Source organism: Hyperoodon ampullatus (genome assembly GCF_949752795.1).
Source record: "Hyperoodon ampullatus genome assembly, chromosome: 2".
NCBI classification, from domain to species: domain Eukaryota; kingdom Metazoa; phylum Chordata; class Mammalia; order Artiodactyla; family Ziphiidae; genus Hyperoodon; species Hyperoodon ampullatus.
In genome coordinates, this window is record NC_136915.1 from 77,960,131 (window position 1) to 78,031,901 (window position 71,771).

The following is a 71,771-nucleotide window of genomic DNA, read 5'->3' on the forward strand; positions in this document are numbered from 1 at the left end:
ATCAAAAAATCTACAAACAATAAATGCTGGAGAGGGTGTGGAGTAAAGGGAACCCTCTTGCACTGTTGGTGGGAGTGTAAATTGATACAGCCACTATGGAGAACAGTATGGAGGTTCCTTAAAAAACTAAAAATAGAACTACCATACGACCCAGCAATCCCACTACTGGACATATACCCTGAGAAAACCGTAATTCAGAAAGAGTCATGCACCCCAATGTTCATTGCAGCACTATTTACAATAGCCAGGTCATGGAAGCAACCTAAGTGTCCATCGACAGATGAATGGATAAAGAAGAGGTGGCACGTATATACAATGGAATATTACTCAGCCATAAAAGGAAACTAAATTGAGCTATTTGTAGTGAGGTGGGTGGACCTAGAGACTGTCATATGAGTGAAGTAAGGCAGAAAGAGGAAAACAAATACTGTATGCTAACACATATATTTGGAATCTAAACAAACAAACAAACAAGGTTCTGAAAAACCTAGGGGCAGGACAGGAATAAAGATGCGGACATAGAGAATGGACTTGAGGACATGGGGAGGGGGAACAGTAAGCTGGGATGAAGTATGAGAGTGGCATGGACACATATACACTACCAAATGTAAAATAGATAGCTAGTGGGAAGCAGCCATATAGCACAGGGAGATCATCTCAGTGCTTTGTGACCACCTAGAGGCATGGGATAGGGAGGGTGGGAGGGAGACGCAAGAGGGAGGGGATATGGGGATATATGTATATGTATAGCTGATTCACTTTGTTATACAGCAGAAGCTAACACACCATTGTAAAGCAATTATACTCCAATAAAGATGTTTAAAAAAATGACTTAATTTCTTATTCATGGGAGGGATAGAGTGGGAGTTTTGGATTGACATATACACACTGCTATATTTAAAATAGATAACCAACAAGGACCTACTGTAAAAAAATAAAAAGAATTTTAAAAGACTGCCTTTCCCAAAGGGCTAGTTGTGACCATATAGTGATAGTTAAATTCTAGCCAGTGAGTTGTGAGCAGGAGTGATAAGTACTTCCTTCTTTTCTTCTGTGTGTTTGTGGAAATGTGACATGAAGCTAGAGCTAGAGTAGCCATCTTGGCCGAGAAGGTGACCTTGGGAGTGGAGAATACACATGGTGGTGAAATAACATAAGAACCTTGGTCCCTGACACTGGAGCTCCACAGAAACCCTGAGACTGACATGACTGCCTGTATGTTACCTGGGATAGAAAAATAGTCCTATCTTGCTTAAGCCTCAAAGGTTTTCTGCAGCTCCCAGAAAAACATAATGCTGACTAACACAGAATACATGAGCATGTGTACTTCGTAAGTATGTGTGTATATATATATATATATATATATATATATATATATATACACATATATATATATATATATATGTGTATATATATATATATATATATACATAAGGGATGGCTCAGAGGAATAAAATTGAATTAAAAAACCCCACCAGAATCTTCTATTTACTTTTCTAGAGAAGGGGAATTTTGTTATATTATTATTCTTTTTACTTTTAGTAAGGATACAGCATGGGTAGGAGGGTGTGGTTTGCTAGCTGCTTGATTCTCTGACTTCCTTTGTTTTGGGAAATTCACTAAGATTCGCTCTTGAGTCACAAATATAAGGCAAGTTTTACCCATTATTCTGGGAGTAAACTGTGAGGACATCTGAAACGTCTCTGCAGAGGATGCAGAGTGTTCTGTTTAGTAATTTAAACTGGGTGAGTCTTTTGCTGTGTTTTTTAAAAAAGAAGAGGAAAGATTTTCCAAAAAAGATTTATTTAGAGAAGTGTGCTGGTGTTCCCTGACATGGGGTTAAGATTGAAAGACTGAGACTGAGAAATTCACTGCGGATTTTTCCTTTTGTCTTAACTGGCCGTGGAGTTTTCTCCTCGCTGTATGTTGGGGGGTTGAGGGGACAGACAGTGCCCCTGCTTGGATGGAACTGGTGGAGGAGGTTGGACGGGCTACAGGGGGCTCTGCGGAGTATACAACTTGGGAACTGGGGAAGAAGTTGTGTGCGAGTAACTCTGAGAATGAGGGCAGGTGGTTTTAGCGTGGGAGAGTGATGCTGCCACAGCTTAACATTAAGTTTGCAAGGTGCTTATGAGGTTGCACAATACAAAGCCAGGGAGTGATGACTGCAAACATCACCTACCAATAAAATGTTACCCTTATGAACTTTGGGTCCATGTGGTTCAGTATCAGCGCAGTGTCACAGAGCAATACAATCCATCGAAGAAAAGAATTTCTGAATACTGTAGCCCAACTTCTTTACTCAGATCTCAAAAATCATGAATAAGACTCAAAGAAGAACATAACAATTCCCTTTCCTCTCTTATTTCCATTACAGCCCATGGGTATTCCAGAAGCCCTTCTCCACAGTTACTGGAAAGCTCTCTTCATCTCAGACCCTCACTGATTTCTCTCTTCCTCCCCTTCCTCCCCTCATCTGTTCCTTTATTATGTTAAGTTGACCTAGCCCAGCTTGAGCAAGACTCTCTTCAAGGAGGGGATGCAAATGAAAAATTAGGATGGAAGTTACAGTGTTCTGTTGTTGCAGGCTAGATGATGTGGCAGATGTGTTATCTATCCACCCAATTTTATTAGGGGAAGTGACAATATGAACACTAGGGTGTAAACTCTTTTCAGATTATAAGCTCCATGAGGGCAGGGATTTTTGTCTTCTATTCGCTGCTGTATCCCAAGTGCCTAGAATGGTATCTGACATATATTAGGCACACAGTCAATACTTGTTGAATGAATGAATAAGTGTACCCAACCAAATGCTTTTCCAGATTCCCTTGTAGCTAGGAGTGGCCATATGACTGTTCTGGCCAATGACATATAAGTGAAAGTCTGCTGAGAGTATCTAAGGATATTTTTGTTTCCTTGGAAAAGGTTCTGATATAGCTGGCATGGCTCCTCCATTTTTCTTCCTATCTTGAATGAGAGTGTGATATCTGGATCTACAGCAACCACCTGTGACCAGGAGGTCACAAGCATGAGAGAAAATCCATGAGAAGCACAAAGACATTGATGTTGACATCCACAAATTTCAGAGTTAACACCAGAAGCAGCCCATCTCCAGACTTCTTGTTACATGAGAAAATCATCGTGGGCTTCCCTGGTAGCACAGTGGTTAAGAATCTACCTGCCAATGCAGGGAACACGGGTTCAAGCCCTGGTCTGGGAAGATCCCACATGCCGCACAGCACCTAAGCCCGTGCGCCACAACTACTGAGCCTGCACTCTAGAGCCCGTGAGCCACAACTACTGAGCCCACGTGCCACAATTACTGAAGGCCACGTGCCTAGAGCCCGTGCTCCGCAACAAGAGAAGCTACCGCAATGAGAAGCCTGCACACCGCGACAAAGAGTAGCCCCCGCTCGCCACAACTAGAGAAAGCCCACGCACAGCAATGAAGACCCAACACAGCCAAAAATAAATAAATTAATTAGTTAATTAAAAAAAAGAAAATAAGCCTTTTTATTTAAGCCACTGTTATTCAGGTTTTCTGTAACTTGCAGTCAGACATGAATATAACTAAGGGAAGAAGGAGAAAAACTGTAAATATTCTCATAATGACAATTTCTATTTCAAATCATATATGTGCTATCATGGGTCACTTTTCTTCTGCTTAATGTGAGACTTTTGCAAAAGATGCTGACAAGATCAGGAGTCAGGTTTTTCCAACTCAGGAAAAGCTTTTGCACATAGGATTTCTATGGACTTTGAGCAAGGAAGACTTCTGTTTGTCCTTAAAGTAGGGTGGTGCTATGGGCTGAATTGTGTCCTTTCCAAAATTCATATGTTGAAATCCTAACCCCCAATATGCAGAATGTGTATTTGGAGAGGATCTTTAAAGAGGTAGTTAAATTACTGGTTACCAGTGGGGAGAGGGAAGGAAGAGGGGCAAGAGAGGGGCATGGGATTAAGAGATAGAAACTACTATGTATAAAATAAATAAGCAACAAGGATATACGGTACAGCATAGGGAAATATAGCCATTATATTGTAATAATTTTAAATTGAATATAATCTATAAAAATATTGAATCACTATGTTGCACACCTGAAACTAATATAATATTGTAAATCAACTATACTTCAATTAAATAAAAAGAGGTAGTTAAATTAAAATGAGGTCATCAGGGTAGACCCTAATTCAATAAGTCTGGTATTCTTATAAGAAGAGGAAATTAGTACACAGATGTGTACAGAGAAAAGACCATGTGAAGACACAGGAAGAAGATGGCCATTTATAAGCCAAGGAGAAATTCCTTAGAAGAAACCAACCTTCCTGACAACTTGATCTCTGACTTCTAGCCTCCAGAATTATGAAAAAATAAATTTTAGATGTTTAAGTCACCCAGCCTGTGGTACTTTGCTAGGGTAGCCCTAGCAGACTAATACAGGTAGGTATCCAGACTTAACCTGCTGCAAACCATTGGTTCCAGAGTTTTCCACATGGGATGCTGTTGCCAGGCACTCATGGTAATATCTTCTCAGCACCCTCATGCTTTGTTCCTTGGCCCAGGTTTTTATTTCCTTAGAATCTAGGCTGAGGATTCTCAGGCTTTGGTCATAACACAATCACCTGTGGAGAGTCCTCAACTACAAATAACCAGGTCCCACCCCCAAAGATGCCTGTTCGATAGGCCTAAGCAGGACCCAAGAATCCTTATTTTTAGGAAGTTATCCCAGGTGATTCTGATGCCCCCAGAGTTGAGAGCCAATACTCTCATCTTCTATCCTAAAGGCCAGGTACCATCACCCTCGGTGACTGTGCCCTGAGATGGATGGCCAACGTTCCTCTGTTCTTTATCCTCAAAGAGACTGCACCCCCTCTTTTAGAGGAGACTTTTGGGGATGTGTATGACCAATTTTTAATAGAGAGGTATAGCCTAAAGATGTCTATGGTAGACATAGGACAGCCCTGGTTCGGGGGCCTCTCTCCCACACACAGTCCCCTTCCGTGTAGTGACTGACCTTTGTAGCCTCCTAGATTTGTCCATATTCCAGATGTGAGAGACAAAGATGAGTGTTTTTTTGCGGTAGATCAGGAGTTGAAGAAAGAGTAGCTGGTGGGAGGAAGAATGAAGCCAGGCAGTGAGGGATTGTCAGGGCTGAGGTCAGTGGGGGTGGGCAAATGACCTTGTTAATGGGCAGAATAGGGTAGTCAGGGTTGCTGGAAGAGATACTGATTGTGAGCTCTATATCAAGAACTGGGTTTGTCTTTGCATCTCCAGTGCCTAGCAAGGAGCTGTGAAAAAGAATGAATGAATGCACAAAACAATACCAGAGTGAGGAGAGCTACCATGATACAAAGTGCCCAGATGTCCTTCCAACCCCACCTTCCTGGAAGTTTCCATATTTAGCTCAGGGTTTGAGAATGAAAGGGAAGAAAGGACATTGAGATGAAGGAAGAGAATGAGCAAAAGCACAGGGTTACAAAATAACCTGATGTAACTCTGTTTTTGAACTGTGCTGTCCAGTAGAGTAGCCACCAACACATGGCTATTTAAGTCTAAATTAAATTAAATGTAAAATTCAGTCCCTTAGTTACACTGGCCACATTTCAAGTGCCCAGCGGCCACATATAGCTGGTGGCTACCACATTGGACAGCACAGGTATAGCATATTTCTATTATTATAGAAATTTCTGTGGGACAGTGTTCTTTTAAGGTGAGGTAGAGAGCACGGCACAAGTTGAAGAAGTGGGCAGGGGTTGGGTCCAAAGGACCTTTTATGACATACTTAGGAGCTCAGACTTGATCCAGAAAGCAATAGGCAGCTGCTGAAAGCGCTTTTTTTCTTACTGAGATAAAATAGATATAATATTAAATTCACCATTTTAACCCTTTATAAGTGTCCAATTCAGTGGCATTAAGAATATCACATTTTTGTGCAACCCTCACCACTCTCCATCTGCAGAACTTTTCCATGACCCCAAACTAAAACTCTATACCAGTTAAATAATAAATCCCCAATCCCCTCACTCCAGCCCTTGGTAACTACTATTCTACTTTCTTTCTCTCTGAATTTGACTATTCCACATATCTAATTTAAGTGGATTTATACAATATTTTATTTTAGGTCTGGCTATTTCACGTAGCATAAAGTTTTTAAGGTTCATCCATGTTGTAGCATGTATCAGAATTTTGCTCCTTTTTAAGTTTGAATGATATTCCATTGTACACTACAGTTTATCCATTCATCCATCAATGAACATTTGGTTTGCTTCCACCCTTTGGCTATTGTGAATAATGCTGCAGTGGATATGGGTGTACGAATACCTGTCTGAGACCCTGCTCTCAGTTCTTTTGGGTATATATCCAGAAGTGGAATTTTTGGGTCATGTGGTAATTATAAGCTTAATTTTGTCTTCCATAGCAGTGGCACCATTTTATATTCCCTCCAACAGTGCACAAGGGTTCCAATTTCTCCATATCCTTGCCAACACAAGTTGTTTTCTGCTTGGGGGATAATACCCATCCTAATGTTGAAAGGTTTTAAAGGGGAGGTTCATGGATGCCTAGAATCCATTTCCCCTTTTCGGGCAAGAGCCCCTGATTTCCCTTAGGGAATCTTGCTCCCACCTCTTAGTTCACGTGGGTCAGGTGAAGTACCGTGGTGGTAGGCATGTGATGTGCCCATGAGCAAGCAGTATTTCATCCTCCAGGTCACAGTGATTGGCTCAGAGGTTAACACGTGACCCAAAATGGACCACATTGGAATCAATCCAGGATTATACTGGAATTCTTGGGAACACGGTTCTCTCTGCTGAAGTTGCTAAGCTTCTATAACGTACACCTGGAGCTGCTAGGGGCCATCTTGTCACCACGAGGAGAGCCTTCCTAGAAATGAACCAACTTCAACACAGAGTTCAGCTTTCCCTCTGAACACCTGGGTCCACTTCCCAAGTTATAAGAACCAATGCATTCCCTCTTTTGCATAAGTCTGTGTGGAGTGAATCTCTGACACTAGTGATCAAGAGAGTCTTGCAAAATATAGACTGATACAGAAAGATATGCATTTTAGAAACATTTCTTTGATGACTCTGAAGGGAAGATTTGAGAAGGCAAATCTGGAGACGGAGATGTAGTTAGGAAGTCATTACAATAGACAGAAATAGATGGCTACATACTGTAGGAAGTGGAAGAGTGCCAGGAGGGGCAGAGAGAAAGACATGGGATCTAAGCCTATTTAGGAGGCAGTGTGATTAGAACTGTGTGACTGACTGAGCTGGGGGCTCAAGAAACCGCAAGATGACCTCAAGTTTCAAGGCCTAGGGGACTACGGATGGAGATGCCCTTGACTGAGATGAGCAATACGAAGGGAGATGTAGTTTGGTGGAAAAATGAACTAGTCTCAACACGTTGAGTTTGAGGTGTCTGTGGGATGTCCATACAGAGAGGCTTAGTGGGAATTTGAGCAAATGAATGAGAAGATCAGGTGAAGGATGAGAGCTCGAGCTGGGGGTCTGGGAGGTGCTGTCTAGCTTTTGGAGCCTTGAAGGTGGACGGGGTGACTCAGGGAGGGGGTGTGTGGCAGAGGAGCAAAGACTGAGGTTGGAATTCTGGGACTTGCATGTTCAAGGACCATTTGAGGGAAGAGCTAGGGGTAGAGTAGGCAGAGAGATCGGAGGCAGGGAAAGCATCACAGGAGGGTTTCGCCAAAGGCAGTGGAGGGATCAGGCAGGTGAGGCTGGACAGGGGTCTCCTGGACCTGGTTCAGGTTCTTTGTTGGAGGCAGCTCTTGCTGCTGGGTCTTGCTTTGAGGAGGCCACGCAGTGCCGTGAAAACAGCGAGGGCTTTGAAATCAGATCCCACCGCAGTGCTGGTGTGATGATGGTCAAGTGTCCCAACCTCTCTGAGCCTCAGTCTCCAAATCTATAACCCACAGATATTATCCCACTTATACAGGATTGTTGTGAGGCCTCAAGGAGATAGTGATAAAGCACTGAAGGCGGAGCCCGGCGCCTAAGTGTCAATGCACATCAGCCTCTTTTTCTCTTTTCCCTTTTCTCCATTTCACTGCCATTGCTGACCGACCTCACTGCTGTCTGTTTCCTCCAGTCTGAGATGAGGCAGGGCTGTCTGGAAGTGCCTAAGCAGAGGTGGATGTGAAGTCACCCTCTTGCTCACGTAAGAATTAAAATTAAGGGTGGTCTATGGGGTCAGTAAGCAGTGAGGGGCACAAGAAAGAGAGAAAAGGGGTGTAGGGATCTTGCTGATTGAAGATAGGAGACGCTGGCTCTTCAGAACCCCCAGGGCTGTGAGAGATCTGTGACTCCAAAGGGTGAGCTGAGAAAAACAGAGACCTGAGGGCCAGGGCCAAGGCCAAGGCTGCAAAACAGAGGGCTACAGGTGGCTATCGATATGGACCCCTACCCAAGGCAGAGGGCCACTCAGGAAGGTAGAACCCTGGCAAGGAACTCATGGAATTAAAATGAACTGTTCACTCACAATAAGGAATATTTCAGGGGTAGCTGACTCTCCCTAGCAGGAAGATTTTCCAGGCTGCTTTCTATTTTCACAGGAGATTTAAGCCCCAAAGAAGATGGACTTGAGGAAATGCATTCACACCCATACCTACACCCACACAATCACTCTACACTATGTGTAACCTGCCTTATAAACTGGCAGTCTGTAGCTGGGGTAACCTCTTCTTACCGCAGTCCCATTGGAAGAAACTTTCTGAGTCTTACCTCACAAAAAGGGCAGAAGCAATACAAAGTTACTCAAATTTTTTAAATAGCATTTTTATTCACAATAACCTCTTAAATGATATCCTATAAAAATGTAAATTATTTTCTCCACTATCCGTTACTTATGAGCAATATTATAACAACAATAAAGGAATCTTAAAAATGACCTAATTTCATGTTTTACTCCAAATGTGGCCAGGGATAAAGGTACCGGTGACTGTGGTGTCTGGAAATGTAGATTTTCAATTTGCAAGTATTGATGGCCTCCGAAGGACTGATTTAGTTGGTCAAGCTTAAAGAGAGGGAAGCTCTTTGCAGAAACTGGGATTATGGATAGTTTTTCTCTTTTTGAGGATTTGAATTTCAAAAGATGTTATTCAAAGGTTGTTGCACGTATATTTTTGTAAAGTGATTTGTAGAAACTGGTTTAGTTAATCGATCCAGCTCATTTATATTAAAATGATGTGTTTTATTTGGTTTCACACCAGCCCCTGGGAGGTCTGAAGAGTGAGGAATTTCATATTCATGCACAGAGACACAAACAATTAACAGGGAGGTGGAAATGGAAACAAAGAAACAAATATTCCAGAGAAGGACTTGAGGAGGGATGGAGATGGTATCATGGCATCAGCCAGAGAGCTCAGTGGTCCCTTCCCAGAATTCTGTGCTTCTCCCCAGTATAGTAAGCCAGTAACTCAGGGTTCCCAGGTAGCAGGCGTTATTAGTCCCTCAACTCAGGGTGCACTTCTCAGTTTTTTTTTTTAATGCCCTGTTGCCTTTTGAGGGTCTGGCTGTGATTCTTTTGTGTACACCTCAGAAAAAGCTCAACTCACATTGGCTCTTAAGAGACCAGAAAGGTTAGCAATCTCCCCTCCTTGTCTTGCCTGTAGCCTCTGGATGAGACTTTTAGAGTTAAGCTCAAACTTTGCCTACCCATATGGAAGTATCTGTAGGCACAGAGTTTTATCATTCCTTTTATTTTTTTGACAACTTCAGAACTGATGGCTCTGACAACTGGCTCTTAAAGTGTTTAACTGGAAGACCAGCAGATGGCGCCATTTGTCATTTATTGACACCCGCGTATAAAAGCGTGTGGCATGGCTTATTGCCTCTTTAACTTGGGTTGCATTATAAGTAAAGTGTTTTCGACTGTTTATTATGCATGAGCCCAAATTCTATGAATGTGTAACACTGTCTCCTGTATTTCCGTTTTTTATAACGTCATTTAAATTCCTCATTAATAATTTAAAAATGTTCTGGATTTTAATCACTTTTCTCCTCTCTAAAATATCTGATGAAGAGATGTTTTCTCCCCTGCTGAAGGTGAGCTAGAGGAAACCATCAGCAAGCAAGGAAGAAGAGAATCTCTCTCTTGACTCAAGCTCACGGCCCCCTCATATGCACCACTTCATCTTTTCAGTTTAATTGAATAGCATTTATTTAATTAATAAAAATATCTGTCTAGTGCAGGTTTTAGAAATCCAAGGCTCGAATAGGCTGCCATTAATAAAACAAGTCTTTTTATATCCAAGTTTAATTATGGTGGTGTTTGTTTGATAGCTTGTTACTGTAAATAAAAGAGATAAAGGCAGCCCTTCACTGGAGTAGCTCGAGAGCTGTGAAATATGTACCTAATTAAAACTATTGGTGTAAGAGGCTAATAAAGTACATGTGCCTACTAGATGTCTTATTCTAATGAATCTCAGCTAATTTGCTTTGACTGATGAATTTCGGTGTTAGTGGTAGGGGCTGAATAATTATGAAATTTATCACAAGATACAAGAACTCATTAAGGATTACTCAGGTTGAGTCAGAGCAATGTTTTCCTTGTCAAGAACACAGGCCCTGACCAGCATAATTATGGCAATGCCAAAGAGTAGCCAGATTCCAATCCAAGCCCAAGAGAATGTTCAAGGCCAGGAGGGGAGCATGTTTCTGGGTGGAGGCAGGGGAGGGGTGGAAGGTGGATCTGCCAGAGACTGTCAGCTCTGGGAGAAACACCTGTGTGGTGCTCAGGCCTGAATTTTAAATAGAAGCATTCACTGCACACAGACTTCCTCACGGATGGGTCTAACGGCAATGACTCTCTTCTCACTTTTTTCTTGCAAACACTTTCCCACCCTTCATGAAGAAAAGCAAATGCTAGCATTTATTTAGCAAGGACACTGCTGCAGGAAGCCCATTCAGCCTTAAACTCTTTTTTTTTTCTCTAAGTTTTAGCGTTCTGAATCTCCTGGCTTATTAGTGAATCTGATTTTCTTGAGTCCTTATCGGGAGACCCCAAAACTGAGGCCACGACTGGAGCCCATTTGGCCAGTCTCACGTAACCACTTGCAGAGTTCCAGGAGGTTAAAAAAACAAAAAATCCCCAGTCCATCTGTTTGGATTTGAAGTGGAAGATACTAACTGTTACATGTGTTGCTGGCAACACAGAGAAGAGCTCTCTTCCCCACCATGAACTGGACGATCTGCTCCTCACCATTCAGGAACAAGAGCGGAAGGCAAGGACACACCTAGACACCTTCCCTAGGACAAGACACAGAGGCAGTAGCACTACCGCCCTCCTGCGGGCATGCAGGATCCCAGCTCAGGAAATGAGAGCAGTGAATGGAAGGCCACCGTGGGCTGGGCTGGTTTCAACCTCTCCTTCTAGGGACCGGAAGGAAGTGGGGAGCAGGGATGGGGGGCGGTGGGAAGGAGGGGCAGCAATGCTCCAGCGAGCGACACTCCAGCTGGAAGCCATGTCAAACTAGTGGAGACCTATTTACCCTCAGTGCCCCCTCCACCGGTAGAGGAGGCTGTCTCAGGGCTGCATGGAGGCTTCATGCCCTAGACCCCAAGGCAATTATAGTGTGAGGGGGTTCTCTTCTTGTTCACATAGGAACAAAGAACTGTAAACTCTATGACATCAAACCAGATATGTAAATATGTATAAAATGTATATACACATACACACATAAATATCTGCTTCTAAATGTGACTTAAAATGAAAACAAACAGAAATTCAACGTGTAGGTATTTTACAACCAAAGCTTTCAAATCAATTAACCTCTTGTTTGGTTTTTCCTTCCAAAAATAACTTCGGCACCAACTTTTTCAATTTTACTTTCCTTTGAGGAGAAATGTCAGGCACGACATTAAGTGAAATTTCAACCTTCTTACCAAAGAGTAAAACTTATTAGATAACTTGTTGAGTTTTATAATTATTGCTTCTAACTCAGGAAGGCATCTCTTTTTCAGAAAAGGAAACATCTCTGTGATTCTGGACAAGGCAAAGAGTGATGCAGGTTTTAGGGTTTCCCCTTCTCCATCCCCCCTTTTTCTTGACTCTTTTGCCTAAGTAAAGTGTTAATAATAATAATAAATATTAAGTGCTTACTGTGTGCTAGGCATGGTGCTTTACAGTGTTATATAGTCCTCAAAACAACCGTAAGAGGTAGAGACCATTATAGCTTTCATTTTACAAAAGAAGAAAGTTTCGCACGCTAGCTGAGCTGAGGGTATCTGCCCCAGGTCCCACTGAGCGGTGGGTCAGCCTTCACCCAGGTCTGTCTACCTAACTGCTACGCAATGCTGTCCTCTGACTGAAATATGCTGTTACCTTGAGAAACTTCCAGACCTTCACCACAGTTTTTCCTTACCACTTAAGCAAAAAGGATCCATAGCTCTAATGCAAATTAATGCCAGATCTGCAGGTTCAAATGAAAGCATGGAGGGTGAGCTTCTGTCTTGAAGACTTTGCTTAAGTGCCTGGGGGAAGGCAGGAGGCTGGGCACTGAAAACTGAGGCAGGGGGTCAACACTGGCGGGGCCCCTAGTTTCTGTTCTTGTTTTCCATTTGGAGCTGGTTGAACAGCTCAAATGTCAAGGGCTTGAGAACCTATATTGAGGGGCCTGATCGAAATCCCCAAGTAGATCTACCTGTCTCCTGAGACCTTGCCCCCTCTTAAGCCGTGATTTATATACATTGCTTTGTCTTTTACAGTTTCCTGAGTTAGTTGTCTCAGACTAAAATTTGCGTGTTATAAGCCTCAGCGTGCATGATTCCTTAGGTTTTTAATTACAAACTGTAGTTTTGATGTATTAAATCATGTGAGGTGAATTTACTGTAATAAACCTCTATTAACCCCCTAAAATTAAGAATTTACAGTTCTTTTGCTGAACTTTTTACTGGATTTCCCAGGAGGACACTTGCACAACTGATTGCAAAGAAACTTTTTAGCCTATAACCAGCAACAGAGGAGAGTGAGAATATGACTTAGGAAATAACCTTGTATGTGGAGCCAGACTTCCTGTTTTGGCAAACTGTCTCCTTGAGGCCTTGTGACAACCCTGTGAGACAGGTGCTGTTGGCCCTATTTTATAGATGAGCAAACTGAGGCACAGGAATGTGATATAAATTGACCAAGGTTACACAGCCACTGAGTGGCAGAGCCAGGGCTTGAATCAGGCCACCTGGCTCCAAAATGCATGCTCTAAGCCAGTGTCTACACTGCCTCTGTCAAGAAGAAGAAGGAGAAGGAGAAGAGGAGGAACAAGAAGAAGAAGCAGCAGCACATATAGCATTCACTATGCCCCCAGCACTGTCCTATTACATGTGTCACCTCTTTATTCTCAAACAACTCTATGAAGGGTGCCATTATCCCCCTTTTATAGATGAGGAAACTGAGACACAGAAAGACTAAGCAACTTACTTGAGGTTCCATAGATGGTAAGCGGTAGAACTGGGACATAAGCCCAAACAGGGGGCTGCAGAGACCCTGCTCTTGCCCCCAGGTGACACTGTCTCACCCTCTCCATGTCTCCCACCTCCCTGACCCATCCCAAGCCCCTCCTAGGGGACCTCAGCCCTAGCAAACCTGCTCCCCTTCCCCCCTCCAAACCCACTGTGCACTTTCCAGCCCCAGGCCTTGGACACCCCTGCTCTCTTGGCCTGTAGGGCTCTCTCCGCTCTGAGGCACACAGGCTTGTGTTTGGCTGCTGCCCGGGCTATCCCTTGGCTGAGCTGCTCACACCCCGTAAGGCTCAGCTTCCTCCTGTGTAAAAGGGGGTCAGTCCCCCTCCACAGTGTTCTGGTGACTTTCTGGGCGATGCCTGTCAAAACCTGGGTATGGGGCTTCCCTGGTGGCGCAGTGGTTGAGAGTCCGCCTGCCAATGCAGGGGACACGGGTTCGTGCCCTGCTCTGGGAAGATCCCACATGCCGTGGAGCGGCTGGCCCCGTGAGCCATGGACGCTGAGCCTGTGCGTCCGGAGCCTGTGCTCCGCAACGGGAGAGGCCACAACAGTGAGAGGCCCGCATACTGCAAAAAAACATAAATAAATAAATAAATAAATAAATAAATAAATAAACCTGGGTATGTATTAAGTGTTCAAAGAGGGGCAAGGCTTTTGCATTTCTTATTCCCAAGGCCCAGCTCTGGTCCCTTCATCTGCAAATTCCTTTGCGTGGGCAGTATAAACAGCTGGCCTCTGAGCCCCTCAGCCCCCTGTGTCTCTATCTCCATTTAGCGTTAATCATTGCTTGCTTGGTATTGTGGCTACTTCTGTGTGTGTCTGAGTTTCCCACTAGACTTCGACGTTCTCAGGGTCAGAGACTGTGTCTTATTCATCTCCATGTCTCCAGATTCAACATTGGGACCTTGCACATACAAATCCTTTCAAAATTTTTGGTGAATTGAGTTGAAAAACAGTGTGACAGAAACATGGGCTCCATTAACTACACACTACATGTGCCAAGTGTCTCTCTCAGGAAGGCTGGGGGTCACTCCCACAATGGCGATTAGAAACGAGTCAGGCCACCTCGTGCTTCATCTGTTCTTACACTCTACCCTCCACTTCTCAAACCACCAACAGCTTTCCTGATGGAGGGTTTCCTCTGTCCGCGTGTTTCCATTGCTGCAGGGTGCCCTGGAGTCCCCAGGCTGGGCCGTATGAGTCCTGTAGGTGATTGGGGTAGCCCTCTGTCATTGACTGGGATGCTAGATGTGCCAGACCTGCTTCCTCCCCAAGTCTCCTTCAAATGACCTTCCCTGAGGCGCAGAAATTCTGACTTACAATTTTTTTGAATGGAAGTTTTCAAAAAAATGTTATTGAAGTATAGTTGATTTACAATGTTGTGGTAATTTCTGCTCTACAGCAAAGTGACTCAGTTATACATATATATTATTTTTCATGTTCTTTTCCATATGGTTTATCACAGGATATTGAATATAGTTCCCTGTGCTATACAGTAGGAAAGACCTTGTTGTTTAGCCATCCTATATATAATAGTTTGCATCTGATAATCCCAAACTCCCAATCCTACCCTCCCTCACTCCCCCTCCCCCTTGGCAACCACACTGACTTACCATTTTAGAGTAAGACCATTGTCTTCTAAAATGTTCTAAATTGATGGAGGCATAGGACACACTGTCCAAGGCTCTATACGTTATCCTAGCATCCCTTGGCGTGCCTTGTTTGGCAGCCTCATATCAGAGAGCAAGGCCCAGAAGGATTGGGACCTGGAAGTAGCATCTTTTGACTGGGGTGTAGATGTGGGTAGAATGTGGGGAGAGGATTTTGTTAGCCACGAAGGCTAGGACATGGATGACTTGGGTGAAGTCAAGGGTCCTAGATGCGGCATAAGAGGAAGATGGGTAGTGAGGAGGGGTGTCCCCGGGAGCCCTCTGCTTCTTGATTGCGCCTGGAGAAAACATGGGGAAGACCCCTGCTGGATTTTCGGCTAGTAGTTGAAGGCTACCCTGTAAAAGAAGACACTCAATCCTCGTATTGCTTCCATTAAAGGGCAGAGAGGGAGAGAGGCAGTGTACTCCGACTGCTAAAAGCTCTGATTTGGGGCCACACAGACCCAGATTTCCATCTGGCTCGGCTGGGGACTAGCTCGGTGACCTGCGCAGGTCCTTAACTCCTCCGTACCTCCCCTTCCTCGTCTATAAAATGGGAACATAAATAGTAAGCCCCATGTGGTTCCTAGGAGGACTAAAGGAGATTCAGGAGGGTAAGCACTCAATAAACACAGCCAGTCTTACGAAGGGAGGCAGCCCCCGCTACTCTCAACGTCTGTGTCTGGGTTTCGCTATGAAAAGTATCAGACCAATCAGAGGGGCGGCAATCAGGAGCAAGTAGGCCCTGACTCTGGCCTGACGAACTCTCCAGTGTTAGTTCTGGGAGGACCGTATCCGAAGTGGTGTCTGATTCGGCCCTGTCTCTGAAAGGGGCGGAAATAGACCTAAAGAGATCCTGTGGCTTGACCTCCCATATAGCTGTGTCCACACAGCTGAGGAGGTACCAGAGTTGGACTTCCAACCAGTGCCTCGTGCCTTAGAGCCAGAGGCGCAGGGAGCAGCATGCTCTGTGAGGAAGGGCAGGGCATCCCCCAGCTCATAGCCATCAGCATCCTCAGACCAAAAGGCTGACAAATCCATGATCCACAGGACGAGGAGACCCTAGGATGGCAGATTGTTTGCAGTTGACTCTCTCAGGTGAGGGCACTTTCTAGACATTTAGAGAACTGAGTGCATTTTCCCTCTTTCTGACCCGCATTTCCTTATGTGAGGTTTTGCTTGTTTTCTGCCCAGGCTGGGCTTAGCTCCTGCCCTGCTGCTCTGGACTTGCAGATTTTCCCTCCCACCCTGCTCCTCTGCCCTCCCTGGTTCCTATCAGGGACAGGCGGTGAATGAAATGATTGATTCCATCCGTTCATCTTCCTATCATGATGTATCTTGGCTGGATGCTGATTCCAGGGCCAAGGCTCAGCACAGTCTGCTGGTTTTCTCTGCTTGGCACCAGGGGCAATAGGAACCGCAGGACCTCCTGGGGGTGTTGTCAGTGAAGACTGAGGACTTGACTGGGAATGAACTCTGCTTCTCAATCCCGCTGCCGTTCCTGAATCCAGAGAAACAGTGACATGGCCAGTTTCTCCAAAGACAGGCCCTTCTGCTTGGTCCACGACAAAAGAGGCAGCCTTGAGACTTCCCTGGTGGTGCAGTGGATAAGACTCTGTGCTCCCAATGCAGGGGGACCTGGTTCGATCCCTGGTCAGGGAACTAGATCCCACATGCATGCCGCAACTAAGAGTTCCCATGCCACAACGAAGGAGCCTGCCTTCTGCAACTAAGATGTGGTGCAACCAAATAAATAATTAAATATTAAAAAAAAAAAAAAAAAAGAGGCAGCCTTGACCCTCAAGCTCCATGTCCAAAGTTCCTCTAAATCTGCATCATCAACTGTCATGAGAAACCTCTCTGGGAATACTCCTTTCTAGAGTATGGAACAATCTGGAACCACAAGGACGAAGATGTTGCTGTTTCTTAAGTGATAATAAAAGCATCACATTGAGGGCAGTTTTGACTGGACTTATTGTAAATGCCTTCCCATTTTAGTAGATCTCTTAAGCTCTCCTGCCCACCCTCATTTATTTCCCGGGGATTCTGTGTAGTTGAAGTAATGTGCATGAATATTGTGTAACATTCTGTGACGGATACAATATTGTAGAAATAATTTAATAGACGACCTGTAATGAAAAGAGCGCTGGGTAAGTCACTTGGGTTGCAATTTCTCTATATATTTTTACATGGCCGGGGAGAGTGCTGTTGACATGAATAGGCTGGTATTGATTTCGTTTAAAATTTTCAACATCTGAATGATGTGAGCAGTGATCTGTGGGAAGATATTGCAGAGTGGCCGGCATATCCCCTGCTAACAAAATACCATTTTCAAAGGATTTTTCTATTAGCATTCACAAAGAGACTGAAAAGGGTTAGGAGAATGTTAAAATTTTCACTGACCAAAGAAATATGAATCACCGTCTTCATTTTACTCTTAATTAATTGAGTTATTGGAGTTTATATAATCCTCTGTTAAATACCTAAAAGAAAGCAGGCAGAGACCTTGAGGTGTTATATAGAAGACTTTGTTTTCTAAAGGTAGTGACTTCAATGACCCCATGAGAAAGTCCCTGATGGCACTCATACTGCCCCTAGAAATGGATTTCAAATGTGGCAGCGACTCCTTAATGCCGCCCCATTAATGAGTTCCGATTCAGTGGTTATAAGTTACCGTCATTTAACAAGAGGAGTGCAAACTAGATTTTCAAACTTTCAGAGATGGAGTTTCTCGTGGGACCTGAGTCCACAAGTTGGAAAACAAAAAGGTTGAGGGGAGACAGACTTTGGGCCAGGATCTGCCTGGTGTTTTTTTAATAGTACCCGGATGGTAAACTGGGGGCAGTGACTGGGTTGTATTTCCAGGGAGCGAGGGTTTTGAGGTGCTCTGTGTCTTATTTGGAGAGAGGTTTCTAGTGCAAACATGGGCAGTCTGTCAGATGGCAGCTCTTGCCTTCAGCTCTCTGTCGGCCTGGGAGTGAAATAGGACAGGCAGGGGGACAACACTGAGTGTGAACAGCCAGCCGAGTTCCCGGGGTGTAAAGGCACCTCTCAAGCAGCTCCATCTTTCTTGCCTTTCCAGTGTCTGGGCCTACCTTCTGCCCTAGTGGAGCAAAGAGACTTGAAGGGAAAACACAGAGAGGGGGCTTTCCAGAGTCACCGGTGACAGGTGTGGTAGAAGAGCCCTCTGAACGTAGTGTCACCCTGGCTATGGATTCTTCTAGAAAACTGGATGCAGCTGGGGCTCTTCAGGTTGTAGACTCCCTTGCCTGACCAGCCAAGCAGAGTGGGATGGTCAACCTTGGCACAGGAGGCCTAAGACAAAGGACCCGACCCCGCACACACCAGGCAATGGAGAGGGTCCCCTGGATGCTGCTCCACAGGGAATGAACCAATCCTGGCTTCAGTCCTGGAGATGATCCAGGGGAGAGGAAGGCAGGACGTGGGCTCAGGGCTCATCCCAAGGACAATGGGAAGGTATGAACATGTTTTAAATCAACAGAGAGACATCATTCGCAAACATACCCAGATGCGTGCACCAAAAGCAGTGCCAATACTTTTATTGACATTCTTAGTACGTAATCTAGATTGTAAAGTTGTCATTTCCATGGAACTCAATAAAGCTATTTTCATTTTGAATAGAAAAGAAAATTCTGTAAATGTAAACAAACAAAAAACTAAACTGGTTTCTCATTGTTGACAGAGACATTCAAAGAGGCAACTCTGATGCTGACTGGCACCAGCCGGGCATGTGGCTAGGCCCAGGCTTCTTCCTCCAGACTGTGCTCTGCCCTAGCTTTCATTGCCTTCCCAACTGAGTCACAGAATGGGTAGCAAAAGCAGAAATTCCACCACAAATGCCTCCTCAGGAATCCTTCCACTAAACTCACACTCTGGAATGCAGCCACCCCGCAGATCATGGCCTGCCGCAAGGGTCTCCTACAGCATCCTGCCAGGCAGCCTGGTGTGCCCATTGTCAGAGACAAGTCTTTGGGCTACCCATTGCCTCCAGAAAGTCCCAGAAAGCACCAGTAGGTTATGGTTTAAAGCTGGGGTGCGAGTGGGATAGTATTACATGATATTAAACTCAGGGACCCAGGAATTCTTCCTGGTAGGCCACTCAGCCTCATTCCAAGGAGAGAGGGAGAATGGGAGAGAGGAGGAAATGGAATGGGAACTTATATTTTATTAGGAGCCAGTACTATGGCCTCTAACCCCAGTCTGAGAAATCTGGAATGCTGTGCTGGACCACATGGAAGGCTGGTCCCTGCAACCTGCCCTCAGACTGCAGTGGGCTTGGGGTCTGCTCCTTCCTCCCTCAGCGCCCAGATTCCTGCTTGGGAGCTTACTGTTCGGATGCTACGAAGGTTGATCCACCGCACAGGGGGCAAAACCGGGGGCAGGACAGAGGCACAAAGCGAGCTTGTTCTCAGTGCAGGGCAGGGAGCTGGCTCACCTTGTCCTGGGCATTAGCCCTGGGTCTGGAAGCCCCGTGGGGAGCAGAGAGAGCATTTAAGGAGAGGGAGAAGGAGAGGAAGAGGGGGGTTGCTGCACTGCTGGGGAGCACAAGATTTTACAAGCACAAGATTTAACCCCTTGTAACCAGAAGAATGAGACCCAGTATCCTATCTGGCTAATCAACTTTGTACCCCGTCCTTGGACAAGCCACTCGTTGTCCTGTTAGTCCAGCTTCCATATTAGCCAAGACAGTTTATCAGTGTGTCCTAAGGATGGGACAGTATATGTAAGGAGATTTGGGGTGGTTCCTGGGCACAGGCATCAAGGTAGATTGCTTCATTTAGTGAGAAAATTATTCCCTTTAAAATTCTCTTTCAATCCTTCTAATTAACTCAGCAGACTGTCTCCACTGATGCTATTTTTCTTTAACACCTGTTTAATAACACAGTTATTCTCTGTTTAACAGAGAGTAAGCCTCATTCTCAGAGCCTTCAATTGACCACAGTATAAAGCAATAATTTAATAACATGTTTTTATTTTTATTTATTAACAAATTCTTTTTATTTAAGGTGAGTGACACAGATTGCCCTCTTGTAATAGTCAAGTCATGCAATATTTACCAGGAGTCAGGAACTGTTTTAAGTGTTTAATGTACATTAACCCATTTAATCCTCGAAAGAACCCTGGATCGTAAAAGAACCGTATTATTATTCCTATTTTACAAATGCAGAAACTGAGGCCAAGAAAGTATATATTGCTTGCCCAAGTTCACCCAGTTAGTAAGTAGTGAAGCCAGAATTCCCATTTAGGCATTCTCGCTCAGGGGTATGGGTGTGGGGTAGGGGCTAATCCCACGCTGTCTTGGTCCTCCAGTCAGTGGCCAAGTGGGAGATGTCCTGGGTATCTTGCATGTGTCACCTCACTTAGGCAGAAGGGTGAACTCTAGGCCCAGAATCAGAGCTCTAGACAAGTCCAGCTTGGTTACATTCCAGCCACAAGACCTCTGTCAAATCCTTCTCTTTCTGAGCTTCTGTTTCCTCATGTTTAACATGGAGGTTAATAGTAATTTCTTCCTTGCTGGGCTGTTGGAAAGATGAGGGCAACTTTGACAAACGATAGAATGTTATGTCTGTCTTGCTCTAAATAGAGGAGAGGACATGATATTTGCAGACAGAGGACCTAGTTCACGTATGACCTCCTTTGTTTACTATCATGAGACCCCGAGGGGGTCCCCACTGGGCGTCTCATTTGTCCTGTCTGTGAAATAGGAATTAAAATGGAACGGATCTCAAAGAGATTTATCCTATATGCTGTTCAAGAACCTTTAGGATTAGTGAGCTGTATCCTTGAGTGAATTATTTTCAGAAGTAGAACTGGATGGTATCATGTCACTGACTTTGAAAATCTCCATAATTGAAAAGTATTTAAAAAATATTTTCCTATTATAAATGTATTATAGAAAAGTACTAAATATAGTTAATGAAAAGAAGGATTCCCCATTAGCACCTTGGTCTATGTCCTTTCTGATAAACACACCCACAGATGCTAAATTCTTAAAAACGAAAATGAGCTCATATCAGACATACTGTTTTTTAACTTCCCTTTTCACTTAAAAGGGTTCTATTTTCTCTTACCTTGGTCCACGTCTCTTTCCGAGAGGCAAACTTACATGTTTCTGATTGGGAGACACTGAGGTTTAAAATGGCAGAGTCTAGCTTTCTTAGTTCTGAAGATTGTAAATGAAGGGTCTTATGATAGCTGTCAAGAGCCATTAATGTAACAAGATATCATTCCAAAGTCAGGGGAAAAATCCTTTTGTCTATATGGAGTTTGATCCCTTTGTATATTTGGGACCTCATCAAAGGGGAGGTTTGAGATAGTCTTGCTTGTTTTCCACATAAAACTCAGAAAATTGCTTGATTTAAATCACAACTCCTCTCCTCTTTTCCATTTGTCATGTCTGAAACATTTTTTAGAAAGTGTTAGAAGTAATGGAGTAACAAACTGCGATGCAGTAATAATATTTTAGGTAGACAAAAATGCATCCTGGTAGAAAAACAAAGACACAGCTACAGTCAGTGACAATGGAAAACAAGAATAGGTGTTGCTTCTGGTCTCAATCAATCTGATCTTATCTAATTTTAAAAGTTAAGCAATTTGGGGCTTCCCTGGTGGCACAGTGGTTGAGAGTCCGCCTGCCGATGCAGGGAACACAGGTTCGTGCCCCGGTCCGGAAAGATCCCACATGCTGCGGAGCGGCTGCGCCCCTGAGCCATGGCCCCTGGGCCTGCGCGTCTGAAGCCTGTGCTCCCCAACGGGAGAGGCCACAACAGTGAGAGGCAAAGTTAAGCAGTTTGGAATTTTGTAATTGTTCTAAGGGGAACCAGTGGAGACATTATGTTAGTCTAAACATGTTCTGTTGTGACAACAACATGGGCCTTTAAAGATTTTTTTTTTATGTCTTTTATTTTGAAAGTTTTTCCCATATTTGAAGTCTTGCCTGGTGGCCAAACCCTAGTGTTCCATGGCTCTGTGGAAACACGGGCTCACCTCCTGCTCTGGGTATCCCACTCCCTCCGGCTTTAATTAATACCGTACAAAAAAATTCCTACTCCCCAGCCAAACCACCGTCGGCTGTAATCTTGTCAGCTCTCATAAGCCAAACAGAAACACACTTTTTCTTGTTGTTGTTCAGTCGCCTGCATCTGCTATTTAATTTCCAGAGGAACCTCATCTTGCTGTTCTGCGTGCGCCTTTCCTCCCTTCTGTTTATTTATTTGCTTTTCATACTTTTTCCAAAGAAAACCACAGGTAGCGAGCCATGTGAATCTAAAACTGAAGATTCTGATGGCAGATGCCTCAGTTTGTGACAAGCTGAATACTCTAAATTGTGGCATATGGCGGATGAAGGATTTAAAAAGCTAGCCTGCCATGACAAAGGGGGCTTTACCTGTAACTAGAGCAACAGTTGAGAACAGGGCACACGTTGCAGGCTGCATTGCTTCAAAGTGTCAGGGTTGAATTTTAATGCTGTTCTTCCTCTTGTGTGCAGGAGACTGTGTGTCATGAATTGCAGTGTTTGGAGATAGCCTCTGTTTAAGGACTAAAGCAAGGGTGGCAAGCGTGCTTATGTGTAAGTGCCTCTACTCATGGACCACATCCATACCTACCCATCTTTTTTTTTTTTTTAAGTAGCAGTAGAACATCCTTGTGTCTACAAGAAGAGAGACTAAAGCATGCATTCAAAGCATCACCATCACCATAACCATCACCCAAATCCTCAACCCCAAGTCCTACTGAGAGAGGTCTCTAACTTCACTCACACAACCAGCAGCATCCCCCAAATAAGAAGCAACAAGCCTTCTGTGCTCTTTATGTAACCGATGTTATAACAGCATATTGCTCCTTAGAGATCTGCAACATTTCTGATACTTTAGTACTAGAGTTTCGTCTTTTCTTTCTCTTTTGCTCTCTCTTTCTCTCTTTCCTTCTTTTTTTCCTTCCTTCCTTCCTTTCTTTCTTTCCTTTCTTCCTTCCTTCCTTCCTTCTTTCCTTTCTTTCTTTCTTTCTCTCTCTCTCTTTAATAAAAATTATGTGTACTGTGATAAAGTAATGGAAAGAAACTGCATCCTTCTCTTTAGCTAGCAGAACTACGATTGCTGAAAATCTTTAACTCCAAATTCTCTGGCTTTCATGTGAATGGAATTTCAACTTTAATGCGGCATTAATGGGGTTTTGCACTGAGTTGCCTTTTGGGGTTTGATTTGCCTTTTAGAGAAGCTGGTGTTTGACTGCATGTTCAAACACGGCATGTATTCTTATGAGCGATGTGAGATTCAAATAAACACAATGAGTGCATTCATTTTGATGACCTCCCCATCACACATTCAAATAAACACAAATGTTCTCAAATGTATAAAAGCAGCTGTGTTTATGTCAGTGTGCAAAGCACCAGATATATACATTCAGATGCACTCGTCTATCTGGAACCGTGTACCTCTGCTCATCGTTAAAAATTTAGTGGAAAATCATGCATGGGGCATGTGTAATGTGCAATTTTCAACCATATACACATCTCTAAACAAATTTCCTTCAAGCATGTTACTGACATTTGTTCTAATTGAAGATGAAGCCTGGAGAAACTTTGAAGTTTTTGAAAACAAAACAAAGCAAAATACAAGTTGCTACCAGGGGGCACTGGCGCATCTAAAGTGTTCTGGCAGCATGAGAAGTCACCTTTCCTGATATTCAGAACAACCTTCTCTGCCTTTCTGTTCCTTTCCTTTTCTCTTTTTTTCTCTCCTCTCCTCTCCTCTATTCTAAAATGCCAGCTCAAGGGTTAGGTTTTCCTCTTGTTTGCTTTAAATATCATAAATGTGAGACATGACAAATCTTTTCTTCAGAACCTCAGCTGGAACAGCTCAGGCATTAATGCTGGGTTAAGCTGTACCTTCTGCGTAAGAACCAACTTTGGCTTTGTATGTCAGACTAAAACAACACTTCCATCTTGTACTTCTTCAAATATAAGAACAGTTTGCAGGTCTCCAGGAAAATCCCCAGCCTCCATTTTGCTGGCAGACAGTAGGAAATAGAAGGAAAATCAACCCTAAAGTTGGTTGGGACCTACCTGTATGCCAGGGACTGTTCTAAACATCTTGAATATCTTATTTAATCTTCCACCCCCCTCTGAGGTAGGTACTGTCACTATCCTCATTTTACACACAAAGGAGGGCAAAGAAGTCACTTCCTTAAGGTCACAGAATCAGTAGGCGGGGGAGCCACACAGGCATGTAGGTTCCAGGCCTCGTGGTTTTTAAGAGAAGCTGTAAATCCAAATATTTACAAGTAATAACTCCATTTTTAAATGTTAGCAGAAAATTCAAATTTTTAAGAAACCCTCAGCTAAACAAAATCCTGGTAGCTGGATTAAGTCCCTGGGCAGCCAGTTTGCCTCTTCTGATTTAAGGGATACTATCTCTGGTTTTTCAGTGTTAGAAAATCTACTATTAATAACTAAGCAGATGAGTAGAAAGTAGGATTTGGAGAGAGCGCTCACATTCACATCTGAATTCTATCAATTTCCAGCTAAATGACCTTGAGCAAGTCATTGCTATCCCCTGAGTTTCAGTTTCCTCACCTGCAAAACAGAGATAATTCCTGCCTTAGGAGAGGTTTTATTAGAATCATGCAAGCTTCATTGTAATATTTATAATAAAGCATTTGTAAACTCTAAGCATTATATATTAGAAACTATTGATGCTGTTTTATCATCTCCTTACATCTGAATATAAACAGAAAGACAGGCACATTTACTGAAGGTTAGGCCTTGTGCTAACACGGTGACCTGCAGAGTCTTCATCAGCAATGCATGCCCCCATTTTATACAGGAGGACCCTGAAGGGCAAAGAGGTTAAGGGAATTGCCCAAGGATGCAAAATTAGTAAAAAGTTCAACTGAAATTCACACAGGTTTGTTTGACTCCAAAACCCATGGTTGTTTTCCCCCCCTCATTGACAGTATATAATATATTAAGCTTCTATCAGGTATGCCACTTTTATTTTATTTTATTTTATTTTATTTTATTTTATTTTATTTTTTTGCGGTATGCGGTCCTCTCACTGCTGTGGCCTCTCCCGTTGCGGAGCACAGGCTGCGGACGCGCAGGCTCAGCGGCCATGGCTCACGGGCCCAGCCGCTCCGCGGCATGTGGGATCTTCCCGGACCGGGGCATGAACCCGTGTCCCCTGCATCGGCAGGCGGACTCTCAACCACCGTGCCACCAGGGAAGCCCCAGGTATGCCACTTTTAGTGGGAACCAGTTTACACATCTTGTCAACATGAGAGTTAGAGTCATGCTAGAAAAAAGCTTATGATCAACAGCTATTGACGAGGAATGGAAAACAAGCACGATCCAGGGAGCGCAGGCGAGGACAGTGCTGGACGGAGCCCCATCTCCACCTCTTGATGCCGGGCAAGGGGATGCTAGACGCCGGAGAGGAGAAAGAGAGCTCTGACATGCCAGCCACTTGCTCTTGGGAGCAAGCCCCCCGGGTCAGGCTCTGCCCTGCTCCCTGCCCTGCATTCAGCCTGGCTGCAGAGCCTGGAGCTGCTGGACACACGTTGGGAAGTGAGGTTAGTCGTGCTGTTTACTAGCTTACTTGACCACAGATAAAAGCCACATTTGCACATACCAGCTTCATCAGTCTGAGAGTGATACTTGGACGTCTTCCTGCCTTGTCTTTTGTGTTATTTCTCAGTTGGTTGAGAACTCAGGCAAGGAAGAGGGATGCTATCTCATGGTTCCCTGAAGCCCTAGCACAAGGTTGAGGGGATGGAAGAAAGGAAGAGCTTAACTCTCTTTGGCTTTGGGCAGTCCACTTTCTAGGCCACCTCTAAATGAGTGCAATATCTCCCCTTGACTTGAGAAACTTTAGGATGGAAGAGATCCATTTCTTGAAGACAAGGCAAAGCAGCTCCCTATGCAAGCCCTGCCATCTATGGCAACATGGGGAAAATGATTCGGCTCTTCATAAAAGTCGTTTGGTTGGGGAGAGTCTCCTTTAGGGTAGGAGCTTTACAATCTGAGGGCTCTTTTCATGGAGTTTAGAGACCTGTGGGGGAGAGGCAGGTCCTTTACAGCTAATTTCTGTTAAAGCTCCGGTTCTAATTCTCTTCCAGTCATTAAAGAGAAAAGAAATTTAACATGGTGGATGTAACAAATATCCGACCCCATGGAATTACAGGATGGATGGTTTCCCCAGCAGATTCAACTGTGGTAGTGATAAAAATAATCAATACAAATTAGGGACATGCTTCTGTTTTAATGCACTTAGTAACCAGATCTCTTGTCCTCAAGTAAGTCTAAAGGAGAACTGTGTCCTCCACGCTGACTCGAGTACCGTTGTGAAGGAGGTGTGTGTAGTGTGTGCATGTGTGTGTGTGTGTTCCCTTTTCTCTTAGGGATTCTATAGCTTCCTTCATTCTTCACCTCTCTCATATTACAGAAAGAAGGTAATTTTTCCTGGCCATTTACTAAAGCTCATTAAAGACTGGAGAGAACAAACAATTCTACTCCTCAGAGACTACCATTCAAAGTCACTCTACAATTCTCTGTTCTAATACTTGAGACAAATTAATTATTCCTTAGTGAAAAGTGTATAATTCCTATTCTTCATTTTTGGGGGATGGGGAATAATAATGGGAAGTTTCTATCTGAGTGAAAAGCTGTCTGTGCTGAAGGGAAATGAGAAAAAATGTGTGTTCTGAGAGGAGTAAAAGCAATTATTCTAATAATAATTCTAAGAATATTAATGTCTTTTTAAAGTAGATTGCCTTCAAACGAACACAGAGGTTGAAGCAATGGGAGGCTGGTTTATTTATTAATCATTCCAAATGTGCATTCTTCTAAATGAACAACTGCACCATCAACTCTGCCGGCACATATTAAATTTAGTTAAACAGCAACTTGCAAATGTCTCAAAACTTTTGTAACCAGAGACTAATTTGTTTAACACATTTAAAAATGTTATACTGATGTAAAACCCCACATATTAAACTTCAAAGGGAAAAGCTCTTGAGAGTTCCTCATTTTAAAGACTACACGCTGGAAATGAGATGGAGACAAACCTCATTCTCCGCTCTCCTGTTTTGTTTTGTTTTTAAATACGAGGCAGTCTCCGGGCCTCGGTCCTCATCCTCAGTGCTGTGTTCGGTTATCTGCAGAGCAGCAAGTGTCTAACTGAGGGGACTGTAGGGCGATGGTTAAGAAAGGCCTAGTGTTTCCCTTTCATCTCTATTAATTAATCCTGGCTCCGTTTGCCCAGAGTACGTTGCTGTTGACATCACCTTTTCCTTACACTTTAAAGAGTCCCGAGAGAGATCGACTGCAGAACAAAACTGGACAAAGAGTACATTTGGTAACCATTTTATTTCTCAATTACCAACCTACACGTATGGAAAAGATTTGCACGCTATCCGATTTACACAACAATTATGCTTCAAAAGTTTAGAAATAAATAACTTTTTTCTTGGACTCATTACCAATTGTAATTGGTGTCAACTAACGAGTTTGCTCCATGGCTTGCCCTTAATTACTGATAAAAGCTAAAGTGCAACTCTAGCCAATCAGAAACTAGTTTATTCATGAGAGTATAGTATTCTTTTAAAAGCTCTGTTTGTCCTAATAAGTGGTTTTCTGTTTGGCTGAAACCTTCCATAAGCCCCCTTAACATAAGCAAAGGGCTCTTAATAACTATATACAGTGAAGGAATATCATTACTGCCCTCATTCAAACAGATGAAACAAAGGGAACGTTTTATAAATTTCAAATGTATACATCACGAAGTTACCAGACCCTGAAATCCCATCCATCTGGTGGGAAATAGATATTAGTACCCTTAAGACTGATATTGAGAATTTGTTTCCTCTTCCTATGTCTAAATTATTTTCAAAGTATCCCCAGCCTTCTGCAACAGGCAGTAAGAAATAGGAGAAACCCAACAGTCATGAGGCATGTTAAATCCTAATGGTATAAACAAGGTTTGGCTCAGTCTAAAATCCCACATGAAAAATAATAGTGTGGAAACAAGAGTGTTAAGAGATAGTATGTGGTGCAATCATGCCACCAGAGAGGCTTTGCCACAGCAAAAGCTTAATTGCAGAACCGTCATTCCAAAGACAGCCCTCTTTGTTGTTGTTTTCGGAAAACAAAATAAACCTCTTCAGGATTATTGGAAATTCTGAAGATCGGTTCCCACTCTTAAAATAATTAGGATACTTTCTGCTGCAATGATCAGAAAGCCTAGTTTGAAGTGGCTAGAACAACAGGGGCACTTATTTCCTCACTTAGCAAAAAATTAGAGATCAGACGTTTCTGGATTGATTAATTCAGGCACCCACCAACATCGTTCAAGACACAGGTTTTTACTATCTTTCCACTCACTTTGTCTCAGTGTGTTGGTGTCTCCTTTCACGGTCACAAGATGGCTGAGGCAGGTCCAGGAATCTTATCTTGACATAACAAAATCTAAAGGCAGAAGAGATGCTGCTTGTACCATAAGAAAAGTATGATGAGTTTAAGTGCTATGTGTACATATTCCATCAAACCAAGAAATATAATTTCCATATGTCATCTTTCTAATATGGTGCCCGGCAGCTTCCCTGATTATTGACTACTTCTGTGTAGTCAGTATAAATGTCACTTGACACTGATTTTTCCATTTCAGGATGTACAAGCTCTTACTTTATTATTTTCCCAAATAACCACCTCCATTTTGCTCTAACGTATGTGCTGGTAGACAACCCCACAGTATTCACTTTATAGTTCTCACAACTGAAGGGAAGAGGAAACTGCTTCCCAAGCCACCATCTCAATATCCTCCCCTAAATCAGAGTTTTAATACTGGACATCTAGATATGGTTTGATTCCATGAGGCTTGCAGTAGATTCAATCCATAAGGTGTTCTGTAAGTGAACACTTCTGATCTGTTGATGTTTCTAGCAGTCAACAAAACCTGGGACTACTAATACACCTTATGCTTTTGTGAATCTTTTAGGTTATTGTTAAATGATGGTCATTATTATTATTGTTGAGTATTTTTCAAAATATTAATTGCATATTTACACTTTTCAATAAAATTTTTAGCATTATTGTTTCTGAAAAAAAAAAAAAAAAAGAAGAGATGCTGCTATTTCTTCCACCACTTGTTAAATAAAGAGCAAGGAAAGCTTTCCTAGAAATACCCACGGCTAACCTCCTCTCACGTCTGATTGGCCAGAACAGGAACACATGCCCACTCCTAAACCAATCACTGGTAAGGACTGCCTCAGGCTTAAACCAATCATGATTCATCTCACAGGCTGTGGTGGGTCCCAGGTTCTGGTAAAGCTCCTGGCACTTGGATACTTGAACAAAACCGAAAATTTCACTAAAGAGGAGAAAGGGGATGACGGTGAATGATGTGTTGGTAAGGTAAACAGCAGCGTCTGTCACCCAATTAAAGAGATTATTATTCTAAGGTAACCACTGTCAATGACTTTTAGTCAAAAGTCAATAAAGGAGAGCACGTCCTGGCATCCGAAAGGGTTTAGACGGCCAGGTGATGAGGTTGGGGGAGTGCAACCTGGGGACCAGGGTAGGCTCTGCCACTAATTTGTCGGGTGATCTCTACTGCATCCTGGACCTCTGCGCACCTCACAGACTTCACTCTAAAATGTGTTGGGGGGGGGACTAGAGGTCCCTTAATATCTCTTCTCACTTCGAAACTGGATGGATTTTCACTTTACTCACTGACCTCTGGTGAGTCTCCTTGTTTCTTTACTCTTCAGCTTATGCAAATGGCATGCCAAAATTCTCTCCCTACCTTTAGATATTTCTTATCTGTTAACTCTTTCTCTTCAGCCTAGATTATAAGGACCCCAAGGACAAGACATATCTGTATGCTTTGCAATCTCTTGTATTCATTGTTATTACTTATTGAGGACCCACTCAGTGCTGTGCACAGTGTGAAATGCTTGGCTCTCACATAGTGGGCACTCCGTCATTATTTCCTTATTGGTTTTGCTCCAGCAGCTTTCGCTGTCTTCGGACTTTCTTAAGAGAGACTGCGTAGCATAGCATCTCTAAGGTAGTGGTATTATATGTATAGTTTATTATGAGGATATGGCCAGGTTTACTCCCACAGGGTCACAATTTTTGTGGATAAGGCAGCACTCCTGCTTCCCAACACCACCCACTCATTTTATAAGCACAATTGCCATATATGGCAGCAGAGTGAGAAGAAGTAAGAGAGGCTAGTTCCCATAATCCACCTTCTTCTTTGAGCCAAATGACAATGCAATGTTTAACTTTAAGGAATGTTATAAAGACAAGTGAGAGGATTTTTACATGAGAATGGAGAAACAGAAGCTGAGGGTCCCAGAATTTTAAGGTTCACATGGAGAATTCTCTTGTAGGTGTTTTTAAACCCCTACCATCACATTTCCTCAAAAGTTGGTCAGTAATAACTTTTTAGCTTTTACACATGTGACCAAACTGTGTTTACTCTTCTGAGGTTGACAAGCAGGTGGCTTTAGTATTTTAAAAAGAAAAAACCCAGGCAGTTGATTCCTTTTTCACTTGGCAGCATCTTTATTTAGTTTTAGAAGTCTTTGGCATGTTGAACTTCTTGAAGATGGCAGTGATTATTTTGCAATTAAAAGTATACAAGTGCCTGACAATCAGTTCATCACAGGATCAATGGCAGCAGCAAGAAGAGCACCAGATCACGTTACTACATGTGCCAAATGTAGTACCAGCTGTAACTGTGATGAGGTTTGGAATTTTTATGTAAAAATAAAAAGTATTATGGCAGACACTGTTCATTACTCAATGAACAGCTATTTCCCTGCACCCACTCCTCTGCTAATCAAGTCCTGATTTTTTTTTTTTTTTTTTTTTTTTTTTTTTGCGGTACGCGGGCCTCTCACTGTTGTGGCCTCTCCCATTGCAGAGCACAGGCTCCGGATGCGCAGGCCAGTGGCCATGGCTCACGGGCCCAGCTGCTCCGCGGCATGTGGGATCTTCCCGGACCGGGGCACAAACCCGTGTCCCCTGCATTGGCAGGCGGACTTTCAACCACTGCGTCACCAGGGAAGCCCTGTAATCTTGATTTACCCCCAAATCCTGCTTCTTTTCCAGGTTTACCCATTTTAGAAAAGGACAACTACAATTCAAGCTCGTGCCAGAAAACTAGAGATCATCCTTGATTTTCTTCTCTCTCTCCAGTTGCCCACACAGTGCATGGGCATACGACCTGTGCTCTTAACACTACCTCCAAAGTATATCGAGAATCTTATGCTTCTCACCACTCCCACCATTCACCAGACCAACTTTATCTTTCACTGCAGTCATCTCTTTACTATTCGCTGGCTTCCACTTTTGCCTCCTATGTCACTTAGAATTTGTTCCAATTCTGTTTCTCTTTCACATAAGTTTGGAAGTAACTATTCCAACGTTGTTTTGGCAAGTTCATAGTGTCACCAGAGACCCATCTTTCACCGGGGCTTTTATCTCTCTCTCCATCTTCTCAGTACGGGGCTTCATGCTGGTATACCGTTTCCATCCTCAAGGTCATCTCATGGTGGAACTTAAGCCATCAGGTCTAAGGAAGGAAGAAATATGGAGGGTAAAAAAGTGGGTCCTTCCCAGATAAATCAGCTCTTTAAACACTTTCATAGAAGTCCCATCTCCACTTCCCCTTACATATTATTTATTGGCTACACCTTAGTCACAAGGTCCTTCTCTTCCGTGCAAGGGAAGGTTGGGAAATGTAGTCTTTCATTCCAGGTGGCGATGCATGCCGCTTAAATTGGGGTTCTGTTTCTAAGAGGAAGGAGAGAATGGATCCTGGGGTAAACTCATAGCTGTTTCTACCACAAATCCCTTTCATCAATTCTTCCCCAGTCAATTAAAAAGAAATCTGATTATGACGTTACCTTGCTTAACAATTTCCAGTGGCTGCCCATTGTGCTCAAATTAAAATTTAATGTCTCTGTCTTTCTCTCCAACATCATCTGTTACACATTCTGTCCCTATTATTCCATTCTAGCAACACCAGTTTATACTGAGCATGCCAAGCTTATTCCCACTGCAGGACCTTTGCATTTGCTGTTTCTGCTGCCTGAAATGTGTTACTTCAAATCTTGGCGTGACTCAGCACCTCGCTTCACGCAGGTACAATCTTACCCCATTTCCTGATATTACTTTTTAGAATGTTGACTTCAGAGCTATTATCAGACTTCTGTAGAGCCTAGGAAACCTTACTTTTAGAATATCTACCTGAATCACATAAAATACGTCCCACAATAAATAGAATTTGGTTGTGCCTATATAAGAAGTGAATTAAACCGCAAGTGTCAAGTTAATCAGTTACCTTTGTCGACATTTACTTGGACATTTATTAATTTTAATTTTTGCGGTTTTGCTTTTGTAATTTGGAGCCACTAAACATTTTACTTCAGGTATCTAACATTTTTTCTTATAAGCTCAAAAACTTATATGCACAGAACATTGTGCCAATAGTCCATACTGAGTAAAATTTCCCTGGATAACTGTAAATTTTACCCCAATGACCACTGAAATTGTTTGACTACAGAAACCTCATTTTTAAGCATCTTAATGAAAAGATTATTAGTAAAAGTTTTACAACTGATGTTACTTCTACTATGACAGTCTAATTATCTAGCAGTGGTTTAGCACTGGGTTTCTCAACCTTGGCGGCACTGCTGACACTTTGGGCAAGATGAGTCTTTATTATAGGGGTCTTTTCCTATGCCTTGTAGGATGTTTAGAAGCATCCCTGGCCTTTACCAACTCATGCCAGTAGTAATTCCCGCCTCCCAGTTGTGACAACCGTAAGTGTCTCCAGATATTGCCAAATGTATACTGGGGGGCAAAATCATCTCTGATTGAGAACCACAGGTTTAAAAACTAAAGTTGTACAAACTTACATACTAATTTATTAGCAGATGCAGGTGGACTGTGGAAGTTTTCTTCAACCTGGCAAGCTTTGCAGAATTCCAAGTTTTGAACCTCAGCTTTGACAATGATCTTGAGCAATCACTTAACTTTTATGATTCACATTTCTTCAGTTTTAAAATGGAGGCAATGATACCTTATATCAGGTTGTTAACAGGATTAACTGGTTCGCTATATGGAAAGAACTTAGCCCAGGGTCTGGCACACATTGAGAGGTTCAGCGTTCATTATTTCTCCCTCTGGTTTAAAATAGAAAATCTGAGTGAAAAACAATATTGTGGCTATTTTTGACATAACCTCAGCATGTGGGAAGGGCAGTCATACAGGGGTGGGAGATGGTGAGGAGGGGGTGCCCTGCTCGACTTCTCAGAAGCAGCAGAAGGGAATTTATAGCTGTCATGAATCATGAAAGCACAAAAGAACTGTCAAAGGCACATGCACTCATCACTGTAAATTTTGAAATAGAATCCATGGTCCTATCTGCCTCAGATATTCAAAATATATCTGAAATCCGATCCCTTCTCAGCTCGCCTCTGCTATCACTGTGGTTCAAGCCACCATCATCCTTTGCGTGATTACTGAAAGAACCTCCTGTCTGCTGGCCTCTTTGTTTTTGCCTAAATCCTATGTAGTTTGTTCTCGACATAGCAACCCAAATCATGTCTTTTAAAATGTAAATCAGCTCATATCTCTTTTCTGCTCAAAAACCCTCTAATAACATCCCTTCCCAGTCCAGGTAAAAGCCCAAGTCTCAGATCTGCCCCAATCTGCCCCAATCTGCCCCAATCTAAACTCTGATCTCATCTCCTACTACACCCAGGCCCCCTGGCCTCCTTCCTGCTTCTTCTAAAAGACCCAGCACACATCTCCTCAGGGCATTTGCACTGCAGATGCTTCTTCCTGGGATTTCCTATCCCTGAGATTCGTGGCTCCTTTTCTTCCTAGAAGTCTCTGCACAAATGTTATCATTGAGACCTCCTGTGACTCACCTACACAAAACTGTGGTCTATCACCAGACCCATTCCACCCGGGCCTGACTGCTCCCTGTCATGCTTACCCTGCTTTATTTTTCCTCACAGCAGGTACTACCATCTAACGTACAATACTCGATAGGCACCACGAGGGCAGGGGCTTTGCTTTCTTTGCTGCTCTCTGTATGTCCAGCACACTGAACACTAGTTGGCACATAGTAGGTGCTTAGTCAATGTGTTGTGAATGAACAAATGAATAGAAGATAGCAACATTTTCATCGGGATAAAAATAAGAACAAAGAAAACCAAGAGCACATTTGTATAAGTCAACTGATGTGGATCTTTCAATGTCCTGTCTCTATTGGGCTGGCTCTCCCAGTGCCCTCCTGAACGTTTGTTCATAACTACTGTGACATGTGTAGCTAACATCCTCCTGCCCCTCTCTCCAAAATATTCATGGACCCTTATCTTCCTAAGAGGTAAGAACATGGTACTTATGATAGGGTGAAAGGTTAGAAATTGATGAATATTAGGGACAAAGAGGTAGATATTCATCTCATTCTCGCTGCTCTACATAGGGCTAGTCTACCCAAGTGTGGAGCACGTAGAAAACCAGTTGGATTCTTGGGTCTAGAATTTGCTCAGATGACCTTCCACATGCTGCTGCAATCGTTCCTCAGGCTCATTATGACATCACCAGCGGCCTGACTCCCTCTCTCTCTTTCTTTAATGCCATGTTTGGATGTGCTTGTCTGACGGGTTCCCTATTCTCCCTCCTGCATGATTCTAGCATTCACCCTCTGGCCATACAAAATTTGACTGACATTTGACATTTGTCACTTTTTTTTTTTTTTTTTTTTTTACTGTCTAGTGTATTTCCTTCTAGGGTATTACCTCTCTACCACTCTATAGATTCTTGGTGGGAGGGGACCTCCAGGGCTTGCCCTCAGTTTGGAAGTTTAGGAGACCACTCCTTCCCCCCCTTGAAGGAGGTAGGCATGTGACCTGAGAATGCCCAATAAATAGGAGGCTCACTTCAGGGATTTTGCAACTTGCGTGGGTGGCCCAAGGAAGAACGGGAACAACTGGAGGTCACCTGTCCAGGCAGCACCATACTAACTGCTCTGTTCCTGTTAGGGGATCACTGCTGAAATTCCTACTTCACAGCTCTTTGGAGCTCTTCTGGTTCTTGCTTTTTTCCTGACTGGTCCGCAGGTCTCCTGTTAATTCTAAGACAGCCTGATATCTTTCTACACACTCCCTTGTGCATGAGTTAGCTATGGGTTTCGTTGCTTATAAGCCCGGATCCTAACTGACACACACCCTGATAGTAGTGAGGACTCTCCAGACCTTTGCTTCAGGCTCTTCTAGGGAGGGGGATCGGACAGTAAGAGCAAATAGAATAACTCTTAGTAGAGGGGAAGAGGGGGCAACAAATACCTGATTTGGCTTTTTCTCATAGCCATTGTATTAGTTTTCTATTGCTGCAGAGCAAATTACTATAAATTTAGTGGTTTAAAACACTAGTAATTTATTATCTTGGAGTTTCTGTAGGTCAGAAGTTTGGGCGTGGCGTAAACAGGTTCTCTGCTAAAGGTCTCACCAGGCTGAAATCAAAGGGTCAGCCAGGACTGCCATCTTTTCTGAGGCTCAAGGTCCTCTTTTAAGCCCACTGGCTGTTGCAGGATACATGTCCTTCCAGCTCTAGGACTGAAGTCCCTATCTCCTTGCTAGTTGACTGGGGACCCTTCTCAGCTCCTAGAGGTGACCTTCAAGTCCTTGCCATCTGTCCCCTCCTTCATGTCTCTCATATGGCAATTTGCTCCTTCCAGACCAGTGGGAGAACATCTTTTTCCACTTTGAATCTCTCTGACTTCCTCCATTTCTGACCTCTAGACCCATTTTTGAAAGTGCTCAACTGATTACATCAGGCCGACCCACACTTAAGGATTATACAGGGTGTGTACACCAGGGAGTTGGAATCTTGGGGACCATTTTCGAATTCTGACTAGCACAGCATTCCTGTGAGGATGTCACCTGGAGAAGCCTATTAGTCGGTCCAAAATTATCATATGTATTCAAAGAAGATAAATTCAGGACAGCGGCTACAGCAGCTAATATCCATGGACAGAGCTTTTGTCCTGTAGGCCATTCCTGGGGCTTGCAGGAGAGCAAGGTATTTGGGGTACCAATGTGGAAAGGCTTATTAATGTTTCTAGAATGATTGATCACAGTGTTAAGTAGATGATGCCTTTTTTCTTTTTTTTTTTTTTTGAAAAGGACACATTTATTTGTGCATTTTTGCTGTTTGTTTCTTTAAATGGCACAGCCTTTAGAAGGCGCCTTCTGATTGGAAGAATCAGAACAAATCTGTTCCTCTAGTTAGAAAGAATACACTCGCCAGTCATGGGGGTACCAGCCAGTGTCATTCTGCCACCCCACATCCATCAGGAAAAGGGATCCTTCTCCCTCAGCAATTTGGCAAGACTGAAACAAAGTAACTACAACACAACAGTGTCAGAGGATCCATGACACCTGCTTTAAAAATAAATCTCCTGGCTTTGTCTTTCCCTTTATTTTCAATAAATGCTCTAGTATTATTGCCACTGCATTAATCTAGCAGCAGGAAACCATTATCCTATGACAACAGTCTCTCCCATTAACATTATCTTTTAATTTTAAGATTGTTTAGATGACTGTTAGAAGCTACTAAATTAAGATAAAATGAAGAAAGAATTATTTTCTTTAAGCCAAGTGTTCAGTCAAGTTACCCACCCCCAATGTTGACTGAGCTGGCAAAAGAGACACCATTACTTTTGTATCAGATTACTAAAGACTATTTGGGTATAAGTTGAAATTTCTAGAAATCTAGACATGCTTTCAATGTCATCTAGGAAATAACCATTAGATTTTAAAGTATTATATATATTGTTTGCTCTATTACATGGTACATTTTAAGAGTTGAAAATACTGGTTATTTTTCTGGGAAGCAATTGTTGTAGTAAATAAAACAATAATGAAATCTCAATGATGGAAACTCAGGAAAGAAATAAAGGAAACATTTGTCTAGTAGAGTTTACTCTGAGAAATAATTGAATTTGGAAAATGCAGCAAAAATAAGACAGGAGGAAAATAAACCTCAATTAAAAGAAAGTCGTGATTGTTAGTGATTATTATTTAATGTTCTGACAAATGGACTTTAAGCTGACAGTCATATCATATTAAATGGTATCTGTAAATTTCATATAAAATATATTACAAACATTTTTTCACATAGTAAGTGACTTGCCGACTATCTGTTAGTTTAAAAAATTCTCTTTTGTTCTATGAGCTGTATCCTAACACTTGAAGATACCCTTTAAAATCTTTCAGTATGTGTTCTGATCCATCCTCATCTGTTTCAAAGGTCTCAAGCCTTTCTTTCTAAAAGGTAGGGCTGGTGCAACTGCAAATGAGGAATATATCTAAATAATTATTACAATATTGATATTATGCATTCAACAGTCTAGATCTGTGCTTACCCGCTCCCATGGGTAAACCACACAAAACAAAATTAATATAAACTGAGTTACTGTTTTAGTAGAAATCATACTGAAAAAAAAAAAAGAAATGCTTAAGTTGTGAATTCCTCATATTGTTAATACAGTTCAAGTAGGCCATCAATATGTGTCCTATTTACTGATAGGTGCAAAATAGGTGGTGGGAGATCAATCAAAACCCCCCTTCCATAAATTACCATGACTTCCAGAAATTATCAAAACTTCGCCGGAGTGTCATACGTAGTCTTCCCAGCAATGAGTTATAGTCAATAATTCATTCCCTGACTGAGCTGATAACAGGCAGATATTCCAATAATGTGCCAGGATTTACTACTGGACACAAACAGTAAGTAGAAATTTCAATGCAGCGCTAAATGTTATCTCAGTGGAGAAAAGCAATAAAAACAGGACAGAGAGTGGCATCTGGGTACAATGATTGGATGTTTTAACCCTCTAATTAGGACAAACATGTACAAAGGTAGTGTTGTTTAAGTTTTCATTCTTTCTTTGCAGCAAATTGTTTCCAGAGTATTGTTCCGTAATGACTTCTCCTGGCCCTATTGTCAGAAAGCACAACAGATGGCTCTGAAAAAATACTGGAAAGAAAGTCTATTTTATTCTTGAGTTGCTTTCCCGAATTTTAAAATGGCTTGAATATCTTCCTTTTAAAGGAAACTCTCCCTGCCCATGCCCCTGCCCACACAAATGATCATCTTAGACTAAAGGTCTTAAATATATTTTCAGTGATTTCTTATCATACAGAGAAATCGACAAATTTGCTTTCTCTGTCAGAACGTTTTGAAGCTAGAAAAGAAGTGGTGATTCATCAAAAACAATTTTATTATGAAATTTGATTTATGTTGAGAAATATAAATGATGACGTTATAATGTGTACCTCTGCATGGAGGGAACACATTTTAGTCAATTGAGTTATCCAATTTTATTATTATTTAAAAAAATCCATATCTCGTTGTTCATTTTATTCTAAAGAATTTATGGCACTGTATAGAATAGAAATATGTGTTTTTCAAGTCTATGGACAACTATGGATTGAACTCCACTAATTCCACCAGGGTTATTCATTATAATTAGATGAATAAATATTATCATATTTTCATCAATTTTTTTGTGAGCAAATAGAGACCAGTATTATACTTTAAAAAATTACATTTTATTACAAATCTACATAGAGAAAAAGCTTAATTATATCAATATTATAATTAAAAGTGACACTAACTAAAGAAGCTGTGGTTTGGGGTACTTGAAATTTCTGAATTATTAGCCTTTCTTTTCCCAAGAACTGTTAGTGGGAACATAGCAGGAATGAATTATGCTTTAATGCTTTAGTTTCTTTATCAATAAATGCTCATTTCCATCGTCTTGGAGAGGAACAGTAATTAATGTTAAATGGAATTGCTATTTTCTGCTGGATTTATAATTTTAATATATATTCTTAGTAAAAACCACCTCACATATACACAAATGGCCCAGTCATCTACATACCCTCTTTTTTAACTACTACAAAATTTAATTTATCCATAGTAAGATTTAACTCGACTTTAATAAGCATTGCCTGTGGGCCCAGTAGACCATTTCGAAGACCCTAATGAACAAATAACATACTCACATATATAGTCTCATAATTTATTTGCAATGATATATGCAGAATATCACTTGTGCTTGAATATTATTGACAAAATTCAGTCTTAGCAAGAGGTAGCAGGCGTAAGCCAAGTAATTTTTCCTGTAATATCACCACTATGAAATATATTCATAGATCAAGATTTGCTGATAGTTCTGAGGCAGATTGGGGGGATATTTAAGGTCCTGTTCCTACCCTGATAAACATGTATGAAGAAAACAAGTCATTTCTTGCCACTATAATAAAAGTGGCCTTGCTATGTCAGACAAAATAATGTGTCGCAGATGTATGTTCTTCTTTCTCATCATCTTTTCCACCTTTCCCATCATTTCCAGGAGTTTCAAATGCCCTTATCAAGTAGAATAATTAAAAGCAAAATCTACATTGTAAATTATATTTCTGATCACATGGTATCAATGCTGTTTCCTTTTCTTCAGTGATCTTCTAATTGTTTTATTTCAACGAAATTGACTTTTTCACTGTGCTTTTACATTACCCTATAAAGGAGAGGTTAGGATAGAACTTCCTAAATACTGATCAACATAATTTGGTGGGACATTTACCAAATGTAGACATTTGGATTGCTTTAAAAAAAAAAAAGAAAGAAAAAGATGTTCTAAAAAAGCAACAACCTACCCCTTTATCACATGAAACTTTTAGTGAGATATTTATAAGGGATTTTGAGAAATACCAACAAAAGGCAGTCAGTGAATTTAAAGTATTATCAATATTTAAAGCCAAGATATAGTTATCTGAAGTATAATCTTTTAGATAAGTTGAGTTCATTATGAATCCCTAATCTTTTTTAAAAACAATTATTTTATTTAAGTACAGTTGATTTGCAATGTTGTGTTAATTTCTGCTGTACAGCAAAGTGATTCAGTTATACACACACACACACACACATATTCTTTTCCATTATAGTTTATCACAGGATATTGAATATAGGTCCCTGTGATAGACAATAGGACCTGTTGTTTGTCCATTCGATATACAATAGTTTGCATCTGCTAATCCCAAACTCCCAATCCATCCCTCCCTGACCCTGCTTCTCCTTGGCAACCACAGTTCTGTTCTCTATGTCTGTGAGTCTGTTTCTGTTTCATAGATAATTTCATTTGTGTCATATTGTAGATGAATCCCTATTCTGAAATGCTGCAGCAGTCTCTCCAATCCTACCACTGTGCAGTACCTCTCCACCCCCCAGCCAACACTACCACCACAAAAACTGGCAGGGGCCTAAGTGCCATTCCTCCTCCTCTTTCCTCATGACATCTGTTGGTAACTATCCTTGCTTCTTCTTCTCTCCACACCTTTTATATTTTGGAATTGTTGCCCCAGATTCAAGGTTTTCAGATTCACTTTGGCTGAATCTTTTGATTTCAAGGGATCTCTATGATGGCAGCAATAATGGTAGGCAGATTTTTTAAAAAATGCCTTTCTAAAAAGACTGCCTTCAAAAACAGTTTTGCATTGACTTTAAAAGGTTAAAGTATATTTTTCTTGAGAAAGAGCTGGGGCACTTTGCCGTGGAAGCTGCCATATCAGCATCAAATAATCTGGCCTTTCTCAGGGCACAGAAGGTGACACGGGTCTGTGTGGAACCTCTGGCTGTCCACGGGAGAGTCTCAGAGAACTGTCACTTGGAGAACGGAAAAAATGATTGTGATTTGAGGACTTAAAGGAGGAGAAGGGAAGGTATGGACAAATCATTTTGGGGTGAGTGGGGAGAATGAGGGCTTGATCTAAGATCAATATAGTTCCTACATTTAATTAGGATTCAAGACAGAAACGATTTGAGTTTCTTTTCCAAAGCACTGTATTCTTATTTCTCATTGTAGGTGAGTAGTTAAATGATGAGTGTATGACATCAGCTGAGGTTTCTTGAACTGCTGGGCACACTATAACACTATTATTTTGAATTTAGTTAATTTTACTATATACCAGGATTACTTTGAGCACTTTTATATCCGTTTAAAGAACACCTGAATACAGAACTGCCTTACCCATAATGAAATTGTATTTACACAGTTTTTGCGAGTTTAGCATCAGTGGAAATAAAAGATTAACATTGCTACCTCATTCAAGCTGGCCCTTTCAGACCACAAACATCTCGCTACCCAGATGAGAAAGGACTGCTAAATGAAAGGGATGCAGAAATAAAGACTACCCAGAGGTGGCGCTGTGGTTAAAGTACACCTGAATTTTGATTACATTGAATGAATTTATTTCCTACCCCTCTGAAGAGAGACTGTTAGCCATTACTGCTTTTGTGTTTCTATAACCACAGCATCAGCAAATAAAGGTCTCCAGTAACATACTCCCACCCACTCCAATCTACAGGGACATGTGTAAAGTCCTCACTCCGCACACAATCAGAGCCAAAACACTGAAACTACCTCCTAGGCCCCTTCAAGCCTGTAGATCTATACTGAAAGTTTTATCCATCCTTCTCTCTTCTTTTCCTTCCACAAAAACTACAATCCTTTGGATAATTACTCAGTTATATCCGATGTCTGATTTATTTTCTAACATTTCATTTTAAAATAAAGATTTAATTTCGGAGTACATACTTTGGGAAATAACTAAAGTACCACAATTCATTCCAGACCTATGTATTATGTGTTCTATAAGAAAATCATTTTTTAAAGAAAGGAAAAATAAAGACGATTTGGCTTAATTCCTTCATTTGTGGATTAGAAAATGAAGGGCCAGAGCAGGAAATTTACTTGTACATGACAAATCATAACTTAATTGCAGCTCACTAAGATCTTGTGCCATCTCGTTTTGATTATTATAAATTATTAACAACTGAAGCTGACCAAGGGAATTATTTGTATTATTATGTGTATTATTTGTTTACGGGGTTCCTTTCCCCTTTTGGTTTAACTGAGGTTTCTTTACCAAACTTCAAGGAACATTTCATGTTTTTAAGTTGGCTTTCTTTAATCACACCCATCTGCAGCTGTTTTCTGTACAGAATATTTTAATTATTATTATAGTTTTAATGATTTTTTAAAAAGTTTTTCATATGTGCACAAAGTGACTTGATCATAAAAATGCAATTTTAAGTTCCAATCAATAAAAGTAAGCCATTTAATTTCGAGGTGCTAGAAATATAAAGAAAGGAGTATTCTAACTGGTATTTAAAAATGTCTTCTGCTTGATATTGTAGGCAATGACTGTAGTTTCTTTTGCAGCCTTAATGTTGATGGTTTGAAAGACAGAAATCCCCCAAACAGACACTAAAACCATAGATGTTTAACATCTGCATTGTCTAGCCAGATTCTTCTGCAGGTTCCTTTCCTCCATGTAGCAGTATTGTGCGTAATACAGTATGAAAACTTGTCCCACAAGGCTGGTTTTACTTAATGATACTCAGCAGAAGGGCTTTGCACTTTCATGATAATTTCCACCAGAAAAATCTCTCTGGAACTTACTAATAATAATCAGACCTAATATTAGCCTCAGATAGGAGATTTATTAAACCTATTTGGTAGAGCAGATAAAGTTGAAGCATCTAGGCTGAGCTGCGGCCCTGGAAAGAGACACTCAGACTACCACCCTAATAGCATTCCTCAAAACTTGATTTATACTAGAAGTAACCTTTTTTACTCTCCAGAGGCTGTGAGATTTCGAATCTTGCAATAACTTCCATCGCTCTGGGGGCTACGAGAAATTTGGCCTCTCATCCTCTACAGTGGGGTGGATACAGGGGGCCAGGCTTTTCCCCTGAAGTTTTCCTCAACTTTGAACGTAAGGACTGTGATCTTTCTACCACCAGCAATTGACAAATACCTATGAAGTGCCTATTGGGCACTTAAGTTTACACTCGCGTTGATGGGGAGAAGCTTCTACCTTGTTAATGAAACTTCCACTAAGGTTCATAAATCTCTAACATCGTGAATTTAAAAAACAAAAACAAAAGAACTCCTCAAAAACCATCTCTTCTGCGTGTGTGTGAAGTCCACCGCCCTGAGATTTCGACCAAGCTTTTCTACCTCAACAGGAAGAGGCCCATTTCTGAGACAGATGTGAAGTAAGTTTCCTAAGGGGCTCCTCTCGGCGCGAGGACGGGCTATCCCCGAGGGGCGAGCGGGCGCGGGTCCCGAGGGGGCCACATGAGCAGGGAGGGCAGGTGTGGCCCCCGCGCCTCGGCTTGCCATCTCGGGCCACGGGGGGCCGCGCCGGCGGGGTCGGCGGCGCCCAAGGGACTTCTCCCCACCTGATTCGGGCCCTTCCCCGCTTCAGCCTCGGGCGGCTCAGCCGCCTCGCTCCCTCCCCCGCCCCCGGAGTCTCGTTTCAGTCATCCCTTTGTCCTTGCCCGGATTGGCAGGTTTTATTATTCCGCCTGAACAATCCGGCCGCCCAGTGGCTGAGGGTCGCTGACGTCGGCGGCAGAGCCTGGGAGTAGTTGGGATTTTGCTCTGTCAGTAACACATGTGTAAGAGCCGCGGAGGGAGCGAGTGAGCCGGTTAGAGGCCAGCGCCGCCGCCACCACCGCCTCCAAGCCGGGCAGCAGCAGCCCCGGCAGGGGCGAGGGTCAGGCGCGCGGGGCCCCGCCGGCCGCAGCTCCCCGCCTCCCGGGCGCGCCCGCCCCCCGGCCTCCGCGCCGGCCGCCGCTGCTCCCGGGGCTGTTGTGTCTGCGGCCGCTCCCCGGCTGGAGGTGCAGGAAGCTCGGCCGAGCGGCCGTCGCCGCCAGCAGCCCCGAGCGAGCGAGCGGGCGGGCGGGCGCACGGGAGGGAGGCAGGCGGAGGAGGAGGAGGGGGAGCGGGAGGAGCGCGGGCGGGGCGGGGGCCTCCGGGCGGGGGAATATACAAAGTGAAGCCACATTGCCAAACTTGCAGCAGCGATTGCAGCAGTTGCTGCCGCTGCGCCGCGCCGCGCGGGCCGAGGGCTCCTGCAGCTGCTCGCGCGGAGCCGGAGGCGGAGAAGAACGACGAGGACCGAGACTGACGCTTCTGCTTCCCGGCGCCTGCCACTTACGCGGGGCCCCCCAACCCAGCCTCAGAGCAGCGCGTTAAAAAAAAAAAAAAGAAAGAAAGAAAAGCAGCCCTTAGCCCCCTCCTCCCCTTTCCTGCTTCTGCGAGAACATCCCCCCCTCCCTCCAGCTCCGCCAGCCAAGGCGCCCCTTCCTTGGAAGCCGAGCGGCTTCGCTCGAATTTCGCCGCCGCCGCCTCTCGCAATATTGCAATATAGGGGAAAAGCAGGTAAGGGGACGGCTGGGGAGCCGCGGGTAGGGAGGGGGGAGAGAAGGAGGAGGGGGGCGATTTGGGCTGGGGCTGTTTTCTTTGGCTTCCTTCCCTTGACCGTCCCAAATTGCAAGTAAACAATACGTCGGCTTAGATAATGCGCGAGTCTGAAACTACCGAGGCCGGCCTGCGAGCTAGCAAGGAGGGCAGCCCCGGGCCACCAGCTTTGTAGCGGTTCCTGCTTACAAAAGGGTTCTTCTTGGAGACGGGGCTGGTGGGGACCTTGGAGGCGTGTGGGGGTATTTTCAGTTCCGAAGGGAGAGGCAGGAGGTGCTTTAAGGGTTGAAGTCTGAGAAGTAGTGTGGGGAAAATAGTCAAGACCCTACCCCCCGCACCCCACCACTATTTTTGAAACAGTGGCAGAAAAGATCTAAGTGAGCAGGATTCGGTATTGCTGGTTCTTTAAAAAAAAATTCCTCTTGGCTTATAAGTCTTTTGTTCCAATCCAGGAGAAATCCGGTGAATCACCTAATTAAAATCAAGACATGAATTAAGCATCCATTTTTGTACTACAAATTGCCAGCGCTACGTTTGTCCCTCCCTTGGTCTCCATTAAAAAACACCAGAGACGTTGTTAAAGGGGGGCAGATTTTGCCTCTAGCTGCCAGTTCTGCTTTCTATTTCACAGACTACCTCAGGACCTAAATTGCTTGGCTATGTAATTACTAGAGTATAAGCCTATTTAACTTAAAAGCTTTCTTTTTTTTTCCAACTCTAAATGAAACTTGATGAGGGCCCGTCCTTAGTTATCAGGGGAGTCAGTTTCTGGTCAGTCGTCTTGATTCATCTCTTTTAGATTTAATCAGCATTAAGGTATTGCTTGTCCTTAAGAGCTTTAGCTAATGGGGTTACTGGATGCTTTTCTCAGTGTAATGTTTCCTTTTCAAAAAAAATATACATATATATTTACCTCTCACCAAAGATGGGGGCGGGGAAGAGCTTGGAATCTCCTCCCTCCTCCTCTTTTAAAAAGAATTCTGAGCGATTAAAACGTTGGGCGGGGGTGGGCAGTTTAAAGACATAGGGCAGGAAATGCAGATTCATTTGGGTTAGGGCTGAAATTGTAACAAAAAGCAATTCCTCGAGTAAATGCATCAGATAAATCAATTTACATAAAGGTATGATGCATTCGGTTAAATGCAATGCTAATGGGTTTTAGAGTGGTCCTGTTTCCAAAGTCTCAGGGTTTTGTTACAGCTTAATTGGTGCAGTTCTTATTCTGGTTTATTGTGCGGTCACTGGACACACGTTCCGGGACTCTTTCGGAGGAAATGTGTTTAAAACCGGCCTATTTAAGGAACACAAGTCCTTGTTTCGTTCCCTTCCCCTCGTTTTTTTGCAGCAGCCAAGTTGGGCCGGGGACAGGCAAAGTTCGTCCTCTCCCTTCTGAGGTATCAGCTGAATGTCTTGAGCAGATAGCCGGGAGCCTCGGGGGGAGCCCACACTCTCGGCTTACAGAGGACAAAGACAAAACAGGCTGCTTAATTGGCAGTAAATAACTTGATCTTTTTATAGAATAAGTGACTGGAGGAACACTAGGACTTTATTGGACTCAGGATTGGAGGCAACAAATTAATCGGTTTAGGCTAAGCTTTATAAATTGATTCCTATATTAGACCCCAGTTGTTTCTCTCGTGACATTCATTAGAAAGAGTGGGGAATTTTTAAAAGCAGTTTTTGGTGACAGTAGGTCTGGCTCAGATATAACTTGTGCATCCTTTAACAGTGCCTTCTCACATATTATCAGTAACGTACCCCCCACCCTTTTGGAGGAACAAAGCTCTACCATTTAAATTGCTGATCAAGGGCAGATTAGTGAGACCAAAGTGGAGAGTGTTTGTATAGGAAGTTAACAGGCATCCTAAAGTTCAATGATCTATTATTCTTGCCTGTGTCCTGCAAACGCAGAGAAAACACTCATTGATCTTCAAAATGAAATGAGATTTGGAACAATAATGGGAGATGGCGGTCACCACAATGGCATGTGAAAGGTGCTGTTTAAAATAAGAAAAACCAGTTTCTCAACTTTACACACCGCACCCCCCCCCCGCCCCGAAGTCCCCTCGCCTCCCCTCCCACCACCACTCTCTGCATCTCCCCTCCGCCGGTTCTTCCCTCCTTCCCTTTCAGAAAGCCGAACTATTTCCAACTTGTGAACTGCAGCTGCACTTCCCCGGGCAGAGCTCGGGAGGGAACGTGGCTCCGGCGGGGGCCGCCTCTCTCTCCCCTCGGTTTGCGCTCGGGGCTCGGCGGGGCCCCGGGAGGGGCCGGGCGAGGCGGTGGGTGGGTTTGACCCTCATTTGCTGGAGGCGGGCGGCGGAGGAGGGGGCAGTGGGCGGAGGCGGGGGCCGGGAGGAGGCGCCGAGAGGGGAGGAGCGCGCCGCGGAGCCTCGCTCTCTTGAGTTTTGACAGTACCCGAGCTGAAATTGTCAGCGGCGGCGGGCGCTGGAAAGTTGAGAGGAGCTCGTGGCCCCAGAACAAAGCTTGAGAAAAGTAAACAGGCGGCTGCTGCCGGCAAGCCTCCCTCCTTCCCTCTCCCCGTCATCCTCCTTCCCGCCCTTGCCCTGCTGCTTCCTTCCAGCAACTTTGGGGGCTGGCGGGGGACGGATTCGCTCTCTCGCGCGGCGAGTACTAACTTTCGCATCGCCTCTGTTTTGTCTCTCTCTCCCTGTCCCCTTCCCGCCTTCTGCAGACCATGGTGAATCCGGGCAGCAGCTCACAGCCGCCCCCGGTGACGGCCGGCTCCCTCTCCTGGAAGCGGTGTGCAGGCTGCGGAGGCAAGATTGCGGACCGCTTTCTGCTCTATGCCATGGACAGCTACTGGCACAGCCGGTGCCTCAAGTGTTCCTGCTGCCAGGCGCAGCTGGGCGACATCGGCACGTCCTGTTACACCAAGAGCGGCATGATCCTTTGCAGAAATGACTACATTAGGTAAGACTTGGCTGCCTTTCCGCGACATGGGCGGGCAGAGCAATGGCAAGGCCAAAGGTTACCAAGGGTTTTAAAGAAAGGAGCAGGGCATCTCTGAGAATACAGTGTAGCCTTCACCTCAAAAACCTGGTTGGCCGAAATTTAAGGGGTTAAAGAAGCATGTGTTAATCTTTCAATATTTAGTGGCAAATTAATGGCAAAGGCCACACGAAGTAAAAACTGCGCATCTGGGGGGACTGGGCTGCTAGGTGTGCAAAGGTTGGGACCAGGATCCTCGGGACCAGGATTTCAAGTGGTCAGCCGCAGTTGGACCCTCCACTAAAAATAAACATTTCAAGTGGGAGTTAAGCTGCTTTCTTAAAGCAAGGTAGGGACCAACATAGGAACTCGGGAGACAAAAGACTGATTTAAAAATTTAAGTGTGGGTAGTGAGAAATGATATGCCGATGGTGATGGCTGATTATGATATTTACGTAAGCACCTTTAAACTTTTTTGAGTGGAAAACTGACTCATTCTTTGTGCTCCTTGTGAAAAATGCTGATTGACCATCGGTTTAAAGACTTGTCATTCTTCTTATAGCAAAGAAACCCGAACAAGAAAAAAAAAAAAAACCTTAATGGTAATGTTTCTCTTTATATATTGTTACTTGAAGGCACGCAATACTCAAGTGTTAGTGTGTGGTTTGTGATGTAGAATTTGCAGTTCAATTGAGGAATGTTCAGATTTTGGGTTTTTTGTTGTTGTCATTTGTATCACTACCCTTGATCCTCAAAAGAGATTTAGGAAAAGAGGCTATAGAATTATACTAATCTTGCATTTTAAAGCAATGTATAGGAACATTCATATGCCCATGTAAGCAGCCTTTTTCCAACAAGTTTCAGTGCAATTAATGGAAAGAATTCAGGAGGTCAGGTGCCTATAGGATCTTTTCAGGTGAACTCAAGCTACTTAAACTCATTAATTTGAAAGGAGGCATTTGAAGGATTACACATTTAATTTGAGTAAATGGTTTGATAGACTGATGCACATGAATGCTTCTAGGAGGTGTTCTGTTTCAACATCCAGTAATTAAAAAAAAAAAAACCCACACGCACACGGTTGATACTAGACAACCGCTCACTTTTAAGAAATGCGTTCTATTAAAATTTCTGCCCTAAACCGTTTTCTTTATAGAGATTAGAAAATTTTTGCCCTTTCTCCAATGCGGGTGAATCAATAGATGAGGTATTTTGTTCAAAGTTTAGCTCCATTGTGATTCCCTCACTCTGCATCTAAAACTGCAGAAGATCCCAGTGCAGTTTGGAGCTGAGTATGGGTATGTTTACCCCAGCGATATCATTAGTGTAAATGATGGAATAAGATGATATTTGGTTATTCCAGTAATGCAACCTATGTCCTCTTTGCTGGCCTCCTCAATCAGCCAAGTCAAAGAAATACAGGAAGGGAGAGGGCTTTTATTTTTAAATTAAGATGGCAGCATTAATTTCACGAAGTGTTCTTTTAGAAGTAAACGTTGGAAAATCATCAGCAGCATGGGTATAATGCTTTCTGGTCCTCCTTCCAAGCAATGCCATGAGCTTTGACAGTACTGTAATTAGAGAGCAAAACTGGTAAGAAGGAGGGTGGTTTAAAGGGGAAAAATTGACAGTGCTGTTCAGAAGCAGTGAATGGTACCGATTCATCTCTTTTCCAAGTGCCTTCAGAAAACCTTCGCTTCTGATTACCACTAATTAAAAAGAAGATGGGTCCACTTCCATTCCCTCAGGACCAGTTTAGGCAAGTGGCTTCCTGGGAATCACTTCCATTCCTTTCCCTATTCTTGGGAACAAATATAAATGCCCATTTGGTGTTTTTCTCTAATGGAGCAATGGAGGGTGTGTGCCCAGCCCCAAGACTTAATTAATTGGGTCCATATTCTCCCTTCCTTTTTTCCTGACTTTGAAAACTGGAACCACGCTTGCTGTTGAACTGGAGGCTACCCCGAGGACCTTAGATTTGTTCGGGAGAGCGGAGTTCTAGCTCAGTACCCAATTGATCTTTTCCTCACACTGCTCAGGGCTCACCAGCAGACACCCCCCTCTCAGCCACCAAGTTTAAGAGATCTCCTAAGTCTCCCTTCAGTGTTCCTTCCTTCTGCCCACCAAGATGCCGAAAGGGTGGGAAGGTGGGGAGGCTGCGCGTTCCTTTTCCTCTCAGCCACTCCCTCCCCAGTCTCCCCTCAGTCCACTTGTTGGTGGAGCTTTCCATTCTGCAGGGACGGCCGCTGAGGAGCGGGACTAATCCGCTCGCCGGCCGCCAGGTGAAGGGGACCCTTTGGCTCTTCGGCCCCAGCTGGGACCACAGAGCGATTTATTAAGGGGCTTTTAAACTGTCTGACTTTGAGGTTGTGGCTTTTTGAAAACAAGCAAGATCTGGCCAAAAAGCTTTGGGAGAGCTGGGAGGGGCCCGGGGAGGAGGGGGTTGCGGGGGGGAGGGGTGGGTGGTACTGCTTTTCCCCAGCCCCTTCCCCCTGCGCGACCAAGTGTCGATTGGGCAGAGCTGGGCTTCTGCCTCTCCTCCCTCCCAAGATTTCAGATAAAGCGGCTGCCTTGCTGCAGCGAATCCGCACAATTAAAAGCTTTAATTAGTGGCTCCTCCATTTTCTTAGTTTTGATGGGCCTTATCTAATGAGATCTGGTCTCTGGCTTAGATCTGCTCCGAATGACGTGTCCGCAATGAATGAGAGCTGCGTCGCAAACAAAACATTTAATTAACAAAATTGGCCTCTAAGAGAGGGAGGGATAGACAAGGGGGGGAGGGGAAAGGAAGGCGAGGGTGGGTCTTAAAGGGGCCAACGCCGGCCTGGCCCCGCCACCTTGCAAAATTACAAAAGTCGTTGAACCTTGGAAGCGCGTCCTCCCCCTTCCCCCCCGGTTCCCGACCCCGCAGCTCAATCCCAGTGCCACCAAGTAGCTTCAGAAACTCCGATTCTCTTTCTTCGAGTCCTCCTTCCTCCACCCCCACCTCGGGCCCGAAGACTGGCGCGGAAAGTGCAGCGAGAGGAGGAAGTTCGGAGATCGACGGGTGGGGCTCCAGGTCCGGGGAGGCAATGCTACGCGCCGGAAGCTCGGGTGGTGGTTCTCGGCGTGCCGGGTCTCGCTCTCTTGCTCGCTCGCTCGGCCGGGCGGGGGCCGGGCTGGGGGCTGACGGCGCCTGAGGCCGCAGTTCAGGCGCCCAGCCGGCCGGCAGCCTCGGGCCCGCGAGGGGGCGAGCGCAGGGCGGGAGCCGGACGAGCGGGTAGCGCTTTCTCTCCCCGGGCTCCGCTCGGGAGGTTCACGTGGCGCCCGCAGCCGCAGTGAGCGCCGCGCAGCGGGGGGTGGGGGCCCGGGGCGGGGAGATTGGTGGTGGTTGGTGGTGGAGGGTGCGTTTGGGGAGGGGGTAGCGTTAGGAATGGAGGCGCCGCCAGACAGCGAGTTCATTTCCCTGGTAATCAACAGCAAGCTGCTATATTCAGAGAATGCTGTCCCTTTAATTGAACAGGCTAGGTAATTAAATGGCACTTTTCCAATAGGACGTGCTAGGTAAATCTAATAGTTGGTTATTTAATATCACTTTGAAGTCTGCCCACTCAAGCACAATGACAGCACAGGAGCATGTGAACTATTAGCTAGGAAAAAAAAAAAAAAACCCAGGATCTCAAAAATTAATTAAATCGCATGCAATTTAGGGGGAACGTTTATCTTGATTTGTCATAACAGAATTAATTCAAGGCCTCCAATTCACTTGGGGGCAGATCTGTTACTCTGAATTAACCAAGCGTAATTTGGCTGATTTTTTTTTCTCCCTCCCCTCTCTAACGCAGCAGTTGCGATTATTCACAGCCCCCCTCTTAAGTATCAGTAGCTTCTGGTGCTTTTAAGGTGCTTGGTCTCTAGTTATTCCGAAGTACCTTTAATGGACTTGGCTCCAGGCATAATTTCTGGGTTGCATTTTCTTTGTTACATTTAATATAGCTGGTGCAGAATTTAGATTAAATATAGGAACCTGCTGGAAAACCAATTGCTTCTGGATCGGTAGCTGTGGATGTGCATTTTTCTCCTCAGATAGGTCTCTGATATTTACTTGTAGGTAAAAATGTATACGTTTCAGCCACACTCTTAGAAACCTACCTCTCCTTGCCTGAAAGCGGTTTAGAAAACAGCCAGGTAATGCTCCGTATCGTGTGTATTTTGCTTGAAGTAACCAGTTGCAAGGAGGCTCACCTATTGGTCGTTGAAGTTAGGGAAAGACGCTGAGTATTATTACTGAACTAAAAATACAACTTGCTCTCCGTCTCTTTCTGTCAGCAAGGAGAGTTGGAGCTGGCAAACAGTCCTAGCACTACATGGTACTTTTCATAGGAGCAGAGAACCTTTAAAGTGTAGAGGTTTGGTGGGATTTCTTCCCTTTTCCCTTTTCCCCATGTAAGTAACCTCTTGATGTTTGTGATTGATTGCATCGCCCAAATGCTGAAATATTAACGACCTTCTTGGACTGAGGACCCAAAGAAAGGAAACTGAAACCGATTCTGTCATCACAATTAAAGACTCCCCTGGCTTTAATTAGCCTGACCTGGGGTATATCTCCCCGTTGCTTGAGTTAAAGAGAAAAGAGCCCATTATAGTCCAGTCTGAGACCGATAGCTACTTAATTGAGCACCTAAAGCCTCAAGCCTTTTAAATCAAACACTGTCCTGGACAGTCCCCCTGGTTAGATAATTAACTCTCCAGCGCACAGAAACGTTGTTAAAACACACACACACACACACACACACACACATATACACATACACATACATACACACAACTTTTCAGAAAAAGGGTGGAATTCTAATGGTAGCCTTCCTCTCTGGTAAAAGGGATTAAAATGTGTATAGACATGTACGTTTTCTGCTCTGAGGCAGCTTTAAAGCTGTAGGCACGGAAAGATATTAAACACCATTAATATTGTTGTTCAATAGCACATCAGTCCTGGGTAGATCTTGGTCATTTTCAAACTTTGTAACTGTAATTTCTGACACTTTAGGAATCCCGTGATTTTGTGGCTGATTGTTCCCTGAAAGGTTATGAAAGTGGTGCTGGAGAATATAAGATGTATGAAAAGCTTTTGGATTACATACGACTGCCCTGATTATTAAAATACACTTAGAGATTGAAGACATACAACTGACTTTACTCAGGACGGATTGTTAAATTAATGAACACTTAGGTTGGGTAATCAGATCGGTACTGTGAAAGGGTATTTTTGAGATGGAGTGTCACTGTGTACCTGTTGGTAGTGGCAGCCATAATTATAGACTCCTAGCCATTAAAATACTTCTGGGTTGCTGTAAGAGCATATTTGGTCCTTAGCTCAGGTAGGATTCTGTTCCCTACCCCCGTTATCTACACCGCCCCCCTTTTATCCTCAGCATGTTTTTGGCTACATGGGCAGGTTTTTAATTTTATTCTTACCCTAAGTGTTTGAGTTGGTACCCCTTTTGGGGATTGAACTAGCCCTGCTGTGGACTGGAAACTCCCCCTGGCAATGCTAATTCTCTGGCCACCCCACCCTTCTGAGAACCCTCTTGTGGCAGCAGTGACAACCCACACTTGGAGGATGCTGTGGGTGAGACTCCGGGAGCCTTCATCAACGCTCCTGAAGTGGTCCAGTGTTAGGAAATGCCAGGCCAGCGGGCCCTGAGCTCCCACACGGTGTGGTCCTGCGGCTAGAGGTCCTGACAGTGTATTATTTCAGCTTTCTCTCTGTAACTGTTCTGATTCTGTAAGAACGTGTCAATGTGTCGTTGATCTCAGACTAATTAGTTTTGAAATGGAGTTTTGATTGAACTCTTCAAATCGATGCTGCTGCAAAATTTGTTTCTTGGGCTTCCTATTAAAAGCCATCTTAAGGGGCAGTTTTACTACTCTCCCTGTCGTTCAGTCGATACATTTAATAACAACTTACAGGCTATTTTCAATAAAGTGGCGACAGCAAATTAGTAGTTTGAACATGACAAGCCTCTTCTGCAAGACCAGATTCTGAAAACTCAAAGCAATTATTTTTATATAGAGGCATGCCACAATCATTCAGATTACGGGGTGTTCTATAGGAACCTGTCTCATGGTTTGACACAACTGCATTTTATGACTTTCTTTGGACAAGGAAGAAATGCAAGTATTAATATTTATCATGATACCGATATGTTAGTTTGTAAGTCCTATTACTTTGTTTTTCACTGTTGAAAAGTGCCTCTCTGACCCTGCTTACTCGTTCCGATATCACCTTTCAATGTGAAATCATTTTGGTCTGTTTAATAAATATTTGTGGATGTTAAAGAGGGAAGCCCAAAAGCAAATAAAGCTTCCCAGCTTGAGTCTACAGATTTCATAAAAGCCAAAGTTCGGTGTTCGTTAAAATATTTTGTCACGCCTGTGGAAGGATGTAAGGAATTATGTATATCTTTTTCTTCAGTACACCGCACTTCCTTGAGCTTTCCCCTCCTCTGCAGACTTCTCCTTCTCCCCCTCCTCCCCCCATGGCAGATGTTGTGGTCTCATTTGATTGCATAGGAAAACTGCAGTGATACAGCAAACACCCAGAGAGATATGATGACAAATGGGTCCAGATCCCGGTAAATTACTTTCTGCTCAAATCGAAATTTCATTCAGTTTGTTGCTAGCAGAGATGAAGTAATCTAAATTGTGGACTCAGGAGCAGATAGAGGGAAGTTGGAGCAAGCATTTCATTATCAAGAGAGAGAGAAGGTTAGGATGAAAGAGATGAGCAGAGGCAAATCTTAAGTGTTGACACCATGATTGAAAAGGTTAACCCATACACATTATATATCAACCTGGATAGCAGAGAGTTTCTAATGGAAAGTCTGCACTGATGGAGGTTTACGGGAGTTTCAATACACTGAGCATGATGTCTTCTTAGATATACAATCAAATCCTCTTAACCCTTTTGATGACTCATATCTCAAGATATGATTAAAGTACAAAAGAGTTCTTCATATAATTTCAAGGACACAATACATTTAAACTCCAGGCATGAATTGTATCTTTTTTTTTATGATGAACTCAGTAATCTGATAAAATGTGTGTAGAACAGAATTGTTTCGTATTTGCTAGAGGTGTAAGTTAATATTTTGATGAAACCCAGGGCACCCTCTTCCTCTGCGGTAGGCAGAAGTTAGCTGTGACCCCCCAGAAGGATTTTTCCCAGGTGATGTAAATCACTCGTAAAATTTGAGTCCGGAGCCGAAGGATTCAGTCTCTGTCAAATGCATTCCAGAGGGAGGGCCAGAGGCTGGGGATTTCTTTCTTTTTCCTTGGTTTGGGATTATTCATTGGTGTCCCCGTCATCTTTGTTTCAGGTTATTTGGGAATAGCGGTGCTTGCAGCGCTTGTGGACAGTCTATTCCTGCGAGCGAACTCGTCATGAGGGCCCAAGGCAATGTGTATCATCTGAAGGTAGCATCTGCTCCTCCTTTGTTTTTTAAAAGAACCATAACTTTCCTACATGGAGACAAAGCGTGTCTCCTTAGTAGGAACCCTGTTTTCTCAAGCCGCAAACATGGAAGGAATCCACTGAAATTGTTACGTGGCAGTGATGATTACACATCCACCCACGCCACTCCCCCCATGCCACAGAAGCACACACCTGTTTGTCGCTTTTCCCCTTTAGCTTGATCCAGTTTCTGGCATTTTGGCTTACTCTTTTCCAGAATCATGTTGAAGGAAAGAAAACACTAAGCCATAAGTGGCTCTCTGTACTTGACAGATACCTGCTTAAAAACAGTTTATAAACTTGTGACCAAGAAAGACTTAATTTGTACTTGTTTTCAGTGGATTTGCTTTTTCCTTTCAGTGTTTTACATGCTCTACCTGCCGGAATCGCCTGGTCCCAGGAGATCGGTTTCACTACATCAATGGCAGTTTATTTTGTGAACATGATAGACCTACAGCTCTCATCAATGGCCATTTGAATTCACTTCAGAGCAATCCACTACTGCCAGACCAGAAGGTGAATACCTAGTTGGAAGGTTCAACCTCTTCATCTAGTGAGGGGGTTTTCCTAGGTGGTTGTGTTTTTGCGTGCCCTTTTAAAGAAATGTAGACTACTCATACATACACGGTTCAGAAGTAGAGGAATTGATTGGTTAAATCGTGAATCTTTTGTGGTGAAAAAAATCCTGACTTAGTTATAGCTGTAGCTTTACCAATGTTGAACACATTATCACATGCAGAGTCAGGCAGAATGTAAAACTTGCCTACGACCAGTTGTTTATCCCACTTGACAATTTTGAAATTCAGAAATACGATGTGACTAGGTTATTGTGGGGGGAAAATTAGAACATTTTTGGTAGGAAGAGGGAATAAATGTCTTTGTCATGAAAGAATGATTTCTGCATTAGTAATAGCAATCTGGACACCTGCCTTCCTAACCCAATTTACGGTGCTTTGAATCTTAGAAGAGCAGTTTTACAAAACATTCTGGAATTCCAAAGGAGAGCATTTTTGTTGATTGGTAGTCCCATAATATTTGAGTAAGTTACAACTTTTTAAAAAGTTCTAGCTCTTGCTGATCATTAAAGATTAAATGTCTTGATTCTTGATCCACAACTGGAAAGGTTTTGGACCAGAGTTAGAAACGAGGAAATTATACAAATGTACGAATCATGTATTAGAGGGCACTTCAGAGGGAAGATTGGTGATCAACAGTTGTCCAGCACCTGCAGTACTGGATAGTTTCAGATCTATTTTAATCTCCTTAGTAAGTCCTATAGCTATGCAAGTGAGTGCATTTTGATAACTGCTGTGCCTAATTTGTAACAATTACTGTCAACCTTCAGTTAAGAGACTGTTCATTCCACACTGGCCCAGAAAAGAGTGAAATGTATGACTCGTGCGCATAATTTTATTCACATCATATTTCATACTGATTATGTATTGATGACATTGATTCATTTACTCTTTACAGCACCACTTGCATGGATATTAAATCTTATTGACCACAGATGAATTTTAATTTCAGATTGGTGATAGATTTTTCCATCAGCTCTGATAGTATGTTTGACTTTTTCATCATTAACCCAGGCAATCACACAACACTGAGTTATTGCATTGAAACAAAAAGTGCACACTTCACTTGGTAATTCTTTATGGATTTACAATAGGAACTTCATTAATGTCTGTTGTAGGGATCACAAAAAACAACATTTATCTGCAAATAGGAATTTAGCAAGCTTCAAAAATCTCAGGAAAAAATATTAGGCTTCTTTGTCTTCCGTAATGCATTTTCTTAATGCCGTGTACAGGGACAATGACTAATATTTGAAAAATTTTAAATTATACTGCCATATTTTAATGCTTATTTTTATCATTTTCCCTTACTCAAGTTTATGGAATGATTTTAAATGTATTTTCCATTGCTTTATTAGGTAAAGGTTAATTGCATCAAAATATGTACAGTTTTCCTTATTTACTAATATAGGAACTACATAGAATACTATTTGAAGAACGGAAAGCTAATTTTTTATTGCAAATTAATCAGTCGCCATTGATGAGCCAGTTCAGGCTTCTTTAAGGAGTGCCAGTACATATAAATACTTACAGATCTTCATGGTTACAGTTGTAATTAAGTGAATCTGTAGGGCTGAGTTGAGGACAATGAATGGGTAACGAATATTTTGAGATACCCATTTCAATGTAGAAGCAAAGCCATTTGTAGTTATACTTGGTAGCCAAAAAAAAAAGAGTACAAGAATAAAATCCACCCTCTCCAAGGTAAAAGCTTAGTTTCTCTACAAATTATATCTTAAGTTTGTTGCTGGTTTTATACCATTTCTTTCCCTGACTTAGCAAGGCATAAAAAATGATACAGCTCACCAACGTGCATGGTGAGAATTGAAGGATGTAGAGATAAGATGGAAAATGTAGCCAGACTGAATACAGGCCATAGCAGTGTTAGCCAGGGACTAGGTACACAGACATGTAATAAGTACGAGCACCGTCTCACAGTACCCTCTTACTGAGTATAAGATGATGTAAATTGGGAGGTGTTAGGGAGGAGAATTTGAGGAAAATCTGGTTTACGTGTTTACGAGATTGCAAGTATTGTGCCTTTCATGTAAATCCATACCTTTTGCAGAGTGGGAGAGGTAGGGCGTTCCTTTTGGAACACAAAATATATGAGGCAATGAAAAAGAGCCTACCAGTGTGTATTTTAATGTTGGAAGCCTTTTAAAAGGAGACAGGTGGCCTTCAAAAATTAATAGCTCTTAAAAGGCATAAGGAAATATAACTTAAGGCTGTGTTCTTGTCAGACACTGGTGAGAAGCTGTGTTTTGGGGGTGATGTTAATTAAGAACATATCCCCGTTGGCCTAAATGTCTTACATTTTTGCCCTTGGTGCTCAGCTCACCATGAGCACAGTCAATTCACAAGGTAGTTTTTGTAAATAAAGGTTTTGGGTAAGCTGAATGTGGTCCAGAGAGATATTAATGAGAGGGCAAGGGGGAAGAGGTAATGAAAACATACTTCCTGGTGGAATCATAAACTGCTTTTTGGACCTGGAGAATGCTTTAAAATGATTTTCCCCAAACCCTGTGGCGTTTCTTTTCTGGAGGAGATGAGATGGGGAGAAATGACAAATAGCTCAATTTTATTATTTTCTTCTCTCTCATTCTCCATATTTTTGGTAGGGAAAATTGGACATTAATTTTGGCCATTTTCCTTCTGTTCACAGAACCAATTACATTTTTAGCGCATGATGCATAATAAATATACCCAAACATCCTCTGGCTGAAAAGTAATGAGTTGATTATTTGTACATCCCTTCTTTAAAGGCAGCTAATTGTATGGAAAGTATAGGCCCCCGTCATCTGGCCCCTTTCAACTTTTATCCTCCTGAAATTTGTTCCCAGTGTCTGGGATGTATAGTTTAGTTGTTGTTCTGCACCATTGGCTTTTGTATGTTCTGAGAAAAAATAATCTTAAGCACTTAAATCATACAGTTTCTTTGACTGAAATCTCAGACCACTCTTGTTCTAGGATCTACAAAAAGTTATAGCCTATATTGTCTGAAGGAGACTTGGCTCCCCTCAGGAGAATACTGCCTTGTAGAGAGAGAGTTATGTAAATAGAATCAAGAATTGTGGGTTTTGGGGTTTTTTTTTGCCTGCTCTGGAATTCTTTCTTCCACTCAGGAGTGATGGTTTCATCTAGAATCATCTGTGCTTTTCAGTAAAATAAGAGATCACATCTCTTTGGTCAGAAGAAAATTTAGCGAGGGTTCTAGTTTACATACCACTTCGCAGTTCCCCCCATAGTTACATAATTGACGTTGTGTGTGTGTCCATCGTAGAGGACATTTGTTGCTCATTTATTAAATATGCTCGCTGGCTGCTGCCGCATCTTTGTTCTGGACAGACAAATTACCTTTCTCACACTGAGCCTCCACTCTGGGGATTAAGCCTCTACCACTTTAATTAGCTTGGAAGTAGGGGGTTGCAGCTCCTAATAGACTTCAGGCTTTTAGTAAGTTAGGGAAAGGGTGAAACGAGAACTTCCTGGGAAGCTCACAATGTCATTTAAAAACCATAAAAACCTAATATATATTATTTCATTTTGGTAATTGCAAACAGCTTGTATTGGACAACTGTGGATTATCATTTCTAACTTAGATATTAAAGTTAGACTTCCACTGAACTACATTCTTTAATTGAGCACAAGTCATTAACACATTACATATGTTAGATTCATATATTTACGATATTTATGTAATATTAAGTGGCATAGTAGGTAGGAAATACTAAAGGAAAAGAAGTTTCTCAATATTTGTGTGTGTGTGTGTGTGTGTATACACACGTGCATATACACACATACCTATAAGCAGAGAAGGACATGGGTGCATAGACATCATATGGGGATATTAGAATAATCATGTTAACTGCCAGTATTTGTTTAGCTTTTATTAAGTGCCAGGTGCTGTTGAATGCGGCCTCTATATATTATGTAATCCTTATAACACCCTTATTATCCCCACTTTTAGGATGAGGAAACCAAGACACAGACAGTTAAGTAACTTGCCAAAGTTTACACAGTTGAGAATATTAACACAAAACTTCCTAGGGAGGAGGGACTTGGTTCTGATGTGCCTTTAAGATCCTAGTTCGAGGCAAGATGTTACAATTCATTCTTTGCAGAAAGAAACTTGCTTTTAACAGAGCTTAGCAATTCATTGTAGAACTTTACACCAGAAACTTTCTGAAAGTCCATTTATCGTCTCATTTTGTCCGCTAGTAAAAGTGCAGAAAATGTCATACTTTAGTTCTCCACTGCCAGAGTAAGTAGCGTAGAAAGCCTCTAACAAGTCACAGTTGGAAAGTAATCTAATAGAAGAAGATTAGTGAATGTAGGGAAGACAAAAGCAGCCATGTTTGAGTTTAATATCTCTCAAGTTTAGCATTTTAGCTAAGATGCCCGTTTTTATTTCTTGCAGGTCTGCTAAAAGGTCAGAGTAATGCAGAATGCGTGCCTTCATCTCAGATCTTGTTCATCACAGGTGGATCCCATGTGTCTTCAGTAGACAAGTCACCTTTGTAGCTAGCACCAGTGCCAGCTCCATGCCATTGCACCTTCTTTAGTCTTGATTGCCCTTCTTGCATTTATTGGTGTATTAAAATGACTGAATATGAACATTAAGGACTCCATGAACCTGGGCTAATGGGAGACTGTAGAGAAAATGAAAAAAGATCCACCGGAGGACATCTTTGGGGGGGAGGGAGCTTGGGAGGAGGGAAATGACTAATGAAGCTAATTAAAAGAAGCATTCAAATCTGCTTTCTACCCTCATTAACAATTAGCAGGGCACTGGCCAGAGTTTGTACCCTGTGTTTTTACCTTAACAACATTCTATTTGCTCTTTGTATATTTAAGTGTTGTAAGGAAATGTGTTTCAATCAAAACTGAACATGAGATAAAGGAAAGAGATGTGGCTTTTGTGATATTCTATCACAAACACTTTTATTGTATCTCTGTAAAATACAATGTATGTATGCATGTAAGTGTTTTCGTCCTAATGTTGCTACTCCCATGGCAAAGAAAAAAAAAGAATGAAAAAAAGTAAAAAATTGGAAAAAAAGTCAGGCTCATAGAAGCTACTGTGTAGAAATTCCCCCCTACTTCTAATTTGCTGAATGAAGAAAAAAATCTTTTATTTGTGATATTTTCAGAGACATTTGCTCTAGTATGGTGTATTTAAATAATAAAAACTTAAAAGAAAAATATTCGATGGAGTTTGGGTTTAAAAACTGCTTTTTCTTTTCTGTGTTTTGGAAAATTTTATTTTTTTTTGTTCCGTACCAAGTTCACTTTAAATCTTCGGGGGTCGAGGGAAGCGGTGGGTATATTTATTTAGCTCTGAGCCAGTGAGGTATTCTTCAGATTACTTAACTGTGCCATTTTTGGCAGGAGTACGAAGTCATGTCTCTAACGGAGTCCTTTCTATAAATTCAGAATATTCTGTTAACAGCATGTCATTACACTTCTGCTGTATCACAGTGAATCTTTTGTGTTTATATATATATACGTTTGATTCTTCAGCTATTTCGTTTATTCTTTTTTCTCAGTAGGAAAGCCCTGGGTATTGATGGAAAGCATGTTAAAGAATGTGGCATAACCATCTTGTTCTCTTACCAAGTTTATAGCTTTTGAAGGAAATAGCAGTTCTAAACCATACCTGTACAGATTTTGAGGTTCCATTAGTTGTTAGGACCCCGAGCTCTTTTACAGTCTTCTTTGATGGGTGAAGCAGCCATTTCCTGCTGAGCTTCTAGACTCGTGTGGTCTGCTGTATGATTTGTTTATTTTGTTTTGCTCTTACGCTCCTGTACTGACTCTGCCTTTCCATGTGTTTGGCGGAGGATTTGGATTTCATTTGGTAGTAGTCTTGAGGTACTTAGTCGCCTATTCTAGGCAGCAGTGTCTCCCCACCAGCGCCCAGGTTGCCTGCGGAAAACACGTGTAGGCCAGGGACTCAGTGGCCCCAGTGCCGTTGCTGGAAGGAGGAAACACGTGAAAGGCCGCCCTGCCAGGCTTGTAGTATGTGAACAAACTCAACTGCAACTTCTCTTACAGGTTAATAAAACCAGGTGTGTTCATAATTCTACTTTAAGTTTTATTTTCTCTTGTTCCAGAGAAAAGCTGATATAGACCCACCCTCTCTCTGAGAATGGGAATTGGTTCTGCAGAGAGGTCTGGCTCACCACCTCTCAACTAGCAGTCAGCTTCCCTTTGGGATCTCCTGCTTCCATAGATTCCAGGCCAAGAGAAAAAAATCAGTTGCTCCAACTGAAAACCTATAAGCCTCGTGTAGGATAATTTGAAGGCAGAGTTAGTTAAAGTGAAAAGTTTATTAGAGCTTTATAAAAAGAATATGCAGGAGAAAAAATGAACAAAATCACAAAGATAACAATATCTGTTTGAGTTGGATCCTTGGGGAATTGCTAGGAACTAGTTCTGGTTCTTAACACCTTTTTTTTTTCCCTTCAAGATACTTTAAGGGGGGGCTTCCCTGGTGGCGCAGTGGTTGAGAGTCTGCCTGCCGATGCAGGGGACATGGGTTCGTGCCCCGGTCCGGGAGGATCCCACAGGCTGCGGAGCGGCTGAGCCTGCGCGTCCGGAGCCTGTGCTCCACAACGGGAGAGGCCACAGCAGTGAGAGGCCCGAGTACCGCAAAAAAAAAAAAAAAAAAAAAAAAGATCCTTTAACGGAACGTGGGACTCTTCAGGACAGAAAAGGAGAAATGTGTTAATAAGAATGCTAGCATCTTCTCTAATTCTTTTTGACATAAACACTCATGTCCCATATAGTGTAGAAATTCAAAGGAGATAGTTAATAACTTTGTAGTCAGTAATACAGTGTGGCATTTAGTGATGTGGAGGGCTAAGGTCATTAAAGACTTTAAATGAACTATTATAGGGCTAGTTCCTCAAGCACTGCTGCGTATTTAATACCAAGCTTCTAAAAGCATTTCTTAAGTTGCAGACCTATAAGATTACAAATGTCACTCATGTTAGTATAATCCACATGCAAGTGATGAAGGCTTCTCTTTGATGTGCTAAATTGGAGAAGGACTAATGGAGCTATGAATATACAATAGAACATATTTAAGTAGTAGTCTTGCTTTAGGTAAAACACTGCCTTGAAACCAGAGGCGTTTCAAACAATAAAACCTGGCTCTAATGGGGATGCTCTGTGTGGATAGAAAGCTACTAAAAACACTCAGGTTTATTCTGATGTGAGCAGTGATTGTGTTCCTCCCCCAGCTCCAACATTGCTGGGGAAAAAAAAACCCAGGAGCTTCTTCACCTTTCATCGTGGCATTGGTGATGTTAGTGAGATGCACTCTGTTCTTTTGAAAGGACTTATGTAATATTAACCACGTCATAGAGCAAGATGGCCCCAGTCTCTACAAGCAAGTGCAATTAAAAATAAAAGCAAATGTGACTGAGCCCAGCTGAACTCCTGATTAAAAAAAAAGTTTATGATACATATAAATGTCTCAATCATGCATATTGTCAATCTTGCTAATGAAACAGATTGTCCTCTGAAAGGGATTAATGGTTTTTACCTATCTGTCTAGTTAGATTTACACAGTCCAAAAGGCCGGAGAGCCCGAACGAAGCTTTTCCAAACCAAATCGTTTGCCACAAGAAACTGTTTCCAGCTTGTCATGACTTATTAGGAAATAGTTTAACACAGACTGTAGTGTCATAAAATACGAAATGAGAAAACTGTCCCACCAACATGAAGCTTGTGAAATTGTCATCCTCTTAATATTAACCGTATTTAAATTCTTTTGCCCTGATTTGCACTGATGTTTGAAACAACTGATAATCCAAAATGAAGCTCTGAAGTTAAATGGCTTAAATGTCAATATAGTAAGATTCTAATGTGTACTACTATTTATATAAAATATTTCTTAGGGCCAATAGATTGCATAACACAGACTCCAAGATCTGTCTATCAAAACACTATAGTGAAGGGTTTCCATGTAGCCTAAATATTTGTATTTAAATTGAGAAGATGTTGTCCCAAGCCTCCTTCACCCAGGAATTCTATCCTGGGTGCTTGCATCCTGTGACTCAATTGGAGAGGCTGTTGAAACACAGACCATTTACAAGTTGATATTACCCGTCTCTGCTACTGAGACTCACCTATTGTCAGTCCAGCCAAGTCACAGAAATGCTTACTGCAGTTAAATAGCAATTTGTTTCCATGAAACTGCAATTAAAGTATTACGGAGCAGCCATTTTAGATTGGCAAGGCTCTGAACGCATGTTAAACAGCCAGCGATTCCCACTTGCAGTCTGGGATCTGACTAGCAGCGAAGTGTCACACATGCACCCATGCACCCGTGTTGGGTATCTAGTTAAGAGACATCTGTAGCCCTCTTCTCCCATCGTGGACATGCTGAGAGCTATGGCGCGTCAGGGCTGATTTGGGGAAGGTGAACTTGCAACATACCTCAAGTGAATACTATTTTCAGTTGTACAAGAAGTGCTTTCTGCTAGTAGATAGGTACATGTTTCCTAGAGGGAAGGTTTTCGAGTTCAGATTGATTCTGCTGAGAATGGACTGTAACTCGGAGGCCTCAGGCCAATAACGTACTACAGGTCCTGACACGTTACAGCTGTGTCAACAGGGCCATTCTCTCTCGTAAATTACAGCTAATGAAACAGAGGATGAAAATCAACTGCTTCTGTTATAATTTCTTTGAATGACACTGGAAAGTTGTTTAATGACTCTGTTAGAAGGGACAAGCCTGAGTGGAGCCACCAAAATACCTATTTTAGTTGTCCCTCTCCCCTCGAAACAGGGCAGGACAGCTTTACTGGGTGTTAGCGTCACCATCCCCAGATCAAAACCTGCAGGGGAAAGAGAAACTCTGAACTGAATTCTTCTAAAGTTCAGAATTGTTGAGTGAGAAAGGTGAAGTGCAAAGGTTTTCTGGAAAATTCGAAACCTTGATGTAAGATCCTGAGAGAGGAAAGGATTTCAGAGGTGGCGCTTTAAAATACAATTAGCGCTGAATTCCAACCAGCTTGGAAACCATCATTAGCTCATGAAAACAGGAGGCATCGCACCTTCCTTGGCCTAGAAAGTTCTCCCTGCCTTGAATCAAAAGGTTTATGCCCTCCACTTTTTCAAAAACAAATTTCATGTGCAGTGCATCTATTTGTAGGACTTCACCTGTGTTGTTTGAGCTATAATTTTTTTAAGTAAGAGGAAAGCATTAAAGAGTTTCTTCCTAAATTAATTTTTCATTTTCAGTGAATTGAATGTTTTTAGGAACTGAAAAGAGGGAATCTGAAGACAAACTGAACTTACACAAACAAAGATTAATTATGAAAAGATTAATTATGAAAACTGGAAAGGAAATTGCTTGCTTGGGCTGTGATTGTATACCTCTTTCTTTATTTAAATATAGTTAGGTAGAGATGGGTGCGTCTTCAAGTCTGCCTATTCTTCTAAGGCCTCTGATTCAATTTCTAGCATCAGTTATGGGACTTACACTTTCCATCAACCTTACATCTTTAAATGTAATGTTTAATATAATGACTTTATCTTGGAGTTGTGTAATGCTTTGTAAATGTATTTATATGTTAACATTTACCATTAACAAGTTCTTACACATGTTCTCTCAGTCCTTTCAATAATCCTCTTAGTGATTTATTGCCTCAGTTGTACAGATGAGGTCATGAAGGTTGAGTGAGTTGACTTATGAAGCAGGACCAGGACTACAGTGAGGGGAATAGGCACTCTCTTTGGGTACAACATTTAAGTAATCAAGATGATGCTTTAATGCAATATGTTTAAAAATAAAGTTAATGCAAAAACACCTATGATGACGGGCTTTCTGGTGGCGCAGTGGTTGAGAGTCCGCCTGCCGATGCAGAGGACACGGGTTCATGCCCCGGTCCGGGAAGATCCCACATGCCGCGGAGCAGCTGGGCCCGTGAGCCATGGCCGCTGAGCCTGCGCGTCCGGGGCCTGTGCTCCGCAGCGGGAGAGGCCACAACAGTGAGAGGCTCGCGTACCGCAAAAAACAAACAAACAAACAAACAAAACACCCATGATGAACAAAATAATCACAATTTCCAATAAAGGCAGGATCAATATTACTTATCTTTTGTTTTCCTCAGGCGCCAACATTGCTGGGCACTGTTATTAATGCCCAAAGTGCCAGAACTACCAGTTCCCTGGCATTTTGGTAGCATTGCCTTATAAATTGTGAGACTGCAACAATGATATACTTTATTCTATGAGCTATAACTAGTTTTTTTTTTTTCTTCTCTTCAAAAACTAAAGTTTTGCATTTTATCTTTATCCAGCCTGGAATGCAGACTCATTTAGATTACCTGCATATTTTAGCCTCACTCTAAAAGAAATTTCTTTTGAATTTTGACAAAGCTCAATGACTTTATGGTGAATAATCAGATATAATTGATAACAACTCTGCCTACAAGTGGTTGAGGCTGATGAAAAAAAGCGAAACTTTAGGACTCATATTAGTCCAGAAGGCAAAATGGATAACTAACTATATCCCATACAAAGAAATAAATGGTATGTTTAAAATGTTTGAATGAGTTGTGGCTTGAGCCTGAATATCATATTTGTGGCAAATAAAAGGCCAATGAATTCAATTATGTAAAAGTAACATATGTTTATAAGCCTAAAAGAGGTAATACACAATAATTTTTATAGAAAAGTTTTATATGTTCTAGCATGATGTAAAAAAGCAGACATATCACGAAAGAACTAATATTCATATTTGATTTTTTAAGATAGGATAGCACTGAAGTATTCCAGTGGAATAGATTATACCTTTAATTACATCCAAATACGATGCTGAGCTGATTTTGAAAATTTTGTTGGCTGTACTTCCTATTTTCTCATTAATTGCTAGAATCCAAAAAGATACCAAAATTTGTAAATAAATTCCCATAATATACCATTAAATCCAAGCTGCCTTTATTACAAAAGGAAAAATAGTTAAGGACAATTTCTACTCAATTTAATAAAACATTATTTTGATGTTGATATAAAGGTTAGGCAAAAAGGGCTTTTTTTGGCTTGGATTCCTGATTGTATGGATTTTGGTGCCAAAGTGCCGGTTCTCAAAGCCCATAACCTCTGTATGTTATTTCATGGAGTATCTCAGCCCAATGACTCTTTGCAGGTGGTCTTTTAATCTTTTCATTCTACTGTGTGCAAAATGAGACTTCAGTTACCCAATATATGTTTTTTCCAGTCTGAAGACTAAATTACCCTTCTCATTGGATAGGGTTGGATATACATCCATCCTCTTTAAATTGTAAGGACCTGAAAAAATATGCATAGATGAACGCCCTATAGATTAAAAACTACAGAGTATCAAGTGTAAAGAACGAGAATCTGTGTGTTATGTGTATATTATGACCTCTGCTTATAAAATCAGTAAATGAAGTCTGGTCACATCACCGAGGGGTAGGCAAGATTTGCGCCAGGTAGTGAGCAAGGCTGTAGGACCCATGCTCAACTACTTAGTTATACTACTTTCTATAGTTTGACCGAAAACCAGTTTTTCAGCCAGTGTTACATAACTGGCACAAGCAGGAACCTGATTGGTGTTTATCAACTTTTTTTTTTTTTTCAGACAGGGAGTGGGAATAGATGTTTATGGAATTTATAACAGGTAAGATATTTTCTCTTTAAATCCTAGGCTCTGGAGAAATTTCTCTCATGAGAAAATGGGAGTAGGGAGGATGGAAGGAACAACTGCCTAAATAAATCGCTCTTGGAGGGAGGATTAAGGGGCTGGATGGGGTCTCTCGCTGCAGATTGGGAAGAAGGCTGTAGGCACTCCCCAGATGCCCTCGCCACACATCCCGTTGACATGGCTTTGTTTGTCTGATTTCACTACTGTCAACAAGAGGCTCTGCCCTTACCCACCCAGGATGGCATCATTGTGCATCGTGAAACTCCAACCATGCTTTTGCGGGCTGCAAGCCTGTGCAAGGCTGTGACATCAGGAGGTTTCAGACGTTAGCAGTGTCGGCAGTTTTTAAAAGTTGATATGATATGGCATTTGGTGACCCTTCACAGGTGTGTCAGGGAGAGCTGAGGTGAAATGAAAATTGCAACAGAAGAAAAGGAGCTTCCGATGTTTTTGATGAAACTTGGGGTACCACTGGGGCAAGAAACATTGCCTCTGGTTTGTTACAACTACAGCCCCTGGAAACCTAATCCTTCCCTTCTCTGAGAGTGGAGTGGAGGCAGTGGGGGCTGGAAGAGATGGAGGCGGCAGGTTTGAGTTTTCTGATTTGTTACTCAGTGAATCAGGCAGATAAACAGACTTGATTTTCCAAGGACAGGCAATCTTCAATGGATTTCTGACACGGAGGCTTTTAGCTAGGCCTTTCTTCCTAGGGATGGGTGTAATTCACAAAACTCCATCCGTCACCTCATGCTGTAAGCAATTGTTTTTTTACCCTCTAAGTAGTAAAACATGTTTTAAAATTAAAAAGAAGGGGGAGAAAAGATTCCGACTGGCTTTGGCCCTCTCAGAAGCCAGACTGTCTTTGCAGTGGGCCAAGTGAAGGTGTAGCTCTAATATTTTTCTGCCTAAGTTGTGTTTTTATATTTTTTTAGCCCAGAATTTGATTTCCAGCAGGCCCACCAAAAGAGTCTGCCTCTGGAATCCCCTTGTTTTGTATGCAGATGGCACATTAATGAACTCATTACTGTGCATTTTATCCAGCTCTGGACAGATTTGTGACATTATTTTTCAAAACAAAAAGAGGTGAGGCAGTTGGTTGGTTGGGCCTGATGAGAATTGGGTGACTAAGTTAAAAAAATATTTTTCAAAACACTACCAACTTGCTCAGGGTCGCTGCTAAACATTCAATAAAACTATAAAACTATCCTTACCGACCCTCTGCAACTCCCCCTAAAAAAGTTCTTTGCTTTCCCCTTATTCCTAAAGACTTATAAAACTGTGTGCCTTCCAGAAGGTGTGTCGTCCAATTCCATTCTCAGACTATGTAATTCTGGGTTTTCTTTTTGATTCCCTGGGTATCTGTGGGCATCTTGTGTATCTATGTAACCTCTTTTAGCTTAGGTTTCTGCACCAACCAAGGGAGAGACAGTACTCACTGTTGTCTTAAGGGGAATGCTATGAAAATTAATGATGGAATATTTACCTTGTATTCTGTGCTCTGTGATTTTTAGGATAAAGGTACTCATGCCTCCTCACCCTCCCTTTTTATTTTAAAGCACGTAATAAAGCACACATTGCACTGTCATGTGACATAAGCACCAAACTGGGAGTCAGGAAACACTTGCAATTTAATTCTAGTCCTGAAGGGAAGTCAAATGGAACCTATAATTAAATTTGTCTTTCCAATAAAATATTAGCCATGGGCTAATCATTTAATCTCACTACCTCATTTTGCCCATCTGTTAAATAGGAATTTACTAATAACAGCTATATTTGCCCATGCATTAGATGAGTCATTAGAAGGTAAAAGGGCTTTATATTCTGCTGATGGTACTCTTGGATTGTAACCACTGAAACAATGGAAAGTATAGTAACTTCTCGGATATAAGGATTAGTTATAAAGTCTTCAATTTACTTTGAAAATGATTATAGCCAACTCTTGCCTGTCTTCTCTGATGGAGGGGACTTATGATGAGGATTAATCCAAAATAATGGGTAACACTCTAATAATTTATTTTCGGTTTAGAATGTAATATGTAGTTTTTTCATTTGAAAAAAATATGTTTGGGGCGGTTTTAGATTCACAGAAAAATTGGTGGTGAAGAGAGTTCCCATGTTCTCCCTGCCCTCACACTTGCACAGGCTCCCCCATTATCAGCATCCCCTACCGAAGTGGTACCCTTGTTACAACTGATGAACCTGCAATTGTTGACATGTCACAGTCACCCAGAGTCCACAGTTTACATTCGGGTTCACTCTTGGTGTTGTAAAGTCTATGGGTTTGGACAAATGTGTAGTGACATGTATCCATCATTACAGAATCATACAGAGTATTTTCACCACAATAAAACTCCTCTGTGCTCTGCCTCTTCATCCCTACCCCACAGCCTCTGATAATGACTGATCTTTTTACGTCTCTGTAGTCGTGCCTTTTCCAGAATGTTGTATAATTAGAATCCTATAGTATGTAGCCTTTTCAGACTGCCTTCTTTCACTCAGTAATATGCATTTAAGGTTCCTCCATGTCTTTTCATGGCCCAATAGCTCATTTCATTTTAACACTGAATAATATTCCATTGTCTGGATGTACTACGGTTTATTTATCCATTCACCTCCTGAAGGACATCTTGGTTGTTTCCCAGTTTTGGCAATTATGAATAAAGCTGCTATAATCAACCGCGGGCAGGTTTTTGTGTGGATGTAAGTTTTCAATTACGTAATTTTTGGTAGCAAGGTGATCATGCTTTTGTTAAGCAAATGTTATACAAAATTTGCAATTCCATAAACTCAGACCAAATGGTGGTAGCTCAGGAAAAGAGATGAACATTTATTGAACAATTATACGGGCCATGCATTGTTCCCATATGTTATCCCCAGCATTCAACCTTGAGGAAGAAGTTACTACTCCTTCATTTGCAATTGAGGGAGCAGGGACTTACAGAGGTTAAATAAGGTGCTCAAGGTCACACAGCTAGAGTTATTTGAAAAAGGTGAATCTGACCCCAGAGCCCTATCAGTAGGCTCCCATGGCCTCCTGTAGGGGAAAGCATGTTAGGATTAAAGCTTTACCACAGCTAATCCCCTGGCTGGCTAGTCTACCATCAGATAATGGAGTTGATACTATACATTTAAAACCATAGCAAACTTGTGAATATTAAAAATGTTTGATTGCCTTTGGAAGGAGACAGTGATCCAGGTATCATTATTTACATATGAAAATAATTATAGTGCCCTCTTGACTATACACTTTCCTTAGAAAAGATAATAATCTTTATTTCCCACTTTGTGGCTCTTTGAGGAAGGAGAAGGAATTATCGTTTGCTATTTGTCTAGTAATTCAATTAGAGCTATTATTGAGCTCAGCACTTTACATGCAATAACTCGTTTAATTCTCATGAGAAACCTATAAAGTTGGTTTTATGAATCCATTTTACACACGTGGAAACTGAGAATTATAAATGAGGTTGGGTAACTTGCCCCCTACGTATAGCACATGCTCAAGCTGACCACTGAACCCAGGTTTGTCTGAAATATTCTGCCATGTGCCATGTACTGTACCTCATATAACTTTTGTGACGGCCCCACCAAAGAAGGTAGCATCATTGCCAGTTTACAGATGATGAAGTGGAGGTCCTGAGGGTTTGCATGATGTGCTGAGGGCCTGTCTTGAAAGGCTTTGTGTGACCCAGAACTGTGCTACCTCTGCTGTGTAGCTCCACTCTACTGAACAGCCATTGCTCATTTATAGACTGAACTGAGGGGAAATGTCTAAAATTTGGACTGTTTGTGTCCTCAATCTTAAAGGTCTTTAGGAGCGCTTTTTTTTTGTTTTCCTCACCATCTAGAGATTTATCAAATCTCATTAGCTACTGTTAAAATAATGTAAGCTGAGCTCTGGGTTGGTTAGCATATTTCTTCTTTACATTTTCTAAAAATGGCTGCAATTGTGAGTCACTCTCATTTATCAAAGGAGGCTCCCTATATCTGTAGCATTTATTTTTTCCATTTTCTATGAGACAAACCTTTGGCTGGAACATATTTTAATTTCATCTGACCCACTTTACTCCATGTTGCTTTGGACGAATACAAGTCTCTTCTGAATTTGCTTATGGCCTTTGCCGGGAGGCAAGGTGAAGATCCTGGACGTTTGCAAACCGGGTCTTAAACTCGGTAGGTAGATTTTAGGATAGAAACCTAGATTCAGGTGTAGCTGTCTTTAACAGATAGGGTCAATGTGGGTTCAACAATCGTGTGATTTGTTAGCTTTTCCTCTGGGACTTGTGCTGCCTCCTCTGTGAAGCTTTCTTGGATTTCCCAACTACATTCCAGATTCCTCTACTGGATTGAAATCATCTGTTTTCCAAACAGAGTGAGAGCCCCTGGAAGGCAAAAATGCATTTCATTTCTCTCTGTATCTCAGCTCTCTAGAAGAGTACCTGGCATCAGTGAATCTTTGTTGAATGGCTGAACAAACAAGTGTGGGAATGAATGAATGAGTGAGTGAATGAATGAATGAATAAAAAGATGTATCACCTGCAAGATTCTGGGTCAATTTAAATCTGAGCTGCTGTTATC

General features: G+C 42.4%; 1 protein-coding gene across 2 annotated transcripts; it reads left to right on the plus strand.

Annotated features, from left to right (window-relative positions):
- Positions 1 to 43,684: 43,684 nt before the first annotated feature.
- On the plus strand, positions 43,685 to 60,730 carry LMO4 (LIM domain only 4; the record flags this gene model as incomplete). Of its 2 annotated transcripts, XM_079696894.1 has the most annotated exons (5): positions 43,685 to 44,455; positions 47,190 to 47,428; positions 54,805 to 54,901; positions 55,299 to 55,454; positions 59,934 to 60,730. In XM_079696894.1, the coding sequence occupies exons 2-5, from the start codon at positions 47,193 to 47,195 to the stop codon at positions 59,940 to 59,942; spliced, it is 498 nt and encodes a 165-aa protein (XP_079553020.1). In that variant the 5' UTR covers positions 43,685 to 44,455; positions 47,190 to 47,192. The 2 variants fall into 2 exon arrangements, with proteins under 2 accessions (XP_079553020.1, XP_079553019.1); XM_079696893.1 differs by lacking the exon at positions 59,934 to 60,730 and having other exon boundaries at positions 55,299 to 55,466.
- Positions 60,731 to 71,771: the final 11,041 nt, after the last annotated feature.